At 36.8% G+C, this 72,089-nt stretch overlaps 1 protein-coding gene across 3 annotated transcripts; it reads right to left on the reverse strand.

Moving 5' to 3' along the window:
• Positions 1-27,642: 27,642 nt before the first annotated feature.
• On the reverse strand, positions 27,643-56,714 carry LOC147400426 (agglutinin-like protein). 3 transcript variants are annotated; one of them, XM_086446105.1, is made up of 9 exons: positions 56,462-56,714; positions 39,601-39,892; positions 39,384-39,513; positions 38,877-39,231; positions 37,286-37,957; positions 37,035-37,189; positions 28,263-28,372; positions 28,002-28,160; positions 27,643-27,906 (listed from the first exon to the last, which is right to left on the reverse strand). In XM_086446105.1, the coding sequence occupies exons 1-8, from the start codon at positions 56,483-56,485 to the stop codon at positions 28,042-28,044; spliced, it is 1,857 nt and encodes a 618-aa protein (XP_086302231.1). In that variant the 5' UTR covers positions 56,486-56,714; the 3' UTR covers positions 27,643-27,906; positions 28,002-28,041. The 3 variants fall into 3 exon arrangements, with proteins under 3 accessions (XP_086302231.1, XP_086302232.1, XP_086302229.1); XM_086446106.1 differs by having other exon boundaries at positions 27,643-27,926; XM_086446103.1 differs by having other exon boundaries at positions 27,643-28,160.
• Between the last annotated feature and the right edge of the window lie 15,375 nt (positions 56,715-72,089).

The raw sequence follows: 72,089 nt of genomic DNA on the forward strand, positions 1-72,089 counted from the left end.
CAACTGAAGTGGTTAATCGCCCATTTTGCATTAACGCCGATCTTGTACTCATGATGTCGAGGCGAGTTGCTCCCTTCATCTCCGGTGGCAAAGAAGAATGGTATTCTTTTATCGACAATCTTGATGATGAAGAAGTGAGGTGGGTTGGGGCCTTCCAACCTCGAGGGTCTCCCGTGATAGCATTTGATGGTGCCCGTTTTCTCGTTTTGATTGGCCTTCACGGGGCAACCCATTATGTACTACTTCGGGTTCTTCGTCAATTTGGCTATGACCAGGGTGTGCTCTTCCTTGAGAATTTCAATGAGTTGGTTGGTCTGTTGTCGACTGCACTTTTGAGTCGACTCGTAAAAGAATGGGGTCGGGTTGAGGTTCTGAGTAGACCCATCTTTGCAGCACACCAATTCCCGGCATACTTGCATTGGATTCGAGAGCTAATCTCTAGGAGACCATCAGTGTCGATAGTTTCCCGAACACATCCTGGTGTTTCATCCTTCTTTGACTATCGAGATCGAGTGGAGGAGTCTCAGATTAATCATCATCGAATTCAGGCTATCTGGCTCAAATCCAAGAAGAAGATGTAAAAAGAGATCGCTCGGTTGACATCTGCCCTTGCTTAGTCTAGATCTAGTGATGGTGGTGAAGTGACTAGGTTTCGAGCTGAAGTTGCTGAGTTGAGGGATCGACTTGCCCAGTGTCCTCATTTTGAGGATTTTGCAGCATATTTGGTGAGTCGTGATACTTCAGATGCCGAGAAAGTGATGATGAGTCAGGCTGTCCGAATTCGTGCCTTGGAAGAACGCCTTGACTCTTTTTTCATTTCTCACCATGATGTTTGACTGATTGCACTGTACTCCCACTTTTGCATTTTCTTTTCATTAACTGAATGTATGCAAAAACGTTGAAAGATTAATGCAAAGAAAATAGGTTTTGTACTTACTTGGCCTAAGGTATATCTATTGTTCTTGAAAATACGAAGTTTGAATAAGTCCTAGATTTTTCATCATCGGCCAAAATAGTAATTTTGAAATGTAATTTTGTGAAATGTCTTTATCAAATGAGTACGATAAATTCAGAGTTTGTAAAATCTTTTGTTATGACAATTTTGATGCTTTTGCCAAACACAGGGGATATAAACGTCAATTATCTTTTGGTTCCTTTAGAGTCGTCCCCAGTACCTTGGTATTAGAAGACTATTATCTGTTTGGGTCATGGGTTTTGGGAAAGATTTTTGCCATTCACAGTTTATACTCTTACGGGCTAGTAGAGTTTTTTTTTCTTTTTTTGTCTTTTTTGTTCACTCTTATTGCCCCTGGTGCCAATTACGATTTTCACCAGATCCGGTTTCCACATTTTTGGTCATCGACGTCCTTTTTGGGATTTTCATTGTGCCAGTGGTTTTGATCTTGCCATAATCTAATTCTTTTACTCATAGTGCCCTTTCGGGTTTTCACTATGCCCTTTCAGACTATGTTTGTATCTTTAGATTTTTACATTACAATTCTGTTCAGAGTCTCTATGTCTTTGTGGCTTGGTGACTCAAGTTGAGCTGGGAGATCGGCGATTCTACTCTTGTAGTGGCACTCTTTCTTGAGTAATAGATCTAGATTCCCCTCTCAAGTTTGCTGATGACTATTCGTGGCTCGGCAACTCAAGTTGACCCGCAAGATCGGCTACTCTACACTTTGAGTACTCTTTTTTTTCAAATATCCGACCTGGATTCCCCTCTCGAGTCTTCCAACGACTAATAAGACTTTGGAGTTCCGGACCAAGTTGCAAGATTATTGATGTTGCCATTGTCATTGTGTTGCCCTGGAACATTCCCCGATCAAAAAGGACTTTTGTTGGGACGAAATGTTGGCTTAGGCTAATGGTAGTGGAGAGTTACAAAAAAGGTTTAGGTTTGTCTAGAGTGGGTTGGACTTGGGGTTCGTCTATTTTTGTTTCAAAATGTGATCTGTGTCTCCTCCTAGCGTCTCTCGAACTTGTTTAGGCTGGAGATTTGGGTCGAGCTCAGATCAAGTGTCCGAGTTTTTGACCTTTTTTTATTTTTTTTGTACTTTTAGCCGTTCACAGTTTATCCTCATGCGGGCCAAGAGTATTTTCTTGATTTTTCTGATTTTATTTTTTTTATAATTTTTTTTTTTTGTAATTATTTTGTAGTTGTTGACTTGCCCCAATCTTAGGTTAAGAAATAAACGTGATGGCTCAAAAGGGTTGACTAAGGTTAGATAGTTTGTTCAGGATATCAATGATGGCCTTTCGTCATCTTAGGATCAGTTCTTAGGCATAATATTTCTTGACAGTGTCAATATTGATCGGTTGCGGGAATACTTGTCCGTCCATCTCTGTAAGGATCAGAGCTCCTCCCGTCATCACCTTTTTCACGATAAATGGTTCCCCATAATTCAGTCGAAACTTTCCTCTAGCGTCTTCTTGGATTGGCAGAATCTTCTTCAACACAAGGTCTCCTGACAAGAAATCCTTAGGCTTGACTTTCTTATTGTAAGCACGGGCTATTTGTCACTGATAGATCTATCCGTGGCAGATGACTGCAAGTCGCTTTTCTTCAATCAAATTCAATTTATCAAACCGAGTTTGAATCCATTCCGCTTCATCTAACTCTACTTCTTTTAAGATCCGGAGGGAAGGGATCTCGACCTATACAGGTAAAACTACTTCTATTTCGTAGACCAGTGAGTACAGAGTTGCCCCAGTCAAAGTTCTGAATAAGGTTCGATAGGCGTGAAGTGCAAAAGGCAATATGTCGTGCCAATCTTTGTACGTAACTGCCATCTTCTCTATTATTTTCTTGATATTCTTGTTGGCTGCCTCGACTGCTCCGTTCATCTTGGGTTTGTAAGGTACAGAGCTGTGATGAGTGATTTGGAAATCTTCGCACATCTTGATCATGTCTTTGTTGTTGAAGTTCTTGGCGTTATCAGTCACTAGTCCGCTGGAAAGGCCATATCTGCAGACAATGTTGTTCTTGACAAACTTCAGGACATTACTTTTCGTGACGTTGGCGTATGAAGCAGCTTCTACCCACTTGGTGAAGCAGTCGATAGCCACTAGAATGAAGCGATTCCCATTTGCAGCTTTAGGTGAGATTGGCCCAATGACATCCATTCCCAAGAGCGAAAAAAGCCAAGGCGTAGTCATGTTATGCAATTCTGATGGCGAAGCATTGATCTTGTTGGCATAGATTTGGCACAGATGGCATTTGCGAACATGCTGATAGCAGCCACTCTCCATTGTCGACCAATAGTACCCCATCCTCATGATCTTCTTAGCTAGCATATGACCATTCATGTGGGGTCCACAGACTTCCCCATGTACAGTCTCAATTAGGGGTGCAACTCGGTTCGGGTTGGTTCGATTTCGAGCAAAAATAGAACCGAACCAACCAAGGTCGGTTCCATTATATTGAAACCAAAACCGAACCGAATTGATGTATAATCGAACCAAACCGAACCGACCTTCATTCGGTTTGGTTCGGTTCCATGGGTTGCCAAATACATGTCATCAATAATTAAGAAAAAAAAAACATTTTACAATAAATATTCTACAGGCCATTCTACCAGCCATCTACAGGCCATTCTACCAGCCATCTACAGGCCATCTTATAGTCGATGCAAAAGACGAGAGAGAGAGAGAGAGGGATGAATCGTCGGCTGCCGGAGTTGAGGCAACCCATAGCCACAGCCACAGTCGCAGCCGCACGCTTGTACAATCGCAAACAATTGCAAGAGAGAGAGAGAGAGGAGAGAGAGAGAGGAATGATCGTCAATCATCGACCGCCAGATTTGAGGCTACAATCGCAAGTGAGCTGCTGCACGCCGCACAGTCGCACACAACTGCTTGAGAGAGAGAGAGAGAAAGAAGGAGAAGGATGGAGGGAGGATCGCTAAACGTCGGTCGTTAGATTTGAGCCCACCGCCACAGGTTGGCTGCAAGAGATGAGAACGATAGTGACAGAGGAAAAGAACGAGTGAGATTTTTAGGGTTTTAAAAAATATCTTATATGGGTTCGGTTTTCGATTTGGTTCGGTTATATATAAAGTTTGAACCGAGAATCGAACCGAATTCATCGGTTCTTCATTTTTTCGACCCGAAACCGAACCATTATCAATTTAAACCGAACCAAACCAATCCAAATCTCACGGTTTGGTTCGGTTCTCGGTTTGAACCGAATTAACTTGCACCCCTAGTTTCAATTAGTCATTTTGCTTCTGTTTCTGTCACACGCTGAAGTAAAACCTCGTGGTGCGATTTCTTATACAGAATGTCATTGCTGATGAAGAATTGCCCTACCAATTTCTGGATAGTCCTTCTGTCATTAGGCGTTGCACTTGAAGGAAGGGTTTGATCCTCGAGATATGCCCTAATGTCCGAGTACTAAGGCCTTTTTTTAGATTCTTCCACTTCAACGGGTAGACAATAGGCTGGCTCATCTTGAATTCCAATCTCAATTGGGTCGATGATCAGGTCCCCTGAGATGCTGATCATGGAAGCAAGCGTAGCTAGCGTATCGGCGAACTGATTCGTAGCTCTTGGCATGCATGTAAATGAGATCCAGTCAAAACGTGAGCTTAATTCCTCTAGGTACTCGTGGTAAGGGATCAATCTTTATTCTCGGGTCTTCCATTCTCCAGTCGTCTGATAGACTACTAAGCTTGAATCTCCGAAATCATCGATCTCATCTACCTCGAGATCCAACGCTGCTTTCAACCCTGCTATGCATGCTTCATATTCAGTCTCGTTGTTAGAGTATTGAAACTTCAATCTGATTGCGATCGGTACATGGGATCCATCTGGTTTAATCAAAACTCCCCCAATTCCGTTTCCTTTCTGATTGGTTACTTTGTCGAAGTACATCTTCTAGCCTGGTTCTTCGTTATCATCATCATTTTCAATTTCAGTAAATAATATAGCTTCATTCGGGAAGTTTGTCTTTAACGACTCATAGTCAGGCAGTGGGTGCTCGGTGAGATGGTCCGCGATGGCTTGTCCTTTGATGGCTTTTTGAGTGACATAAGTGATGTCAAACTCAGATAACAATAACTATCATTTTGCTGTGCAACCTGTTAGTGCTGGTTTTTCAAATAGGTACTTCAGGGGGTCCATCTTGGCGATAAGCATAGTCGAGTAACTAAGCAAATAATGACGCAGTCGTTGAGATGCCCAGACTAATACACAGCAAGTCTTCTCAAGTGTTGAATATTTCACTTCGTAATCGATGAATTTCTTGTTGAGATAGTAGATGGCCTGTTCCTTCCGTCCTGATTCATCATGTTGCCCTAACACACACCCCATTGATGCTTCTTGCACTGAAATGTACATCAGTAAAGGTCATCCTGGAGTAGGAGGGACTAAGACTGGTGGATTGAGCAGATATTGCTTGATCTTATCGAACGCTTCCTAACAGTCTTTGTTCCATTTCTTCGGCGTATCTTTCCTCAGTAGTTTGAATATCGATTCACAGATAGGTGTGAGTTGAGCTATAAATCGACTGATATATTGTATCTTCCCCAGAAAGCCCCGAACGTCTTTTTCTGAAATAGGTTCCTTCATTTCGAGGATATACTTAGTTTTTACCGGATCTATCTCGATACCTCTTCTGCTGACTATAAACCCTAGTAACTTACCTGATGTTGTCCCGAACACGCATTTGGCCAAATTGAGCCTAAAACTGTACTTCCTGAGGCTCTCGAACAACTTCTTGAGATTTACCAGATGATCTTCTTCTACACCGAATTTAACGATCATGTCGTCTACGTAGACCTCCATTTCCTTGTGGATCATATCGTGGAATAAGGCGGTCATTGCCCACTGGTAAGTTGCCCCTACATTCTTCAATCCGAATGGCATGACTTTGTAGTGGAAAGTACCCCATGGTATGATGAATGCAGTATTTTCTTGGTCTTCTTCTACCATTTTTATCTGGTTATAGCCTGAGAAGCCATCAATAAACGAGAACATGCCATGCCCTGCTGTACTATCGACTAGAGTGTCGATGTGTGGTAGTGAAAAATCATCCTTAGGACTAGCTTTGTTCAAGTCTCGGTAGTCAACACACATGCGTACATTCCCATCTTTCTTGGGTATTGGGACGACGTTAGCCAACCATTTAGGATACGTAGAAACTACAAGAAATCCTGCTTCAAACTGCTTCATGACCTCATCTTTGACCTTGAAGGCCCATTCAGGCTTTAGTCTTTTCAGTTTCTGCTTGATTGGCTTACTTCCAGGAGCAATTAGCAACTTGTGAACAACGAGATCTGTATCTAACCCCGGCATATCTCTGTATGACCAGGCGAAGACGTCCTGATAGTTTTGTAATAGTTTGACCATTTCTTCTTTATGTTGTGACGTTAATAAAGCTTCGATCTTGACAATTCGTGGGTCCTCTTCGGTACCAAGATTGATTGAATCTATATCTTCGATGTTTGGCTGAACACCTTTCTCGTGATGTTCTACCAAGTTTTTTATTTCCTTGGATGGGTACTCCATTTCGTCCTCAGACTCTTCTTCTATCCCTATGAGGTCGAAGTCGAGTTCAAGATCGAAATCATACTCATCCCTTTCAAATTCTGTTTTATCTAGGTACTCATTTGATCTAGACAAATCCCTTGAAAACTCCTTTTTTAGTTTTTGAAAAATATATATTTTTTTTACAATTTTGAAATCTTTTTTATTTTTTTGATTTTGGAGAAATTTTCGATTTTTTTACTTTTTGAGAAATATTTATTTTTTTGTGATTTTCTGGATACCTGAAATAAGAAGAACAATCATGCAAATTTGTTAAAAATAGGGAGCCCTCAAAACGGTCTTTACCCGAGGACGAGGGCTTGTTATGATCCTCAGGCAAATTGATGTCGTCTAATGGTATTTATTTTAGGCCTCAACAGCCTCAAGTGTCAATGGGAATTCTTCCCAGTTGTGCAATGTCTCCCCTTCTCTGAGGGGGTGGATGAGATGAGCAAGTGATTCGTTGGATGATTGGGTTGATGGTTCAGAGATGACCATGATCTCCGATGGTTTGTTGTTCGATTGGGGCATAGTCCCTCCCAAGCTTGGTGGGATAACGACTGATGCCCAATCAATGCCCGTGGAAAATGGTGATTATTTCTCGTGGCTTGTAGTGGATTCTAGAACGGTCTCTGATGGACTTTCATCGGAATCCCCATTGAATAGAACATCAATGTCTTCTACGAAGGATTATTGGGACTCGACAACTGGGTCTTCTTGAATGTGCATAGGTTTGGATTTTACCACTTTTGGCCTTTTGGTTGGTTTCATTGGCAGTGATTCCGATAAGCTATCAGGTCTAGTATGTGATTTTGGGAAGCTGATGTTGATATGTGGAACTCTGCCTAGATTCCAAACATTTGGTTCACGGTTTTGCCTTCTTGCTAGTCGAAGCTCCTTCTTCTTTTCATTTATTTATGCAATATCCCTTTTTGTGGGCCTAAACCCTAGACCAAAATAAGGAGTATGTTTTCTTGCTTCGACCGGTGTAGCTTTTCCTCTTCCTCTTGGTCCCAACCCTTGCTTAGGTCGATAACCTGTATTTTTCATGACTCGACCAATCATCAGATTTGTTCTTGATAGTTTTGCCTTTATCTTCTCTTTTCCCTTCTCAATGTGATTAACAACAGCAGATTGGTAAGAGTGGTACATCGCCTTATCCTTCGTCATCTCGATGTCAATGAATGGCACATCCGGAGCTTTTCTAGCTGGAATAAGATTTTCTGCAAGCACTGATATCATTCTTTGCCCTATAATGAATTTGACTCTTTGGTGCAACGAAAATGGTACAGCTTCTGCTATATGGATTCATGGCCTGCCCAGTAATAAATTGAAGGTTGTCAGGATCTCTATGACTTCAAATGTCACCTCGAAGGTGTAAGGACCTATCGTGATCGGTAAATCCACCTCTCTCAAGGAATCTCTTCTTGAGCTGTCGAAGCCTCGGACAACCTTGTTGTTTGGCTTGACGTGTGACCAATCAGCGTTGAGTTTCCAGAAGGTCTCAAGCGGACAAACGTTAAGCGCTGAGCCATTATCAATCAGCACCCTGACAACCATCATGCCCTTACATATGACCATAATATTTAGTGGCTCGATGTGCCCCGTTCCTTCAGGCATAAATTCATTCTCTATGAAAATAATAGGATTGGGGGCCATGATCTGGCCAACCATTTGCTCTAACTACGCCGGCGAGGTGGTTGCAGGTATATGTGATTTTCCCAGGACTCTAAGTAATGCCTCTTGGTGTTCTTCTAATTTCTACATTAGGCCCAAAATACTGATTTGAGTTAGCTATTTGTTTAGCTGGTCCACGATATTATGCTCACTCTTTCGAATGAGCTTAATGAAGTCTGCAGTCTCTTCGTCTGTTATTTTTGCCTTCTCTTCTGTCCTGTCATCCTTATATAGTTTATCCTTTCCCTTTGCTTCCCTTTTTTTTCGTCTGTCACCTCTTTTGCAGTTTTTTTTGTTTCTTCTCTGATGTTCACCTCATTTTCTGACAATTTCTTGCACTTCCCTTCTTTTGTTATACGATCAATATCAGCCACCGTCGCTTTCTTCATTATTTCTATCCCGGTGGTTGTGGTGATAATGGTCTCATAGCTCCAGGGAACTACCTGATCGGAGCTATAGGGAAATGGTTTAGGTGAGCATATGGTTATGGGAGGTGGATCGAGTTTCACATTGAGGATGAGGGGTGGTGGTGACGATTTGGATGTGATAGTGGTGGGAGGAGCTATATGAGGATTGTATGGAATGACGAGTGGTGGATGTGAGGAGGAGGTGTATAGTATATGAAGGGGGGGTCGAGTTGATCCTTGAGGAGTTGGCGGTATGTATGGTATAACAAGATGAGGTCGGGTTGAATTTTGATGAGTGGGGTGGATGGTGAGGTCGGCCAATCTGAGTGGTGATAGTGAATTTTGGGATGCGTTTGTTGTGTAGTAGTTGACCGTGTTAACCGTTGATGCCTTGGATTTCTGGGTTAGGTGGACCCTCATTTTTGTCCCAATAGGTGCTATCAAATCCGAAGGATTGAAGTCGAGTTTTCCGCAGATGACATTTACCCTGTGCCCACTCCCTTCCCCATTATGAGTAGGTAGGGGGTTTTGATTGATATTATGTTGTTGGGGCGGGTTGGCAGGCCCATCTAGGATGAGAGCCTTTTTATCAATCAGGTTCTGTATTTGATGCTTGAGCTCTCAGCATTGGTCTGTAGAGTGCCCTGGCGCACCCATGTGAAATTCACAGAACAGGTTAGGGTTGTACCCTGGCCCTTTGGCAGCCTCGAGGTTTGGTGGATGTTTTACCAGGTATTCACCCTTGAGTAGGATTGGCAGTAACTCTGATAGTGTCATAGGTAACCTAGTGAACACTCTATTTACTCTGTTGGGTCGTGCTTGCTGATTTTGCCCATATAACGATGCCTGCTGTGCAATTGGTGGAGGATTTGCTCGAAATGGATTATGAGCTGGAGGGTTCCATGTTGGTAGCTCTGGTGCCCATGAAGTCGACGGTGCTTGTGGTCTTGGTGCTGGTGAAGGGATAAAGAGGGGTCGATTCGGCTGTACGTTATTGACTTGAGTTTCTTCCCTCTTCTTTCCTGGAGGCACTGGCTTTCTCTGAGATGGAATTCCTGTTGTTGCCCCTAGACTCGTGAAATCAAATATTAGACCAGTTCGGATCCCGTCCTCGACCCAGTCTGTTACTTGTACCAGATTTGAAAATGTGCCTGTGGTGTGCCCTACCAGATGAGTATAGAAGGCATGCTCTAGTGTCGAGATAAATGTAGTGTTCATCTCTTGTTCTGTCATTGCGGGCCTTACTTGTGAAGAGGACTCTCGCCATCTCTGTGCATACTCTTTCACCGTTTCCCTCTGCTTTCTTGTCATTTTAGCCATGTCATTCCGGTCCAGACCCACATCTGTATTGAACCGGTAATTTTGCCAGAACATCTCAGTTAAGTCCTGCCAGTTTTTGATAAGCGTGTGGTCAAATCCAGAAAACCATTTGAGTGCCGGTCCCGTCAAACTCCTCTGAAACAATTGCACTAACAGTCTGTCATCCTCGCCATACTGGCACATGGACCCTACCCGTTATATTTTTCAAGCTCTAGACACTTGAACTTGGCCGGTAATTGAGCATTGGGGTAGAAGCACAGATCCTTGAATTGGGTTTCGCTCATAGTGTTGAGGCCTTTCATCCTCATCATCTCTTCCTACAGAGATTCGATTTGCTGAGCCAATTTTTCATCTGTTGCACTTTTGGCTTCCGTAGCCCTGTATTCACATTCATCATCGGGAATGACCACCGGGGGTGGTCGATTCTGTGGATATAGAGCGGAGGATCCTGGTATTCAGGCACTGTAGGTGGCATTGTGGTCTGTGGTCCCTGTGGAGGTTGCTCGGGTAACTCTTGATTCGACCCGGATGCGTGCTGCTGTATCGTTTGAGTTTGTAGGATGCTGGCATTGGCTAATACAGTACTTACTATCTTTTCTTGCCTCTCAATTATCTTTAATAGTAATGTGATTTGTGGATCGATACCAGACGTTTCGGTTACTGAGAGTTGTACTGGTTCAGAAGAACTCATGGTGACGGTAGACGATCTGAGAAAATAGGGAAGCACTTTTGGCTGCTTGTATTTCTTTCACTTGGCCACCTGTGGGGATAGACGACCAAGTGTTACTATCTTATTTACAAAAATAAAGATGCATGATGTTTTATTAAGTCGGGTAAAGTTGTTTATTATGAGTTTTAGCGAAAAGGTAATTTCTCGGCGCAGAGACGACATCAGCACGGAGTTGGTAAAATATTTTACAAAAGAATTACATCAGCATGGAGCTGGCATCGACACGGAGTCGGCATCAACACGGAGTTAGCATCAGCACGGAGCTGGCATCGACACGGAGTCGGTAAAATATTTTAGGAAAGTTAATTTCATCAGCACGGAGCTGGCATCAACACGGAGTCGGGAAAATATTTTGAAAGCAGAATCATCTCAGCACGGAGCTGGCATCGACACGGAGTCGGGAAAACATTTTGAAAAAGTAATTTCATCAGCAAGGAGCTGGCATCGACACGGAGTCGGGAAAACATTTTAAAAAAGTAATTTCATCAGCACGGAGCTAGCATCGACACGGAGTCGGGAAAATATTTGCCTTGTGGTGTTTCAGATCACTCCCCATTAAAATTGGTGTTTCCAAATAATTCTAAGGGGGGTCCCAAAGTATTTAAATTTTTTGCGTTGTGGATTGGAAAACCAGGGTTGAAAGAAATGATTTTTGATTCTTGGAATCAAGATATAAGGGGAACTCCTATGTTTAAACTCACCAGGAAGCTTCGGATGGTTAAATATGCAATAAGAGAATGGAATAAAAATTATTTTGGTAATATTCATGGTCGAAAAGAGAGGGCAAAGGAGAAATTGTACCAAGAACAACAAATGATTCAGAAACAGCCAATGGAGAGTTCATTGCAAAACCGGGAGGTGGAAGCTTTGAGGGCTTATAATGAGGAACTAGATCTTGAAGAACAATTGTTCAGGCAAAAGTCAAGGGTTCAGTGGCTTAGAGAGGGGGACAGAAATACCAAATTTTTTTATTCTTCAGTGGCGACAAACATTGCACGAAATGGAATAATGGAGTTGGAAACAGATCAAGGAATTCTGCTTAAAGATGAAGATCAGATTGGAGCTTGGGCAACACAATATTATTCTTCAATGTTCCGTAATACGAACAATTCTGTAAGTTTTACGGTGCCTTTTAATTCTAAATTTTCTGAGGATCACGTGCATATTTTATCAAGACCTATTAGTAAGGAGGAGATAAAATCTGTTATTTTTTATTCCCCGATAAATAAATCACCAGGTCCGGACGGTTTTGGAGTTGAGTTCTTTATCAATTTTTGGGATGTTGTTGGTGAAGATGTATGTGAGGCGGTGATGGATTTTTTCAAGAAAGGGAAGTTACTAAAGGAGATCAATGCAACGTTAATTTGTTTGATCCCTAAGGAAGAGAATGCCAATCGCCTTGAAAAATTTAGACCCATTGCCCTTTGCAATTTCATTTATTAAATCATTTCCAAATTGTTAGCTAATAGATTAGCAATTTGTCTTCCCCAGATAATTTCTCCTAATCAATCAGCTTTTGTTAAGGGTAGAAAAATCCAGGATAACATTCTCCTTGCTCATGAAATGGTGCACAATTATCATAGGTCTAACTCTCAGCAATCCTTTTGTGCAAAAATAGATATTAGAAAAGCCTATGATTGTGTTAATTGGGAATTTTTGAAATCAATTCTCATTCAATTAGAGTGTCCTATTATTTGGGTTGATCGAGTTATGGAATGTGTTTCCACGCCTAGGTTTTCAGTTCTAATCAATGGGTCGTCCCATGGATTTTTTAAAAGTGAAAGAGGATTGCAACAAGGAAACCCTCTCTCTCCTTATTTGTTTACAATAGTTATGGAAGCATTTTCTTGCATTCTAACTCAAAAAATTTCTTCACATCAATTGAGTATTCCTAATATTTCAGGTGTTCCCGGAGTGTCACATTTGGTATTTGCAGATGATATTCTTATTTTTGCAAATAATGATGTCTCTTCAGCGTCATCTATTCGAGATACCCTGAATCTCTTCTACAATGTTTCAGGTCTTCAAGTAAATGATACAAAGAGTCAAGTCTTTTTCAGTGCATCATGTAAAAATCAAAATCATATTCTGATGATTCTTGGTTTTTTGAAGGGGAATTTTCCTATTAAATATTTGGGTCTTCCTTTATTCTCTTCAAGATTAACTCATTCTCTTTGTCAACCTTTGATTGATAAAGTTTCAAAAAGGGTGGAGGGGTGGAAATCAAAATTGTTATCTTATGCCGGGAGATTAGAGCTCATTAAATCGGTCTTATCTAGTTTCCAATTATATTGGTCGGCGTCTTTCAATATCCCGATAAGTGTCTTAAAAAAAATTGAAAATATCCTTTATAATTTCTTGTGGAGTGGTCCTTCTCTTGGTCGTTCTATTCATCCTATTAGTTGGGGAAAAATTTGTAAATCCTTTGATAAGGGAGGCATTGGCATTCGACGACTTAGGGATATCAATAAAATTGGCAGGGCTAAATTATTTTGGCGTTTGTTGGAAAATAATTCTCTTTGGGCGGAATGGATGAGAGCAAGATATGTGGGTGAGGCTGATGTTTGGGGATGCCAACCTCCAAATAGTGCTTCTTGGGCATGGAGAGGTATTTTGAAGGAAAGAGAATTTGTGAGGAAGCATGTTCGATTCTTGATTGGGGATGGTGAAGGCACTAAAATATGGAGAGACCCTTGGCTACTTGAAGGGAGTATTATTTCTAGATTTGGAAACCGAATTATTAATCAATTCGATAGCCATAAGAATGCAATGATTCGAGATTTCATTGTGGAGAATAGATGGGTGTTTCCTAGACCATATAATGATCGTATGGAAGAAATTATGAATATTATTTCAGCTATACGAGTTCCTAAGATGTTGTTAAAAGATAGAATAATCTGGATACTTACATCAAATGGTCTATTTACTACGAAATCAGCTTATGATGTGTTAGAAGAAGGTCAGGAATCAGTGGGATGGAGGAAGATCATTTGGAGTAAGAAGGGCATTCCAAGGTTTTACTTTATTACTTGGTTAACGATTCAAAGGAAATTATTGACTGTGGAAAATATTAACAAAAGGGGATTTAAATGGATTTCAAGGTGTGTCTTGTGCTGTAATAATCAAGAGATGAATGATCATATTTTCTTTGAATGTCCTTACACCAAATGGATTTGGAATAAATGTTTGCAAAAGCTTGGAATTACAAGAGTTGGAATGGGTACAATTGAAGAGGAAATGCAGGTACTCAAAAGCGTCCAATTCCAGGAAAAACAGGTTTCTCAGATGTTGTATGTAATGTTCTGTGCAATTATTTATCTTTGTTGGAAAGAGAGAAATCAACGGCTATTTGCTGAAATATCTGTTCGAAAGGAAGTGATTCTAAAAAAAGTAAAAGAGGTAGTGAGGCATCGATTTGATGGGATGATCGTTGTGAACATTAATACAGAGGTGACGTTGCAAGTGTTGAAGAACTGGTCATGTGGATTTTCATTGATTCCAAGATTAATTCAAAATCTAACATGGATACCTCCAGTGACTAATGTGCTGAAAATTAATACAGATGGGTCGTTATCAATACAAGGTGCTGGTTTTGGCTTCATTGGAAGAGATACAGAGGGGGTAATCCAATTCATTGGCTGGAGTAATAGTGAGGAAGAGGATATCATCCAGATCGAACTTCAAGCAATATTGGAAGCGATGCAGTTTGCACGAATGAGGGAGTTCAAACGGGTTCTGATCTCATCAGATTCGATATATTCTATCAAGTGCATAAAGGGAGAGTTTAGTCCGTCATGGAAGTATGTAGAGACGCTAATGGAAATCACAAATCAAGGCCGAGAGTTTGACGAATGTGATTTTGAATTCCAATGGAGAGAAGCAAACATGGCAGCGGATTATCTAGCTAAATTGGGGGTTGTTTCGAATGGTTTTTTTATAATTCAGGATATTTCCAATATTCCTCAAGATCTTATAAGAATTGTAGAAGAAGATTCATCTTGTATCTACACTCGTTAGAAGTGTTTCTTTTTAGGGAGGGGTCCCTTAAAACCCAGCTTATCAATAAAAAAAAAAAAATATTTTGAAAAAGTAATTTTTGAGATAAATCGAGTTGGAATAACCCATGTTTTTGGTAGCCTCCAATTCAGTTCTCTGAAATCACCGCCGGCCAGACAGATCTCCAAGGAAGAGGCGGCGCACAATGGCACTCTTAAATCACCTTGTTCCCTGAATAGACGTAGTCTATCCCCCTCGTATCAACAAGGTAAGATCTTTCTAGGCACCGACTTTGATCAAGGACTGCAATTGGTGCTTTCTGAAATCTTTATTTTTTATTTTTTAGTTTTTTATTTTTTTAAGAAATTTGAATGCATTCGAGTTGATTGGTCAGTTGTTATCCTTGTTAGATTATGAACTTGGTTCGAGATTGAATATGGATCTGGGTCTTAGACCCAGTCGAAACGGATCTAGATTGTGGACCCAGTCGATATGGATATGGATCTGTGTCGTAGACTCACTTTGAAAATGGGTCTGGGTCGTGGACCCAGTTGTGATGGATCTGGATCTGAGTCATGGGCCCAGTTGAAAATGTACATGGATCTGGGTCGTGGATCCAGTTGAAAATGGATCTGGGTCGTAGACCCAATTGAGGTGGATCTGGGTCGTGGACCCAGTTGAAAATGGATTCGGGTCGTAACCCAGTTGGATTGGATCTGGGTCGTAACCCAATCAGATCGGATCTGGGTCGTGGACCCAGTTGGTTTGGATCTGGGTTACGGACCCGGCTAAAATGTATCTGGGTCGTAACCCAATCAGATCGGATCTGGGTCGTAGACCCAATTGGATTGGATCTAGGTTGCGGACCCGGCTAAAATGGATCTGGATCGTGGATCCAGTTGAAATGAGTTGGATCTGGGTCGTGGACCCAGTTGGAATGGTTTGGATCGTGGGCCCGGGTTAAATGGATACAAGTGGGGGTTCGGTTCACAAAATTGTTTTGAGTTGGAAAGCCCGCAAATTCTACCCCTCATTTTTTTTATTTTATATATATATATATATATTTGTTTTGTTTGAAAACATTGATTAACAAAATCCACCTTACTTAATTTGTCCCAAAACTTAGGATTTTCCTAAGGGTACCATCACCGTTCGATCAATAGTAAGTGGGCTTCTTCAAAATGGACTGTTAAGTTCACTCTGTATGGTCGAGCTCACTCTGGTCCGTATTAATGGCACGGATGTAACCCTCATTCTGTTATCCGTGTTTTGGGAATGGATGAGACATTTACTGTTTCAACTGTGCTCAAAACACGGGTAAAGTAGTCGTTGTTTCAACCGTGTTCCCAACACGGATGATGCTCATTTTTGTCCATCCGTGTCATGGACACGGATCAGAAAGAAATCCAATTTCTAGAAATTCACAGAATTGTTTTCTTTGCCCCTGTTTTTCATGTCTCCCTGTTTTAAGTCCTTTGCTCATTTGTTTTTTCTTTTGTTTTGAACATGATGCAACAAGCATTCCCTCCCCTCCACCTAAGGGGATATAAAAGGTGGGTAAAATAAACCTATGATTTAATTGCCACTTTTAGACTTACAACTTGGGCTTCAAGGCCCGACAACAACTAAATCAATACAACTTTTGTCCGGGGGTCGATGTAAAACTTTAAACTTGTGTCCTAACATTGTCTAATCGGGCACATGCATGAGTTTAATAGGTGGCTTCACGACTACCCGATCTTCAAACCTCGATGCATACCGAAATACACACGTCGTTAGTTGGTGATCGGATTTGATGTGTTCATTCCCAACACTTGAAATAACGATTTCAAGCCGTAGAACTACTAAGCATCGGGGATAAGTATATTGAGGGTAGGGTGGCTTGGAAGTGATGCTATGCTCGCAAGTGCACACGTGCCATTTTTTTTTTTTTTATTCTTTTCATCGACCCCCTTACAATAATACAAGCAACAAAAAATAAGTAAATATTACAACGTGTACATGTGAGAGAAACAAAAAGAAAGAAACATAGGAAACAACAAATGAATAATGTTAGTAAATAAACAAAATCTTTTTTCTTTTTTTTCAAAACAACCGAGTTGTCACGAGGGATGAGCCATTGTTCCCCAGTGGAGTCACCAGCTGTAGATACTTGGATTTCGTCATTACGACGGCCACATTTCCGATGAATTGGAGTCGCCACCATTCATATTGTAAGTGGGTGTGAATGATCACCCGATGCACATTTTTTGAAAAATTGCCATTTTGGCATTTTAGTGACTCACGATGGATAAGGGGTAATCAACCTTGGGATTCGGGTAAGCGGCTCGGTTGGAGAAAAGGGAAGGGGTTAGGCACCATTTTCTCCCCGCCAAGTGACGGTAACCTCAACATAATTCGGTCATTTTGATTTTAAAGAACATTGGAAAATAAAGTGCCACGTGGAAGTGTTTGTACCCTAGATAGAGGTTCATTTTCGGCTTGATCATAGGGTCATTTCATTGATGGAAATGACCCTTATGAACCTTTAGCCTTGGGGTCCATTCATTAAAAAAAATAAAAAATAAAAATAAAATAGAAGAATGGGATGTTAGAAGAGGGGGGAGGAGAGGATAGAGAGAAAGAAGGGGGGTGTTTGTTGCACCCACCTTGTATCGTTGATCCTATTTTCTTCTTCTTCTTCTTCTTTTTTTTAAATTCTCTTGAGTCCTTAGTGAGTTGAGAGTGAAACTTTCCTTTTTTAGAAGATGATGTGAGAGAGTAGGGAGGATAAGTAGAGATAATAGATTTTTTTCTTAGGGAGACTTGATAACCCTTTTTGAAAGAAGGGGAGGGGTATTTATAATGTTTGGAGAATGGTTTGAGGGATATAATACGGTGAAGAATTGAGAGAATAGAGAATGACATGGGTTTTAGAAGTGAAGGTTATGAAATTTAGAGTGTAAGTGAGGGTAGTTGTATAAATGAGAGAAATGGATTGTATTTTAACCCAAATGCTTTGTATCTTACCCAAATCCATTTGGGTAGAGTGTTTGGTGGGATGAGATGAGTGATGGTTGATGGGGGAGTGGGGGTGTAAGAGGGTTATTTAGAAAAGGAGTGTTAGGTTGGTTGAAGAGGTGAGGTGTTTAGATTTAGGAGAATGAGTTGTGAAAGAGATTAGTAAATTGGTTTTTGGGAGGAGGAAGGGGATGATGCCATGTGGCATATGTGATGAGAGGATGAGGTGATGAGATTGGTTGATTAGTTGATGGTGGTTGTTTGATTAGAGAGAGAAGTATGGGTTAGTTAGTTGATGATGAGGGAAGTATGGGTTGAGGTGATTTTGTTGGAGTGTTTTAAGGGTGAGTGATGGGTTGATATGTAAGGGATACGGGTGGTGATGTGGGTGGTTGATGATGTTAGAAAGTGGTGATGGATTAGGGTATGGGTTGAAGTGTGGGTAGTTGATGATGTTAGAGAATGAGGATAGGTTAGGTTAGGGTAGGGTATAGGTTGAGGTGATTTTGGAGAGAGGTGATGTGGGTTAGATGAATTGTTTAGAGAATGATGATGGGGGTAGGTGATTAGATGAGGGAGGTGAAGGGTGGTGATGACATGTGTCATCCTTTGGTGTGAAGATTGTGATTGGTTGATGTGGGTAATAGTTGATGGGTTAGGGTTGTGGGTTGGATAATTGGATATGGATAGGGTGATGTCTTGTAGGCTTTGGTGTTGGGCTTTGGGGTTGTAGGTTATTTTGAATTGGGTAAAGCTTGTTTTGGGTTGAATTTTGAGGGTGAGTAGGTTTTAGGATTTAGGTGACATAGGGTTAGTTTTAGGTTAGGGTGTAAGGTGGGAAATTAATTTAGGAGAAGGTTAATGGTTTATGGGCCTCGAATGGGTTTAAGGTGTTCTTGGATTCGGAGATGGAGTGGTGGAAGTTAGATGAAGGATAGGCGTCCCAAGTCTCACATTTTTATTTTTTTGACTTTTTTTTTGGACTTTTTTGCGATCATTGATTTAATCAAAAATGCCGCATGTTGGCAAATCGGGCTTTTTGGGCTCGTTGAAGGATTTTATTGATTTTTTTGATGTAAGCGTGGAGCGGTGAAGGTTGGGATAACATATGATGGGTCCAATCCCTTTGGTGGGTCCCTTAGACCATTGGGTGGTCTTAGGGGCCTTGGTTCAATTAAATTGCCACTTTTCAGCGTTTTGGGCCTTAGAGGCCCGTTGGCTTATTTTGTTAGAAAATTGGTATTTAGAATGGAGCGGAGCATGCCGAGCTATTTGGTGGACCTATTAACCCATTGAGAGGTGTTAGAGGCTTTGATTTGTCAAAAATGTCAAATATTAATACTTTGGGCCTTCGAGGCCCGTTGGCCAAATTTATCGAAAAATCACTGTTTTTAGACCCTTTCGAGTGAGAGCCCATTCAAATTGGGGTGTCTACAGGAAGGTGTTAAGCACTCAAGGTTGGTCTCTACTACAATCTATCAACTATCTTGTGGCCAACCTAAATGGAATAGGTTCGATATGCTATCCTAAGAGCAACGTTTTTTATCATTTCAATGTGGCTTGATTCGGCCAATGATTAGGCCTACGCGTGTACAAAAATGATTATCCAAATATCAATGAAAAACTTGTATCAAGATTAACCATAAGGTTCCCATGCAAAATTTTATCCAAATCACATTTGAGATTTCATACGATTGGCAATCGATTTTCAAAAAAATTATCTCAATAATGAATTGATTAAGGAATGTCAAAGCATGGAAATGATTTCTATGGCATATAAACAACCCAACGAACAAGTCAATTCAATGTGCACATTTCATTATATAAATCGATTTTCATGTCTCATTATGTCACTAAATTGGTGAGCCAACTTGGTGTGCACATTTTAGATTAATTCAATTTTTGTGTCATAGATCACTCCTAAAATAGTGAGTCAACCTGTAGAGCAAGTCTTAAAAATAAATCAACTTTTAAGCAATGAAACACTCCTCAAAACAGGGTTGATTCAATATGAATTCACTTGAAATTATACAATTCTCATGCAATGTGGCATCCTCAAAATCGGCTTAGCCAACCATCCGGTTCAACTAAGGCTCACCTTGGACCAAATCAAATGTTAGCATCCAAAAACATGATCTAATGCCACGGGGTTGAAAGACATGAAATTCTGTGAAAAATAAATAAATAAATAATTTCCACTGTGGACTTTAGAGTTCGATGTTCATCCATTTTCAAGCATCATAGGTCATGCCCGAAAGAAAAAGGTAAAAAAAAAAATTTTTAAAAATAAAAGATTAATTCTGAGTTTTTTTTTTCCAGAAATTTAGAAGAGCATGGTGTCAGATTGCCACTTGATAGTCCACGTGGACTCAACAACCTTTAGTAAGATTTCAAATCTTAATAAGTGAGACTACTCTCTCTCTCCTAACCATGTATAAAGGCTAATATACCCTAAATTTAGTGGTAAACTTTGATTAAAGAAAAAAAAGAATATATATTTGTTTTCAAAACTAGGATTCTAAAACGATAGTTAATGGATGTTCAACGAATTCCCACAACAATTAAACTACATGAAAATCTCAGTTCATTTAAAAAAATAAAAATAAATAAATAAATATAAAAGTTCTTGAAAATGGAGGATCACTAGATTCTCAAACTTTAAGAAATTCCAATGGTGGAGAAAAAAAAGAAACTTTTTATTAATTTATGTTTGTTTTACAAAAAAAAAAAAAAAAGTTCACAGAATCTTGTCTCCTATATCCCTATGGCATCAGACCAAGTTTTTTCCTCTTTGTTTTTGTGTGCGTTGGCATATCTTCATAAGACTAGGCAAAAACACCTTTGAACCTCTTTAGGAGATTTATCATTTCTTTACGCTATTCGAGTGTCAAAGTGGTTCTGATTCTTATTTCTTGGGGACTAGTTTTTGTACCAATATTTATTTATTCGATTTCTTCCATTTAAGGTTGAGCCCATTTTTCATCTTCTTGTTCAATTAGTTTGATTATTTCAGGGGGAATTCTTTCATCAGAAGACTCTTCCTCTAAAATTGGATTCAATTTCTTATTGCGCACTAGGTAATCAGAAGTCTCCATTATAAGCCAGTACCACGGCTAGACACCAGAGATATCCATGACTTTGTGCTTGGTTTGCCCAAGAAAGCTCTTGGACTAAAAGTGGTGGCAATTTTCGAGAATGGCACATTTTTTCTCATGAAGAATTCATCCCTACCACGTAAAACTACAGAAGTATCCGAATTAAACTATAAATTCGTATAGGGCCATCGAACCGGCCCAACCAGAAACTAGAGCTGTATGCATTATATGGACAGCAAGCAACCGACCGGGATCATTCAATACGACGGTATGAACACGATACCAAGGTAAACCCATGGAAATACTCCTTTATCAAAGAAAAATAGACACAACCCAATCAAGCCCTACTATTTATTATGTATTCAAGTTGAGTGAACCAAGTCAATAACTCGGGCCAATTAAAAAACAGAAAGATCAACCGGTACATGTGAGAATATTTTATAAACAAGTATGAAAACAAAGCATTTTGGGCGGAATAGATCTACTAATTCTTTGATTCCAACTAGTAAGAAGGATCTTGAACTAAGAAATAGACCCGTGAAGGGGTTAGTTTGCACAATAGGCTTTCTCACGGGTTAAGCTCTCCTAGAAAGTTGGAACAATTTCTGGATGAATGCAAGCCTCAATCTAGGGATAGAACTAAAAATGTATTTTATACCTTGTACCTCATTCTGATTTTTTGACGATTGTGGACTTGTTAGGCATAAGTCTCGAAGAGCCTCCATTGCTTACCTCTACCTACTATTCCCAAGTGTGCCAACCATCAAGAAAGCACACAATCGAAGGAAGAGGTAGCAAACACAGGAAAGAGGCAACCGAATCATAGGGGATTTGACTGATAACTAGATCATTCCAAGCAAGATTCACCAATTAGATCATCTTCTCATGAGGGTCAATGTAATATGAGATGATTAAAGGATAAAGCAGCCTAGATAAGAATACCCAGGACCCCATGCAGGTATGACAGGTATCCAAGAGGCCAATGAATGATACCGAGAAAACAACGTAATTGACTTGAGCACTGAATGAAGAGAGGGAAGACAAGAAAGGAGATAAGTCTTTCTTGAAAAAACTGAACTTCAAATAAAAAAAATTCTAAAAAAGCAAAACTGGATATTGGATCCTAGTTGATCAAATTCAAAGTTTTACTTATTACACCCCAACTCAAGGTAAAAAATGAACAATTAGAATTTAGATTGAGCAAAGGTGTGGTGCTGATAGTAATCTTCATGTTAGGAGAAATTGAAAATCAACCAATTTTAAAAACAATTAATCAATATCGATCAGTATTGAAAATATAATAAATCAATCCGAGCTAATCCTAGCTACCCAATCAATCTTAAAATCATACAAATCAAACCAATTAATACGTTGATCAAAATGAAATTTAAATCAATTAATTAAATATAACTTTTCTATAAAAATTCACCAAATTATGACGATCGAACCTTTTTAATTGACCTTGAGTTATTCCAATTGGCGGGGGGGTTCGCGATACACCAAGATGCATTGGATCATTGCCCATGTATTTTTCTAATGTAAAAGAACTTCATGCTTGGCAATGAGAGAGAGAGAGAGAAAAGTCCCATAGGAACTCAACCTCTTCCATTTAGTTCGGCCAAGGTCACCAAACTATGAGAGAAAGGGAATCCCAATGGAACTCTACCTCTCTCATCCATCTCTATAAAACCATGGCAACACCTCCTTTATGGAAAGGGATGATTACAGCTGAACAAGAAAGACTTAAACAAAAACAAAAAAAACACCACGCCTAAAATAAGAAAAAAAAAAAAAAAAGATAAAAGGAGAAAGAGAAAGAAGAGTTCTAGCCACTGACCATAACCTTCTGCCCTCTTCTCTTATCATCAAACTGAACTCACTTTCAACCTCTTTATCCCTCATATCTCAATCGAACACACACTCTTCACCAACTTCTCCACCTTCATTTTTTTAGTCTTCTTCTCCATTTCGTTCAACCCAAACTAACCTTTATACTCACTTCATTACAGTCCTATTAGAGTCCCCTTATAGCCTTCAGTTCAGTCCTCTTCTCCACTACATCACCATGAACCAAACCACACACAGCCTCTCCATTACCTTTTCTTTCGTTCAGCCATACCCATATCTTCTACTAGTCATCTCTTTCATTCAATCATCCTAGCCATCTTCTCCATTTTTGTTTTTTTAAGTTTTTTTTATATATTCAGTTTCATCCCTACAAATTCACTCCATTCGATTCATCCATAGTCCTGAAACCAGTCTTATACATTTCGGTTCAAACAATAGAGTCTTCCATTGCATTCGGTCACAACAGCTCATAGAGTCCCATTGCATCCAGATGCAAACGTGCACTAAGAGTAACATGAATACAAGAGTTACACACACACAAAACCATATGCCTTAACTGACTCGTCTTCGTTTCCAGACCAGTCTCCAATAGCTTCTTTATGCCTCTCTATCCTTTACACTTTGACGCCACGATGCATTAGCAATGCCAATCCGACCTTTTAACGTTGTTTAAAGAGTCCTCAAGAGCTTGGAAAAATAATGGAATAAAATCCCTTTTATAGGAGTTCCAATTGAAATGCCTAATTTTAGAATAATAACAATTCTTGGACAGCAATCAATTCAATAATCTGGCTGATCAATTGATGAAGCCACCAATCGATTGACAATGCTGGTCGATTGATCGATGTAGAACTGCAGGTTTTCACAGAACTTTTGAAGTCCATCAACACATTAATTCACTCAATTGATACTAGCTTATTTTGATTGATTGGGCATTTTAACAAAACGATTGGAACACAAATTAATTGATCTTTGCAACATTCAATAATATAAATAATGAGATTAAACAAATCTTCTAAGTCCATTAAAAGGCCACTAAGTCACTTACCATCCTAAATGAGTGTTGATAGTCAGTCCGCCAATCACAAGCACAAACCAACCACGATCTTGAACCCAATTACAGACCCATCCAAATTAACTTCGCGAAAAAAAAAAAAAAAAAACATGGAATGACTCTTTAGATGACACAAATTGCAAATAGACTATTTCCATACACAGTCGCTAATAGCCAACCTAAAGTCAAAAACTTCATGGGAATATAGGATCCGGTCCGCTTAGAAAATGTCAGAGCCCAAACCAGCAAAGACATAAAAACCATGCAAATTGTTCCAGACATTTCAAAACTGAGGGCACTCGAGCCAAAAAAAAAAAATCCAAAAAAAAGGTAGAATTTAACAATCAAGGGATAAATTTACTGAACTAATATTTGATTTTTAAAATCAATCATGACTAAAGAGCCCAACTCAAGCTTCACAAAAAAAGAAAAAGAAAACTGAAAATAGCTGATCTATCATTATGCAGAGTTGGAAGGGAATCTAAATTCCGAAGAATGTCATTCCTAACACTATGAAAACCCTATAAATGAAATACATCATCACTAGTTGTACCTATTTCAAATATAAGAAACCAACAAGCTAAATCTCCTACGTCAGCCTTAACTTAACCAACCTACAATATAACCTAGGGGCATTTTATGGTATTTTCATACCTTGTTAACCATCTCACGATCAACGAGAATCAAGCCATGAAACCAAACGTCATGATTTCTCCCAACTTAACATGTATAGAACTTTGAGCCAAATCTCATACCAAAATCCAATCCTCTGCCTTCATGGAAACATTCATGACATTTTGCTCTATGAAATAAAGAACCACCATTATTTTGTCTCTAATTGTAGAAATTGGAAGTGCTGAGGTAAGTATGTCAGCTTTCTTCAGATTCTTTTCATGAACAAAGAATCCTTATCGCCGCCAATACAATGTTTTCTATAATTCAAGTTCAAAAAACCAACTTGAAAAGAAACTCATTCAAGATGGACTTCCCCACTTGTAAAATTCTTCAATAAGCATCATCGTCCATGTTTTCCAACTGATTGCTCATCATAGAAAGCTTCTATATTCCCATCTGCGCCCTTACCTAAGACGTCATTGTTTTGCCGCCCACATTCAGAGACTCCCTAAGGTTCTCATATTCAAAATTCAAACCTAAACTCCAATTGTCCATCTGATTAGCTGCATCGGAGATCAAACGAATCATCAACTTCTCCTCCATGTAGATCTTACTCAGAATAATCAGTAATAACTGCCTCCTTAACCATCTTGAACATCACTTTTCTGTGGCCTCTCCATAGTCCATTATTGGAGCCTCACGTGTAGTTATTCCAACTGTTCTTGAAGCTATTGTTTCATACAATATAATTCTCCCTTGTCACCAGTCGTGTAAAATTTCAAGAATTCACCTTCATCCAACAAGTATCTTCCTCATCTCCTTGTTTACGATAGTAAGAGCAATAGGCATGAAGAAATCCATAATCCATTTGTTTTCAGCAGCCGCATACACAGTTCAGATATATCTTCCCTAAAACAAGAGTACAACCTTTACTTGATTAAATGTGGTGCCTCAGTAAGTTGATCGATCACTGGAAAGAACCTCATCAACCATTGATGAAAAATCCATCCTAAACAACGGATGGATCCTTGTCAGAAAACTGAAGAAAGGAGTCCACTTGCTCTCATAGTTAAAAAATCCAGAGATTTCCAACCTTTCTTTTAACTATACCATAGTCATTCATTTATGACTGAATCAAAAAGTTTAGAAGAACATGATGGAACTTAATAGTAATAGCATCACATGAACCCACTAGTTTCCATCCAGATATCACCCTTCGACTAGCTTCAATATGTGGTTGGTATATCAATAATCACCCTTGAGAGGAACTTTCTGACAAAGAGCAACCATGAACTTCGAAGAATCTGCAACACCTTCATCAGGCAGACAAGAAAACGACACTGGTTCACCAAACCTATCAGTTGGCCTCCAGAGAGAGCAGCCATTCGCCACCATTGTTGTGGGTTACATAGAAGCAAGATTTGCTAAAGATGGAACTCATTTAAACTTCTATAAATATATTTATATTATAAAGAAGATTAATGGATGCTCAAGAATAAAACATTATTTTATACTGATAACAAACATTTAAATTATTAAAACTTAATTATTTAACAAAGTTGACTCAGCTGAGTTTTCACAAATTTGATGAGAGTTTCAAAATATTGGACTCATCTTGGATTAAGCCAATGTGATGAGATGTCCATCAACTTACTCTTGATCCTCCTACTGCCACTTTTATTTATGGTGGGATTATTGCATCTCTAGGATCTCCTTCATCTAGTCTAGCTATTCCTCCAGCTAACAGACTGAGGAAGACTCGATCCTATAGATAGTACCAAATTGTTTAGGCAAAAAATTTGAACTTGAATTCTTGAGACTGCGTGCACAGATTACTTTCTTGTTTTCCTTGACATTACATAAGAGTACCTAAAATGATAATTTAAAGCTCTAGTCAAAAATGGGAACTAAGCTAAGTATTCAATTTCAATGCCTTGGGCTAAATCCATTTACCCGACTATTTATCGATTTTTCTAAGGGTATGTTTGATTGCATGGAAAGTCACTTTCCATGGAATTTGAAATCCATGGAAAATTAGTTGTGGAAAATAGGTAGGGTTGAAAAATCAAATTCCATTGTTTGATTTCGCATGGATAAAATCATGGAAAAATATAAGAAAAAAGAAAAAGAGGAGAAGGAGGAAGAAGATGATAGGAGGGGGAGAGGAAGAAGAAGATGACGAGGAAGAGGGAGGGGGGAGGATGTGGCGACGAAGGTGGCGGCGACGGTGGCGGCCATGACGGCGACGAGTACGGTGGTGGCGGCCACGACGGCGACGAGTACGGTGGTGGCGGCCATGACGGCGACGGCGGCGGTGGCGGCCACGACGGCGACGGCGGCGGTGGCGGCCACGACGGCGATGGTGGCTGCGACGACGGCAACGACGGTGGCGGCGGTGACGGTGGCGACGGAGGTAAGTGAGGAAGATGGGAGGGAGAACGTGGTGGTAGTGGTGGCGGATGAGGTAAGGGATGGAGAAGAATGAGAAGAAGAAAGATAGTAGGTGGTCGGAGACGGAGCCGATGGCGACGGCGATGGTGATGACGGCGATGACGACGATGACGAGGTTAGTATAATGGTGATGGTGGTGGTGGTGGTAGTGGTGGTGATTGTGGTGGTGGTGGTGGTAGTGGTGGTGGTGGTGGTGGTAGGGAAGAATTGGTGATGGAAAATATGAGTGGATTTCATTTTCCCACCCATATGGGTGGGAAAGTGAAATCCATGATTTAGTGGACTTTTTGAATGGGGTGGAAAATGAATTCCATTTCCATGTGCAATCAAACACTTGAAAAATATCATTTTCCATGGAAATTGATTTTCCACCCTATTTTCCATGTGCAATCAAACATACCCTAAGTTCTTTCCCGACCTAAGGCTCCCAGGGAGTTGTTGCCTTGAGCTCATCGATCCCGAATCTCCAAGTATTTGTGCCCTATTAGAGATCCCTTATGTTGTACCCCTCTTCATATCACTGACTAAATTCTATCAAGCACATGAGATTATTCTTTATCTATTAATTTTTTTTACTTTAGATCATAGATTCCATTTACGGTCGTGCTTAAGGCTCCAAACTAGTCAATTTCTATTATTCGATAGTAAAATTAATAGGTTCTCATCAAGTATAAGGATACGTCCTCATTCTTCAGTGCCACACTAATAATGGTGCTATTAGTGTTTTTTGGTGGTTTCAACGTTTACACCTTCTAGTAGAATTTCTTCAGCAATCTGACTTCCATCACAAATTTGAATTAGAAGCCGGCTGGTTATATGCATCTCAAGGTGACGTGTGCAATCCAGATTTTAAATATGGGCTCAGGCACCACAGTTTAGATCAATAATCAACCAAAAATATTGAAAAACATAACAGAGAAGTTGAAGACAGTCAATAATTAACTAATACAATTACAAAATAAATTAAAACAAGCTAAGGTTTACAAGTTGGTATTTAAAATCTCTGGACATCAGGAGTGCATACCAAACTCATAACAACAAATTATCTAAGGACTAATTGTAATAGACAGAACACAATTATTTTTTTCAACAGATGAAACACAAATTAATTATTACACTTAAATACTATTTCAGAGTCCATGAATAAAAGTCTTCATAAGCCATGCTCGACCAAGATCCAGTTAGCTGACAATGAACAAGCCTCACTACCAGAAAATCAGTGCAATGTGTACAAGAAATGTAAGTGAATATATACAGAAGGAAATAAATGAAGGGATTACCGTCATTCTTTATTGCAAGGCTTCAGCCTCCATAGTTCCCTCATTCCGTTTCATTGTTGGAAGTGTCCTCAGGTGTGTTCATGTAAGCATTGGTTTGAAACTGATCCATGCCTTGGGGTGCGGGCAATGTGCATGGTGGGTGAGATAAACTTTGTGAACCTGTTGAATAGTTGGGTAAGGATCCCACTGACAGGTTGTTTAAACCTTCTGTTTTGCATTCATGAATGTGTTTAGCAGAAATAGGTGATTTGTGTGTCTTACCACCAATGACACGTCCCATAGAAGATTCCAAAGGCCTGTGAAAGAGGAAATGAGCCACGATACGGTCTACTGGGTTTGTCTCCGTTTCAGCATCTGGCATTCTAGTTAATCTGCAAAAGCAAAAAGTTTTATGAGAGCAAAATTAAAAGAGAGCTGCCATTGGCACCCCAACTTTTACTTATTACACCCCAATTCTTTTAAATTATTAATTACACCCCAATTAAAGATTAAAACACACTATTCAAATATTAGAAAATTAAAAAGTTTTATGAGAGGAAATTAAAAAAGAGAGCTGCTATTGGCACCCCAACTTTTACTTGTTACACCCCAATTCTTTTAAATTATTAATTACACCCCAATTAAAGATTAAAACACACTATTCAAATATTACAGAGATTTGGCACAAGTTAATAATCAACATTACAAAACATTATAACACTCATTGAAACAATTTCATTAGTTGTTTACAGTTCGGATTAGGCTCATATAAAATCCTAAACCTAAAAAATAGACATAACAAAAGAGAGATACTATTGGCACCCCAACTTTTACTTATTATCAACTATTTACTTTTTTTAATTGGGCCGTAATAAGTAAAAGTTGGGGTGACAATAGCAGATCTCTAAAAAAAGGAATCAGGTTTGTGCTCTGTGGAAAAAGCATCTCAATATCCCCAAACAAAATATTTTTTGTTGGTTGCTGATAAAAGAGCATCACACTATGATATGAGTATGGAATCTCAAAGTGAAGTGATAATGTTTTTCTTGGAAGGAAATGCAGAAATAGCTGGCATAATGATTTTCAAAGAAATAAAATAAAATGTGAGGATTACGAACTTGAGAGTAAGATCCTAAAAAATACGACAGATCCCAAGGTTTTCTGTTTAGTTTCTAAAGACCAAGGGTTTAGAAAGCACAATCACATGGTTGTTATGCAATGTACAAAATTGGAAAAAAGCAACGTTCTGAAAATATTCAAATTAGCTAGCTAAGTTTAAGGAAAGAGAATTGGTTGTCAATGAAAAATCTGAAAAAAAAAAAAAAAAAAAAAAATAGTGATACAATGAAGGAAAAAAGAACCAAAGTGAAGTGGGCTAGGGAATACAACTTAGGTGGATCTGGTCATGTCTATTACATCATTTTAAGAACCGGATTTTGAGATAGAGCAATCAGTATCCATGAGTCCAGTTTGACTAGGCTGATCTGATCAAAGTCGAATGATTCAAACTCTCTCAAAATGGTTGAAACAAATTTCAACAACAATTACACTTGTGATGGAGGGAGCCAATCAAAACTGGTCAACTTGGCCCAAGTTTTTCAAAAATTCTAACAAATTCGGATGAGTCAATGAGATAACTGATTCACAGTGGAAAACTAACTCAGTGGTCTCCAAATCCCTTACAACAATTGTAAAGATAGCTAGTGATTCTCTGTCACTGAAAGGAGGAACATTGATAGTAGAGCGCCATTGGCTAAATCTACCACTTGTGGAAACTCAGTAAACATTTTTCTATTTTTGATCGAAAAAAACTAGATGACCAATCCTAAAAAGTACAAGACCACAAAATGACAACTAAACCAATCCTCTAAGGACTTACAATATTACACTTTACACCAATAAAACATAAGACCGAAGTCGGATAAAATAACATACTCCACAGGCAGAACTTTGTCATAAAAAATTCTACAATTAATCTCCATCCACAAATTCCAACATGTAGCAAAAGGGGTGATCCTCCAAAGAAGCATTTTGGATGAAGAAAAACCACGACCCCAATACAAACGAGAGTGTAGAAAATCACAGACTGAACCAGGGAAACACCCTACCACTCGGAGAGCTAAAACAAGCACCCGAATCTTTCTAGCCAATGCACAATGGATAAGGATATGATCCGCCACCTCCTCCCACCATTCATTACACAAAAGTTTGGCCCAACAAACCCTCTTCTAATAAGCTGATCCGTGATTTGGATCCTTCTCAACATTGGCACTCACATGAAAATGAAATTTTAGAAGGAACCTTAGCACCCAAAAGGAATGCCGTTGGAACTGAATGAGCATTGGACTGGTTTAAAGCATTGTAAACGGAACTAACAAAAAAACCCATCCCATACGCCAGTCCACACCCTACAATCCACATGGTCAAACTGCATCGAAACTGACTCAATACAAGTAGTAAGTCTAGGTATGCGTTCAATCTCCCAATTGTTGAATGATCTTCTAAATCCAAGATCCCATGAGTAGTCCAGGCCACTTTTGCATACAAAGGCCTCAATAGGCTGCTTGTTTCTATCACCTACAACAGTACTATAAAGTCCAAACACACAAAAACAAATCACCAAGATTATAGGGTTCTAGAAATCACTCACAAGAAGAGGCGTTTCACAGCCGTAATAAGCATAATGCAGTTACGTTATTTTCCTTATTAGACAGCACATGACATAATATATATACTCCTTTGGACAAACAACTATAAACATAAGTGAAATGACCTAAATGCCGTTATTTTTACCAAAAGACTGTTAAAATTAAATAATCAGCAATTCTACCTGAAACAGATATTTAAAACATTTAAATTAAAGACTACTAAGCCGAATCCAAATATTATTTTTCAAAAAAAACAACGTAACAAACTGTTTTCCAAATCAAATCCAGATATATTTGACCCACAAAATCCCTAAAATCTTTCTTTGGCAAAACTCCTAATTACTAAACCATTTTTGTGCCACTTGGTTGTACGATTGCTGACATTTTTTTTTGATAACCAAATTTTTATTAAAGGAGGACAAGAAGTCCTCAAAGGGGAACGGAACAAAGCAAGGAAAAAGAAAAAAGAAACAAGAGCAACAGAGAGCAAAAGAAAAGAAAAGAAAGAAAAGAAAAAAAAACCACTCCACTCCAAGCTTGAGTCACACACTACAAACAAGCTCCCACCTAAACAAGAAATCCTCAAAGTGGTAACCTTTAAGCTCCACAAACTGCTTACACCAGTAAAACAACAAACCCACAATGCTAAAGACGATCTCCTGCATGGAATGCTCATTCCCTTTGAAGATTCGCCTGTTCTTTTCTTTCCACAAATCTCAATAGATGGCCGAAGGAATAAAATTCCAAAGTATCCTACCCCTACCAAGAAAGTATGTGGACCTCCAACAAATCTAACAAGAAGTGAACTAAATGAGGGCACACCAAGAGGTATTAAACAGAGATAGAAAATAAGACTAGACTTGATGAGCCACTCACAGTGAAGAAGAAGATGGTTAATAGGCTCTACATTAGACTTGCAAAGAGAACAAAACTCCACAAGGACTACACCCTTTGTTCTAAGATGATTGTGAGTGAAAAGCTTATCCATGGTCGCTAGCCATAAGAGAAAAAAAAATTTTGAAGGGAGGGTCGAGGACCAAACCGAAGCAACAGGGGAGCCAATAGAAGGTAACGAGTTGATAAGGGATGTCACCACTGGGATTTCCCAGTTGTTAAAATTTCTTTTGAAACAAAAGTCCCTAGACACATCCTGGCCTATTCGCAGTAGAAAGGAAGAGACAAACATCATTTTTTTGGAAGACATTGCAAAAAGTCCAGGAAAACCATTGTGGAGAGGGGAATCACCACACCACCAAGAGGTTGATCAGGACAGTGGTAACCTGAATGAAGTTGTAGCAAAGTCTTCTACCTTTGCTGACCAAGCAATGGACTTAGATGAGGAGTTAGATTAAATGAGTGAAGGTACTCACGCTCAAGAGAGAGCTTTAGAACGGATGGATGCAAGATTTGATGCAAGAAAGATTAAAGTCTGGCAGAAGCTGATAACAGTCATAAAAAATATCCAACAGATCAAGGATGATTCAATAGTGGTAAATCAAGGTGTAGAAGGAAGCCCAGGGCATGGGGGCAAAGGGGAGAGGGTTCAAATCTTCAATGATTCTGTCGTCTTGGAACAGTATGGGGTTGAACGATCCTATGAAGTAAAAAGAAGTCAGGGATTTTATTGTCACTAATAAAATGTTTCTAATGGGTTTGCTTGAACCTAGAGTTAAAAAGGGGAAAAAAAACAAAGATAGGATCATGTTTTGGATTAGGCCTTTTTGGGATTCTTGTGATAACCATGCCTTTGATTAGGATGGAAGAATATGGCTTATCTGAGATAAGGAAGTGGTCAATGCTAGAATAATCCATATGTCCAATCAGTAAATTCATGCAAGAAGGGAAATGCTTTCTTCATGTCTATGGCGTATGCCCCCAACAACTATAGTGAAAGGAAGACCTTTTGGAGGGATCTCAAATGGTTGTCAACTCAATTGCCTTCCCCTTGGATAGTGGTGGGAGACTTTAATGTAGTGCTAACTAATAAGGAGAAGGTTGGGGGGTAGAAGAACGGCTAATGGTGCTACAGAAGATCTCCAAAAGTGTATGTTTAACACTGGGTTATTGGACCTTAAGGCTATTGGCTGCAAATTCATGTGGAACAATAAGCAAATTTCAGGAAGAATTGTCACCAAGCTTGACCGTGCGGTGGGTAATGCAAGGTGGGTGGACACCTTCGATCAACCTGAAATTGCATCCCTTTAGCTTGGAATATCTGAGCTCAAACTTATTTTAGCAACTCTTGATAGAATTTGCTCTCCCAAAGTTACATTGTTCAAGTTTTTTAATTTATGGATTGATGCTCCTGGTTTCTTTAGTGTGGTTGAGCAGGCTTGGAACTTTTGATGTAAAGGGAGCCCAAAGTTCAGATTCACCCTAAAGCTTCGAATGGTCAAGGCAACCCTCAAAGTTTGGAGTACTATAAACTTTGGTTCCATTGACCAAATAATTCAAAACCTAAGAAAGGATATCGAATGTCTTCAGTCAGATTTAATGAAACTCCATTGAATGAAGATTTGGCTTCATCTGAAAAAACTTGTAATAGTGAGTTCGCCTTCTTAACAAGATGTAAAGAGGCAACTACCAAACAAAAAGCTCGTATCAACTGGATTCAGCTTGGAAATTCCAACACAGCCTTTTTTCACCAATCTTTGAAGTGTCGAAGGGCAAGAAATAAAATAACTAGTTTGAGTTTGGATAATGGTAGAGTGGTTTGTTCAGACAAGGAAATTGATAAAGCTGTTGTGAGGTACTTTTAAGATCTTCTTGGAATCAGAATGATGCTGATGCTTTTGGAGATGTGCATGAGGTTGATTTGTCACGAATTAATGTGAGATTGGATGGTAATGTTGATGTTGAGTTGCTTGGTAGAGATGCATCAGAGGAAGAAATTAAATATGCCTTCTTCCAAAGGGATGGCAGTAAAGCGCCAGGTCTTGATGGTTTCACGGCCATGTTCTTTCAGAAATCTTGGAATATAGTAGGCCCTAACTTGTTGAAGGTTTTTCAAAGTTGTTTCAGACGCGACAAAATTCCTAGAGTGATCAATTCCACTACAATCGTTTTGATTCCTAAAGTTGAAATGCCCTAATCTCTTGATGATTTTTGGCCCATTTCTTGTTATAACATGATTTACAAGTGTATTTAAAAGGTCCTAGCTAACAAACTAAAGAAAGTGATCACAAAGTTAGTCAGCCCATGCCAATCAACTTTTGTGCAAGGGAGGAATATAGCTGAAATGTTCTTCTACGTCACGAAATTATCAGAAACTATCATAGAAACTAGGAAATGCCTAGATCATGAAAGTGGATTTGAGGAAAGCATCAGTGTCAAGTGGGAAGCTTTAGTGGATTGCTTAAAAAAATTAGGGATACCTGATATTTTTATCCAATGGATTTTTATGTGCATATCTACACCAAGGTACTCGATCAACCGTAATCGAGCGCTCAAAGGGTATTTTGAAGGGAAGAATGGAATAAGACATGGGTACCCTCTATCCCCTTATCTCTTTGTTATTTTAATGGGAGTGCTTTTTTTTCTTATGGACCAGAAAGTTGAATAAGGAAAGATTGAGTTACATCCTAAATGTCGCAATCCTACTATTTCCCACATTAGCTTTGGTGACAACTTAATAATCTTCTCAAAAGGGTTTGTTGATTCGGGCAAGGCTATCAAGGAGGTTCTCTCACTTGCTTTCAGGAGTACTTAAGTCTACGCATGAACCCTAGCAAAAGCAAAGTGTTTCTCTCGGGTGTTAAACCCACTAAGCAAAGAGTGATCTAGATCTTGGATTGCAAAAAAGGTGTTCTCCCTATTAAGTACTTGGGACTCCCTCTCATATCATCTAGACTTAGAAGCCAGGATTGTGAGCCTATTCTTGATAGAGTGGGGGGCATGGCTTAGAAGGGCAGATTTCTTTCCTTGACTGGGCGTGTTGAGCTTATTACATCAGTGTTGAGTAGTTTCCATTTTTATTGGGCTAGCAACCTCATCATTCCTAAGAAAATCACCAAAAAGTTGGAGTCATTGTGTGCTGACTTCTTATGGGCAGATTCTAACAAGGAGAAAGTTTTGCACTCGATTTCTTGGAGTAAGGTATGCAGGCCTAAATATGAAGGGGGGCTTGGTATCAAGAATGTAAATTTGTGGAATAAGGATGCAATAATGCGTTATGTGTGGATGATTGCTTCAAATGATCAAAGTTTGATGGTGCAATGGATCAAAGCAAATTCTTTTGGACTATGGAGTGCCCTAGAGATTCTTTGTGGGGCTTGGAGGAAAATTCTTAGGTTGAGAGAGCTGGCTAGCCCGATCATTAAGCATGTGATAGGGAATGGTGGATCGACAGCCCTTTGGCGCAACCCTTCGCATCCCTTTGGAATTCTTAATACCTGTTTCCCCCAAGATATGAGCTACAATTCTAGGTTCAACAACAGCACAAAGGTAGCAGCTATAATCACTATAATCAGAGGGAAAAGTTCGGTTCCTCCTAGATTTACTTTGATGAATTTGGATGAGATTTGGCACGAGCTGAATGATGTTCCTCTTAATGTCCAAAATCCGGATCGGGTGGTGTGGACAGCTTCCAATAAGGGCTGCTTCTCTGTGAAGACAGCGTTCGATTGTTGTTTTGCCTCACATATCCAACTGTGTTGGACTGGTCTGTTGAAAGGAAGCGTGGCTAGCCTCAAGCACAAATTCTTCCTCTGGTTAGCCTTGAATGGCAGACTCAAAACAAAGGTATGGCTCAGAACGAGAAACATTGGCAATTCTTCTTCTTGCTCCTTTTGCACTTTGGACATTGACAGCTTGGAGCACATTTTCACTAATTGTTCCTTTGACAAGGAAATTTGGCAAGTTCTGCTCCAAAAGTTATTAATTAGTAGACAGGTGGATTCGTGGGAAGAGAAAATTCAATGGCTGATTCAACACTGTCAAGGTTCCCATCCGAATGCAGATACTAGGAGAGCGGTGTTCACGGCCTTTAGTTACCATGTTTGGAAAGAAAGGTGCTGCAGAATTTGTAGCAGTCAAAAGGGTTGCCAAGGAGAAGATTTGCTTCAATATTCAAGAAGATATTCGCATTAGATTGGGTGGTGTTACTTGGAAAGTCAACGATTCAGATCTCAACAGAAAGTTCTTAGGGTCTTAGGGGCGAATATTCCCTTTTGTTGTCATCCGTTAAAGTTGTCGTTGGGTTGCTTCGACTTTGGATTTTTGGAAAGTAAATACTGATGGATCTTTGCGTGGTCAACTTGGTGGACAAGGTGCCATCATTAAGGGTAATGCGGGGAATGTTATCAAAGTGTAGGAATGCTGACAAGGTGTTTCAGTTTTGTACCATGAGCTTCATGCAATCAAAAAAGCAACGGAGATGGCTTTAGCTATGGAAGGGAAAAAAATTATTGTCTCATCAAATTCTCTCTCAGCTATTAATGGCATCAATGGGACATGGGAGTCCCCTTGGAAGACTCGAGATGTAATTCAGGATATCAAAAGGCTTGCTCAAGAATTCCTCGTCTGTTCCTTTGAGCATACTATGCTACTGATTTTTTGACTCTTCTTTGTCTTCTTGGGATGTGTTAGAGTGCCATTCTCCTTTGTGTAGGGAGTTGAACCATATTGTGCAAAAAGATGCCAATGGGCACCATTTCCTTAAGATGTAACTGATTCTATTTTCTTTTAATATATTTGGTTGGGGGTCTGCCTAACGCCCTGATAACCCTCCAAAAAAGGATAAAAAAATAACAAAGGTACCCAAATAACACAAAACCATGACCAACACCTCCAAAGAGACTCGCATTCAAAACAGGTACATATTTTATTCTTACTTCTTATGGCTTCCTTCTGAAAAGGAGTTTTTGATAATTCAATGGATTTATTAAATGATTGAGAATCACCGTCAGCTGGGAAGTATATGAAGTCTGGAGACTAGAGCTTGTGGCTATTAGATTTCTTACTCTTCCTCACTACTAGTACATCTACAAAAGGCTTCGCAAAACATTCTACATAACCTCTTCTCTCTTGAAGATTGTGCAACTCTTGTATGGTATTACATTCTTCTGTAAATTATATTTTTCTAAGTTAAGTATTAACTGATGTAAGACATCCAAAACAGATTTGAAAAATCTCTCTAAGTCACCAACAGAAAGGTAAACAATAAACAAATAATAGCAATTGTATTAGTCTAATTTAGTGAAGATGATCCTACCATTTACCATTTTAATATAGATTAAAACTCTTAGAATTAACCTATTAGAGTTTGTACTGAAATCTCACAATCCTACATTTAACAGTGATCACCACAATTTTGAGAAATTCATTAGCATTGACCTTTTGCATTAATTCAAGCACGAAATGTCTAATTTTCAGCTAGCACATAAGAATCACATTTAAGTTTGCATACCTGTTATGATCATGTGTTTCTTCTTTTGCAATAACTTCATTCTCATCCCTACTATTGTTTGTGAGGCTTGTATCAGTAGCACTGTGCCTTTGCATTGCACTTTGTGCCAAACGAAACAAGCTATCACGAATACAAAATCTTATTCCAATGTCCAACTGCAGAAAATTAAAGCATTATCTTCACAATAAGTCCAGAATTGAGGTCATAATATTCAAACCAGGGAAAATTTTAATTAAGTCAGTCATAGATACCTTTCCAATAACATCTTGAAGCTGATCGAACACTTTTTCCTCTAATGAATAATCATCAATCACCACCGAGACTGTATTAGAATCATCTTGTTCTACAGTGGTATTAGGACCTTGTAGATATTCTTCAACATGAATGTTATCTTGACTTTGATTCTCTTGTATATAACTATCAGTATTAGAATGAACCGTACAAGGGACGTTTTGACCAAGCTGCTGTTGTTGTTCCTGAATGGCAAGCATCGCTTGCATTTGTTGCCGCCGCCTTAATTTTTCAATCTTTTCTTGAGGTGTCATGGTCATGGGTCTTGAGGGAGTCCGAATTTTCTTCAAATGGTCTGTATGCTTCGATGATCCTGGCAAAAATCCATAATCTTGCTCATCTCTTTCAGAATGAACAGACGACAACATAGGGACGGCATGAGAGTGATTTGCTGGATTTCCATATCTTGTGGGCAAATATGGATGGCAGGGTTTTGAGTATAACCAAGACTTGGGTCCACCGAGCTGTCTCTGTGGACTGAGGACTGAGGATGGGAAGGTCTGGATAGGAGATGTTGGAAATTGGTTCCCAAATTGTTGAAATTGATGTCCACTCAGAGACCACGTAGACAAATCCCCTTCATTTTCCTCTTCTTTTTCTGGACAATTCAACATTTTCCTTTGCTCATTCACCTGTACGTATGCATAAACAATAATATGACACTCTAATGCGTCAAATGGAACAAATAAATACTACTACAAATTGTCCCAGTTTACTTCAGAATCTAGAAGGATTTCATAATTTTAAGCAAAAAAGAGTCTCATTGTGTTACACACCAACTAAATTATTTACTAGTATAAGATGATGGTAATAACAAAGACGTCATCCCATAATAAAGTCACGCAGTCAAATTCCTCTTTCTTCCTTAAAATTCATAGTCACTACAAATTCCTACATATGAATATGTAAGGAAAGGGATTATATTGGAAAAGTGGGGTTTGGTTGGAAAGGTGGTTACGTTCATTTGGAAAGGTGCGGGTTTTGTCTTGTGGCCAATCAAATATGTAAAATTAAATTTGTAAATTGTAGAAAAATGACCCCATCTTCCAATGTATGGTATCCCCACCACAATTAAAATTGGGTTTTGTTAACATGTGCCCTTAGGTGCATTAAATGCACCTTGAAAATTAGTTTTCCTACAGCAAATGCTTATTTCAAAAGTGTATTTAATGCACCATAACGTGTGCCCTTAGGTCACATGTTAACAAGACCTATTAAAGGACATCATCTTTAACATTAAAAGAGAAGTGTCTTTCCGATGTTCAAGAGCATTCTGAAAAACACAAATTTCGAGCTGTAGCCAATAATTGATTGATTGTCATAAGTAATTTTGCACAAATGGTTATTTCATAAATGGCCAAAGAAGCTAATTTATTGGAAAAGTTATGCTAGTTATGTGGAAGTTTGAAGCTCCTTCTTCCAAATCATCTTGGCTTGTTTGTGAAAGCAAAACTTTTAAGTGTATTGTATTCGTTGTTCTAAATTCATTATTCAAACCATCTAAGTGAAGACTACATCAATATAGTAATGGAATGTATTGAGAGCTACTACCTTCTCCGAAAAAGGTTTTCTTTTTCCTCCAGCACATTCAACTATTGGATCTACCAATGTGCAGAAATCCTTTCCAGAAGCCTTATCGTTGCCTGGATCTGCATTCTCTAGGACATGACAGCTTTGATTATTGGTCATCTCGTGGCCAGGCCTAAGAGACTGGTTTTCATCTTGCGCAAATTCCGCTTTAATTTCATATTGGTCGGATGTATCCCTTGATGCACCTAAATCCAAACTTGGAGAATGACAAGTTAAACGAAAAGATTTCGTTGGGCTACTAAATACATCTGCAGAAGACGACCACAGTTCATCTGCATTACCATAACTTTCACATCCAAATATTGGATCATCATTTCTGCAAAATCATCACTTGTGAGGATGGTGCGTCAGATATATACAAGATTTCTAAACTGAAAGCACAACGAAAAATATAAAGATTTTTGGATGATCACTCAGACAATGAACCGTCAACAACAATGGGTTGTGAAAATAAAAATCATGAATTACCTAAATATTCTATCAAGATCATCAAAAGTTCCAATGTTGGCCCAACTATAGTCAAAAAGGCCACCATGTCCTTTATCTTCATAATCATCCCCAAATAATCCAGCCTCGTCATCTAGTTGAGAACCATCATCTGTTGAGAAACGACATATATATAGAGATAAGGAAATATGATCAGAAGGTTTTTATCAGAATGAGAAAAATATTGCAAATTAATTACCTCTTGCTTGATCTAATTTGGGTGTTTCAGGCCATGAATCCATTTCAAATCCTTGAGCTGGTAGTCTTTCAGTTTTTTTGAATTGGGAAGCGCTTTCCAACTTAGATCCAGAGAAGTCATTTTTTGTTTCAGATGTCTTCTGTTCTGCAAGCTTGACAATGCTGGCATCTCGGCTCCGCTGCTTCTTGCTGTGATCACCAATTGAAACAAGTGGTTTCTCTTCACTTTCCTTGGGATAAGGCACAATATGATCATCACTTTCATAGGCCTCACCCCATATCATGCCCGTGAGCTAAAAGATAAAAAGAAGGGTGTTATGTGTTAACCTTTACAGAAGATCATTACATCTGAAACCAAGTAGAAAATATTCCTTTTAGTGTGTATGTTGGACTTGAACCTCAAAGTTGCATTGCCATATGTCAACCAAGTAAGCTGAGTTCAAGCCCCAATTAGACCATATTAGACCAGAATTTTTCTTTATCTTATTCATAAGAACTAGATTAAATAAGGAAAACATTATAATATCAACAGGAACAAAATGATGCATAGGGTGTTCAACAGCAATATGTCTGGAAGTCTAATCCAGAAGTGATCAATTAATATGACAAAGAAGAAGGCTAATAGATATGAGTCAACCAAAATATATTTGAAAGCACGCCATACAAACAGGAGTAAACCATTTCTGTCATCAATAGTCAGAAAACACATGGAAGAAGATAACTTGAAACCAATACTTCCGGTCAAAAAAGGAAAAAAAAAAAAACCTACGTTTATCACGTCACAACCTCGATTTTTTATTTAAAAATCTAGTTTTCGGATATACCAAAATAATTCTAGACCAATTTATCATCAATGGTCATAAAACACATGGAAAAAAGATAACTTGAAACCAATACTTTCGATCAAAAAGGAAAAAAAAAAAAACCTACGTTTATCACTTCACGACCTTGATTTTTTATTTAAAAATCTAGTTTTCGGAGATACCAAAATAATTCTAGACCAATTTAAGTTATGAATTTTAGGGTAGGAATTCTAGCAACCATTTAGATTAATTTTAGAATTATTAGGCAATCATAGGATATCACATGGGTAAATAATTATTTCATTGTTTTAAGCATTTTCTAGTAATTGAGAAAATTATTAATCATATTTTGTTTTATAATCTTTATGGAGTGATTTATTGATTGGCATTTAGAAATATACAAATATTACCTAGGTCCATACCTTAGTATTATTTTTATAATGTGAAATCAATATGCCTGGACAAATGTCAGCCACATGGGCACCACATGGCCGCCGCATAGGTGGGCACTAATTCCAAGAAGAATGTGTTGCAAGTGTGCACACATGGGCCCACTGTGTTGGACTTCCCATGCTAGTACACCCCTGTTTTGAGCAATGTTGTTAAATGAGACCACATATGCGGGTGCCCAAAATTTTTTTGCATATGCTACCACAACATATGCGAAAATAGAGTTGTTGGTCCAATATGCAACTACAATATGCAATGGCATATGCTCCAACAGTCAGAAATGTGATCGTTGGACCCAATATTTTTGCTTTTAAAACACCAAAATCTCTATATAGAGCACTCTAACCTTCTACCCTCCCCTTACAACACAAACACATTGTGATCTCTACTTTCTAGCATTCAAACACTTATATTCTAGTATTCAAACACTTTTTTATTTAATTTCACTCAATTCTTCTTCTATTCTTCTATCTTTCTTCTTTCATTTTATTTTACTTATTTGCCTACTCTTGAGACTAGATCAAGAGTTCAAAACTCTCAAGTCTCAACTCAAGTGACTTGAGAATCAAGATTCAAGATCAAGATCAAGACTCTCAACTCCCAAGGCCAAGATCAAGATTCAAGCAAGTATCATCATTTCATCATCAAGCTTCAAGCATTCAAGATCAAGAATACAAATATATAAGTATACAAGATACAAGAAGTCAAAAATCAAGATTCAAGATTCATACATCATCATTCATTAAGCATTCAAGATTCAACCTTTGATATTCAAGATCAAGAATCAACTCATCAGGATTCTAAATCTTCATCTCTCCAAGAATCCAAGTCTCCCTACACTACATACAATCAAATTCAAGTCACTCTCAACTTTGAAGTTCTAAGTCTCAAGTCAACTCACCATCATCTTTATTTTTCATTCCAAAATAAAAATATCATCTTCTTAACTCTTGACTCTTGAGGTATTTAGATTTTTTTTAATTGTTAATTTTTTATTGTTAGTTAGTTAACTTGTTGTAACTAGTAAGTTAGAACCTAGAACTTAGAACTTAGAAACATAGAAGTTAGGTTAGAACATGCTTTCACTTTTATTGAAAACACAAATACAGACACTCATAGTCACATTTGGATTACCTAGAGCTTTGAAGTTTGAAGTTAGAATAAAGTCATATATTCACACTTTAGAATTTAGAAGAACATCACACATTCATTATCACTAATACCACCATCATATCATGCATTCCTCGTAGGCCAACCCTTCCCTAAGGTCAAAGTCTAATACCCTGATTGGAAAATACGGGCATTATCGTAGTGCAAATGAAAAAAATCAAGTTGAGTGTGAGTTATGCAGCTACATAAGCCAAGGTAGCATTGCATGCCAAAAACAACATTTACTGCATATGTCGGGATCAAATGCAAGGGCATGTGACAAGGTTACACCTGGGAACCGAAGGGAGATCATAGAAGACATGGAAAGATGTCTAGGAAAAAACAAGTTGATGCAATTAACTTAGAACATTACATTGAAGGTGGTGGGCTTGATGAGGATGACGATGACATTATTGCATATGATACTCCTCCTCAGTCGACGGGACGTAGTTGACCACTAGTTCCTCCCCCAGGAAGAACTACTAAAAGAGCTCGAGTACGTAATCCACTAGATAAGTGGTGTAAACCACATCCAAAGGATGTGGTCAATTAAAGAACATAGGGTAAAGGTCCAGTTCAAAAAACCATAGAAACGTAGTACTAAAGATAGGAAAACTATCATTCAGTACATAGCTAAATGGTTATACCAAGCTGATATTGCTTTCAATACCGTTAAATTAAAAAGCTTCAAAGTAATGGTAGAAGTGATTGGTCAATTTGGACCTGGCATCAAACCACCTTCATACCATGAAATACAAGAGTCATGTCTAAGAAAGGAGGTAGAGTTTACACAAGGTTTAATTACTGAATATCGAGAATCTTGGAAAATTTATGAATGTACTCTAATGACCGACGGATGGACAGATAGAACCAGACGAATAATTGTTAACTTTTCAGTTAACTGTCCTACAAGAGCAATGTGCCTTAAAACTGTGGATGCTTCGGCCCATTCTCATACTGTCGAGTATTTATTTCAATTGTTAGATAAAACAATCAATGAAATTGGTGAAGAACATGCTGTCCAAGTTCTAATGGACAATGCCGATCGTCGACTACCTTTTAATGGCTACTAGGACTCACTTATATTGGTCACCATATGCGCCACATTGCGTAGATTTCATATTAGAAGATATAGGTAAATTGCATATACGTATTGTAGCTAAAACTAGAAAAGTAGTTTTATGTATAAATGTGCTTTACTTTTACAAAGAATTTGTGCTCATATAAATGGTAATTTACTTAGACCTGCAATAACACGTTTTACTACTACCTTTCTGACACTACAAAGCCTTCATGAGAAAAAGGCAGAACTTAGAAGCTTTGTAATGTCAACTAATTGGAACAATGGGCCCTGGTCTAAAAAACTTGAAGGCAAATTGATTGCCCAAGTTATCAAGTCCCAAAACTTTTGAATGGGTGTTGTTAAAGCAACTAGAGATTCCATGGCTTTAATTACTGTGCTTAGATTAGTAGATGGCGATGAAAAGCCACCTATGGGTTATATTTATAACTCTATGGAAAAAGCAATTGACAAAATTAAGGAAAATAATTAATATAGAGAAAGAAATTATAATTTTGGAAGGGAGAATGTAAAGAGACATAGTAATGCGGAACACAAATCAAGTCAACGATCAAGGGTTCCTATGGAAAATATGTAAATATTTAAATTTTCACTTATTTGGATATAGATTTATCATTTTATAGTTATTTATTTAGTTTTATGTTTTAGGGCCTTAATTTTATGTTTTTTTGGCTTATTTTCATATTTTATTGGTTGATGGTCTTAGTATAATATTTAGGGGCAGTTTAATAATTTTAGTTTGTCTTACATTTAAGTTTATTAAGGTTTGAAAATTATGAGAGAGAAAGTTACGAAAATAAGGTTATTTATTTGGTATTTTAGTTTGACTAGGATTCTTGATTTATTTTCTTTATATAGATTGTATTAAGATTTTTTTATTAACAAAGATTTTGATGAATAAAGAATGAGTTTCTTTCATGGAGTGAAGTGGGTTCTCCATCATTCTTGATGTGATTCTAAGAAACCCCTATTGTGATTCTAAGGTTTTATCTTTCTATCCCTTTTTCTTTCTTCTCCTAATCTTTCTTTTTCTTTTCTATTCTTTTGTTTTTCATGATTTTCTTTTAATTCCTTATTCTTAATTTTCTTGATTCTTGATTCTTGAAACCTGCAAACCTCTACCTTTAATCATTTCCCCATAATCTTTAACCCTTAATCATTTACTTACCCTACAAATCTTTAACTATTTTCATTAGGATTGTGGTTATACCTACAATCATTGAAATAAAATTTTCATTTTACCTTTTCGGTTTACTCAATCCTAAACTAAATTCCCCAAACCCCCATATTTTTTTATATGGATTGTATTAGGATTTTTTTTAATAATGAAGAATGATGAGTAAAAAGAAAGCTTAAGCTCGATCTTCCCCACAATGGGTGTGGTATGAGGCCATTTTAGAGTGAGTCCAGTATAACATTTTTTTCTTCTAATCTTTATTTTTCTTTTTAATTCTTTTATTTTTTCTTGATTTTCTTTTAGTTCCTTTCTTGATTCTTGATTCTTAAAACCCCTTTCTTGATTGTTGATTCTTGAAACCTACAAACCTCTATCCTTAATTCTTTCCCCATTTTCTTTAACCCTTATTTCATTAATCTATTTTCCAAATCTTTAACCATTTTCTTTGGAATTGTGGTCATACCTACAATCATTGAAATAAAATTTTCGTTATACCTTTTGGGTTTACCCAATCCTAAATCAAATTCCCTAAACTCCCACATTTTCTTATCTCCCCTCATTGTCCTGCATCACATAGAACTACGAAGATTCCATGTAAGTATAAATAATTAGGAAAAATTGAATATCTGTTGTCTTTAGTAATTTTTAAAATTAATATACTTGTAACTTATAAGTTGTTAACAACCTACCTTCATACAACCGATTGGTGGTCCGCTTATGGAGTTGATCCAATTACAAAGGATTCCGCCCTTGAAGAGATTGACTATTAGAATACTTGACCTAACATGTTCGGCATCAGGATGCGAATGTATTTGGAGCACATTTGAGATGGTATAACAAATTCACACAAAGAAGAGAAATAGACTTGACCAAAAGAAGCTCAATGATTTTTTCTTCATGCAATACAATCAAAAATTGCATGAAAGATTCAAGCAAAGGAAGGATAATCTGGGATTTTACAACCCTATCTCCATTGAAGACTTGAGTGGAGATCATCCGTGGCTCACCGATGCACGAGAAGAGTCGGTATTTGAAGGAGAAGACTTAACTTGAGCCCAACTTGAGCAAGCAGCTTTTGCACCAACACCTGTGAAAGCTCAAGCCAAAGAAGAAAGGGAAGACGCTCACGATTACAAGATGAAGACGAAATACAAGAAGAAGAGGATGAAGGTGAAGAACCATTGGCAGTAGATGAGATGTTAGTGAGATCAAATGATGAAGAAACGAAAAAGGAGGGGATGCATGTAGAAGAAGGTGACGATTCAGCTGATGATGGGAATGGAAGTGATGATGGCAAAGGCGGTGGTCCTAATGTAGATGTTGTTCCCCAATGGATTAGGGATGGCTGTGGAATATGATGCAAATCAGATTTATTAAAGACTATACTTTGTAATTTTTCACTTACAATTTTAATAAAGATTTGAGATATTTCACTTGAATTTCATAAAGTTTTGTTGATCTTTTATATTATGTACACGTTTACAAGTCTTACATAATTTATTGTGATTTTTTAATGATTTTTTTCTGAGTAAAAAAAAACATTTGTTGACTAATATGCGATTCGCATAAGCACATAGCCTATGCTGCTCGCATATGCTATTTAACAACACTAGTTTTGAGCATTAAATTTTGCTACACCCTAGGTTCATTTCTCTCATTTAATGATGGACCTTGATCCATGGACAATCATTATGGAACCCATGCTCTCACCACCTACCCCTAGACCCCCAACAATTTTGACATTCCACTCAATTTCTTGTGTACACACCCTCACCTCTCTCTGTCTCTCTCTCTCTGTCTCTCTTCCTAGTGAGTGATCAAAGCTGACTTGACATTTGGGAGATCACATCAACAACCAAGATAAGCTAAGGGAAAGTTCTACAAAGGTTCAAAACAAGCACCAAGGCAAGTGAATTTTGGCAAAATTATCCATTTGTGAGACATTGGGAGACACACACACACACACTCTCTGTCTCTCTTAGTTTATTTTCAAGAAACTATGAAATCTACACTTTGGTTCAACAATGAGTGTTGTATCCAATATCCACCTCATAGTAGTTGACATTAAGTCAGTGTAGCAAAGCCAGGGCATCCAATATCCGCCTAGTTGCCATTGCTCCACATTGGTCAGTCATATGGGAAGTGTAGACCTCTCAGGTAGAATGGGAGGTCATCTACAAGGTACTGTTGTCGGAGTTGCGCTACCTAGTAAAGGGATCCTTTATTCCTTGTGGGAGGAACATGTATGTTCTAATATCAGAAAATTCGAGAGTTTCTCAGAAGTTGTGAAGTTGGGAGTTGTGTCGATTAAGGATGGCTCTGTTTCCTTGAAATCTCGGTTCACTAGTATAAATCATCTAGAGGACAGGTGGAAAGAGAAAAGGGTGTTGGGTCAAAATCCAAGGGTTTCCTTTTCTTTTGTGGGCTCTTTAGGTTTTCTGAGCAATCGTGGAGCATTTGGGTGGCCTTTTGGAGATTGATACTACTACAAAAAAGATTGAAAAACAGAGCATTGACAAGGTGAAGGTAGGACGGAGCTGATGATGTATCCCACGAGAGTTGAAGGTGTTGTACGAAAAATTTGAGTATTCGATTGGGTTGATCACTAGTGATGACTGGCATCAGGTGACGAGTCAATTGTCTAAGTGTGAGATGTCTGATCAAGTGAGCTCTAAATGGGTTATGACCGAAGGGGGAAAATATCATTAAGGAATGAGAAGTGGCAAAGATGTTGGTTGATCCTTTGCAAGCAAGCAACGTCTGATGAGGTTGTGTTGTTGCGACGAGCTTCAGTTTGCTTGGAGAAGGAAGATAAACTTGGGGTTAACATTAGGTCTCTGGAAGTATCAAAATCCTTGGGAGATTTTCAAAAAAATTGGAATAAAGAGAAGGGTTTGAGGCGATCGTGGGACACGTGTAAGGCTTAAAATGGGAAGGATTTTATCCAAAATCCGATTGCACCGAATCCGAATTTAGCGGGTTTGGTCCCATCAAGTATATCTAAATTAAAATATGGTTTGGATATGGGTTGATGTCCCTTAATCCAAGTCGGATTCGGGTCGGATACGAATTCATTCTTATATTCGCTAAGATCGAATGATATATTATTTTGCAAGTTGTATTATTATATTTTTCAAGTTATCTTCCATCAACCAATAATAGTTAAGTGTAGTGGTCAAAATTCTCTTTAAAATGGAGAGATCTTAAGTTCAAGTCACCATTTGACCACATTTTAGCAATTTTATTTAAAATAACCTTAAATGGTTTGACATTATCTGATCCAACCAACCCGAATCAATTAATTCGATCAAATCCGATCCAGATATGGATTTGATAAAAGTAAAATGGTTCGGATATGATTTTAGCTATTAGGATCCGAGTTGGATCTGGATATGAATCCAAATAAAAAATTTGGATATGGATACAGACATACTCATATCCAGACCGTATCTGACCCGTTTTAAGCCCTAGACATGTGCTGCATCTTCAATGGAGCTTCAGGTTAATAAATCACCAACAGTAGGAGACCATAACTTAATCCATCAGGTGGCTTTGTGTTTGGTGCGTGCGTATCAACACATAAAGAAACTTTCTCACTCTCGAGATTCACGTTAGATTTATAATAGTGGAGTGTCTCTTGTTTGGAGTAACGATTCTAATCTCGAGGCTTCCAGAAGCTTGTGATTGCATGTGAACTCAATGGAGTTGTCAGACGATACGTTTGAAGCTTCTCAGGCTACTAGTGTTGTTGGGGGCCCAAGGTTAGCAACCCAAGAGGAAATTAGTTATTAAATATTTGATATTAGACCCATTGGACTTCTAGGCTTGGTTGACGTTCACAGAGCTATTTCTCCTAATTGCAACTTTATTTCTCCCTTGCCTCCTCACAATTCTCCTCTATCACCTTAGTTCCCTCTGGTTAGCAAAAAAGAGTTGCTCCAAAACTGCCCTCTTGGGTTAATCATCAAAAGGCTGACGGAGTTCACTTTTTGGGAGTAGGGTAGCACGTGGATGACCTGGTTTTGGGATCAAAATCGTTAGATCGGTCTACTATGTTATTAAAGTATACTAGGAATCGAAAAGTGTCTCAAAATCTCTCTAGGCTTGATGGCATTTTCCAAATGTGGTCTTTTTGTCATCGTGATCTAAAAGGAAAGGAATTCATCTGAGCATCACATCATTGTTCAATTTTTTCGTGAGAAAAGGCATGCATGGCGTGAGTTTGGATTGTGGTGATAAGGACCTATTGCCCCTTCCCTCAATAGATTCGATAGTCAAGAAGGTTACTCTTGAGGAGGAAAGGGGCTTACTTCTTTATTTGGGAGTCCAAAGTGGGAGCCTTGTTTCTAGGGAAATGGAGACTTCCCATCTGCTAGAAGTATGAGTATCAGTGAGATGGATGAATCAATGGAAAACAGATTACCATCTACGTATGATAACCAGGAACTTGTGTCAGAATTGGCTAAAAGATTGTTATCCCAAACGCTGGAGATAGGCTTAACGGTGGGATTAACTCTTAAAAAGAAGGAAATGAGAAGAAGATTAAGTTGAATGTAGCTCTAGAAACAAGTAATGAGGTATCTATTTTTATGCAAAGGGTTGTGGGGCATTGGCCTATTGTGTGTGGGAGCGAAGTCAGGCATGATGTGGACTATTTGCCTCCCAAAAAGAGGTGTAAAGTCGAGATTTCGAAGTTGCAAATAATGAAACCGTTAGCTAATAAAGATAAAGTGTAAAGAAAAATAGGAGCAAACGTGAGAAACGAGTAAAGGATCCAAGGAGGTCGATGGCGGAATTTCCTCTGAAATCTTTAGATGGGAAAAGGGTTGGGCATAGAGGTTTAATTCTTCGTGTCAATTAAAATTGTTACTTGGAATGTATGTGGCCTGAATGATAGATCCAAGTATGCGATGACTAAATGCATGCTTCATCACCAAAAGTCACATCCGGTGGTGTTGCGAGAAACTAAGCTGGGTTGCATGATTGAAATGGTAATTGGGAATCTTTGGGGCCTTTAGTCCCGAAGGTGCAACTCTCTCTTCCTACGTTTAGAGCTTCAGGAGGTATCTTAGTTATGCGGGATAAAAATGTGTTGGTAGTGGAGAAGGACCTTGTAGTGTTTACTCAATCTCCATCTTGTGTAGGTTGATTGGGGAAGATTTCCACTAGGGTTTTTCGGGGTGTGTGGGCCACCCGTAACTTTTTTTTTTTGATAAGTTTAAATTTTATTTATGAACACAAAGGGGACAAGATGACCCCAAGTACAAACTTAACAAAAAGAGGTGAGCTGAGCCCCTTAGGTCGCCTCTAAGTTACAAACCCAATCCCACCTAACAATAAAACCCTCAAAGAAAATCCCTTCAAGCTCTTTGTAAACTTTCCCCAAAATGCAATAACCCCAAAATGGAAAACAATAGATCTTGAATCGAAAGCTCCTTCTCATAAAAAATACACCTATTTCTTTCCTTCCACAATCCCCAATAAACGAAAAAAGGAAGGAGATTCCAAAGCTTTATGACATAGCACCCATTGAGATAAGTCACAATGTTTGGGAGGTGTCTTCAACATTATTCTTTTTTCCGCACGAGAAGTTTGGGCTTTCAACTATTACATTTAAAATGGGATATTTTGCAAACTTTGTTAGTTGCAATGATTTGGTAGATCTCCTTTTATGTGGTGGTTTCTATACTTAGTCTAATAATCAGGATTGTCAAGTCCTTAATAGGTTTGGATCATTTTTTGATCTCTTCTTGTTGGGAGGAGCACTTTGGGGAGTTGTTTAGGAGAAAATCCCAAACCTTGCGTCGAACCACTATCTTATATCCTTGGTGGCATGGGAAGGAAGCATCGCCTAATTCCGTTTAGATTTGAGAATATGTGGGTGTTGTATCCAAGCTTTAGAGATTTGATTCATTCTTGTTGAAGTGAGTTATCCTTCGATGGCAAGCTAGGGATGGTGCTTAACTCAAGCTAAAAGTCATCAAGGAAATACTCAAAAGGTGGAACAGGGACAAATTTGAGTGCATGGATGTAAAGAAGATAGGGTTGTTGGCTGAGTTAGATGACCTAAATAAAAAATAAAAAAGTAGGGAGATTGTTTGACGAAAAAAAAGGCGGGAAAATCTCAAGGCTCAATTTCAGAAGGTGGTATCTATGGAGGAGATTAGTTGTAGATAAAAATCAAAAATTAAATGGTCAAAAGAATGAGATAATAATACAAAGTTTTATCCTCGCATGACGAATTTTAATAGCCATGAGAATTATATCTCCAAATTAAAATGTAATGGGACTTAGAAAGTTAGGGATGAGGAGGTAGTTGAAGATGTCGTGGAGTTTTATAGGGATTTGTAATCTAAGGAGTTCATATCTTGTTTGAGCAGTTGAAGGTGCAACTTAGCTAAGTGGTAAAGGCTTGAGGAGAGTTGATCCCATGACCTAGGTTCAAACCCCGTTGAACATATATATATATATATATATATATATATATATATTGTGTTGAAGTAGCAAAGATGGTTAGAATGTGCATTCGAAGAGAAAAAGGTGTTCTCTTTTGTAAGTGGGATGGCATGAGATAAGGCTTTTGGGCATGATGGCTTTTGACTTGGCTTTTTTTTTTTAAAGTTTGTTGGGATAACATTAAAGTTGATGTTTTGGTGACATTAGACGATTGTTTCAGGAAAGTTTCTTGGATCTGAGGTCAAATTGCACTTTTGTGGCACTAATTCCAAAAAAATCGGGGTAGGAAGACACTTTAGATCTGAAGCCATTTAGATTGGTGTGCTTGGTGTATAAGATTCTTTCTAAGTTATTAGCCTTTAGGATGAAAGCGGTGTAGTAAGACATCATTAGGCTTGCCTATAGGGCTTTTGTGAAAGGTAGAAAAATCTTAGATGGCATCCTTATAGCTAATAGAGAGGCCACTTTTGTGACAAAAAGTAAAGATTGTTGCATCTTTTCTCGCATATTTCTCAAATTCCTTTGGGATATGGAAAGACTTTCACTTAGGCTCTTTTCTACCCTCTTTCTTGGTTGCATTCTCTTTTTTTTCTACTTTGGACTTGAATGAAGATGATTCAACATGATTTCCTTGCCATTGTGGAGAAAGGAACATAAATTAAAACAACCGAATAATGTCACATCTTTGTCATAAAGTCAGGATCTACATAAGATGATGTAACCTACGTCAATGGGTGCTATGTCGCCCCACAAGGTGTCATCTTACGAAGAAAACTATATTAAGACCTAACATCTTTGAGAGATAGAATTAGATGAAGCATCTATACATGCAACTCAATAGGTTGAGGGTGGGCTACAAGGATCAACCCTATGCAAGAGAAGGTGCAAGAGGAAACCACATTTGTGCAATTCGTACTATCGATGATAGCTTACAATTATTATCTCTACATTTGACATAAGTATAGAAAATAGTCATCTACCAATCATCATTTTGTTTTTGTTGGGCTAGGCCATTCCTTACTAGGGCTCTTGAATCCTTACGACGACACAAGGTATGCCTAGCACAACCTAAATGAACCTCAAGATCATTATACTTCTCATCGTTGACACCAATCTTGGGCTCGTAAAATTCCTCATCAAACTCACCCCAATTGCCTTCCTCTTATGTTCCCTCAATCAACAAAGCTTTATTGGTTATCTCAAAAGACGTTGATATGCAAAGTGTCCATCACCATAACACTTGTACCATTTGTTATTGTCATTCCTACATGAACACTCACGAACAATTGCCTTTTCCTTGTCATTTCTAACATTGGAAGTAGAGTCAATTTGATTCCTAGGTGGTAGACTTCCCAAATTTGGTATGGTTCCAAGAATACTAGATTGAGATTCTTGACCATGGGACTCAAATAGATTAACCACTTATGGTTTAAGATACTGCTTTAACTTCTGCTCTACCTAATAGTTGTCGTCTAAGATGGTTTAAGATACCGCTTTTAAAACTCTACAGAAGTCAAACTCCCAAGACCATTCATCTCCTTGAGGAACTTTGAAGCTTGAAATAGGGAAGACTTTTCTTTGTTGAAAGGGAATACAAAACTAGGAACTCCTCCATAAGAGGACGATGTCCACACAAAGTATCCTCCCAAAACCTCGCTTTGTTTACTTTTCCCACCTTCAGATAAGTCCTCACATGGAACAAAGGAAGCATTCTCAATATACATTTCCACATACCACAACCATGAGTGTCACGAGCTCTTCCACTCTCCCACCCAAAAGCATTTGTCTCAAACTTCGCCTCGATGATCTTCCTCCATGGACTATCCTCTTCAACCCTGAATCTCCAAAGCCATTTCCCTAATAATGTTGAGTTCACCAACCCCAATCGTCTCACTCCAAGACCCCCTTTATTTTTAGCCTTAGAAACACACTTCAAACTCATAATGTGATACTTCTTATTACCCTCCTTGTCATGCCATAAAAAGTCTCAAAAGAGCCTATCCAATCTCAACTCCACTTTCCTCGGTAAAGAGAATAAAGACAAAATAAATTGGGATACTAGATAGACCTCAATTTGGACATAAAAATAACCAAGGTGGATGATTCAACCTTTGACATAGAGCCATGCCTAACTATCAATTTTTCAATCTAATTACTTTCCTAGAAAAAAGGTTGTGGAGGAAGGATACATAGATAAGGAAGAGATAAAAGGCCTAGTTTCCAAGATAACCAACTACGTGGCTTGCAACTGACTATAAAATAACTCTCTACAAAGAAGATGTGGCCCCTGCCATTGAAAACTTGTGGATTACAAAACTAAAAAAAGCCTTTCATTGTTTCAAGGCAATCATACATTCCAGAGTTTACAAAATCTTAATTTCTCTACTCCTGTTATGATACAATGTTTAGTACAAATTTTGGCTAGGTTCCATCAAAACATGAAATCATCGTCATGTTTTCTCCTCTTCTTTATTCTAACTTTTTTTTTTTTTATATTTTGCTATCATTTGATAAAAAATTGTGCCCTTTCTTGATTGTTTCATGTCAGGGTTCCATTTTCTTTTTAGAATCATTGTTTGTTTCTATTTCAATTGAACTTCAACATACAATAACAATTTTGTTACATGGGTCCTATTTTAATAATTTGTATGATCCCAATACTCCAATTAGATTCAAGCATAATCTAGGTGTTAATTTCTTTAGAGTCCCCAAGTAAAAAGTACCTTACCCAATAAAAAAACGATTCAAGCGAAAATATAGTAGTGGTAGGAAGCCACCAATATTTGCATGTCTCGTTGAAATAGGACCAATTCAATGCCTAGAGCAGCAAAATTTAGCACATGTGTGACCAAATTGACTTTCCAAGTATCATTTGCCAACCCACACATAATAAATGACCAAGTGCAGCTTTCCCATTGGGTTCTTGGAGAGATCATAGGTTTGACGAGCCAAAATTGCTAAGGGGATTGCTTATTTGTGAAGCACTCCTTAATTGTTGAATGCATCTATTTGAGAACCCAAACAACGCATGGATACATGTTAAGACTTACATCCTAATCTCACAAGATATGGTCAAGCACTCAATGATCCTTAGAAAGATTTAGCCTTCTTTAAAAGAACAAGAATGTTTGCATTGTTTGTCCATGCCTTTAAAAAGCTATGCAAACATAGCACTGTCATATGCAGTTGGTTTTTCCTATAACAATCATACTTGATCATGATATAGTACAGTCTTCTTCACCATAATCGACTCTAATATATTCCAATGTCTTCCTTTTGAAATTACGGGCTTTGTACTGTGTCTAGTCCTAGAGGGGGGTGAATAGGACAAATTTAAAAATTCGTTCCATTATTTAAATTCACGTAGGTGTTATGATTTAACTATGAGTTTACCTAGGTTCATTCACGGATTCCAGATTTTCCTCAAGGTCTCCAAAATTCAATTCAATGTACATACACTTAGTTTTATGCATTCATCACACGTCATGCATGGCATACTCAATTGAAACATTCATGGCACATTCATTCATGACATACATATATCCAAAGTGTATAATCGGTGGAAAACGTAAATAATACACAAGACACAAGATTTATAGTGGTTCGGCAACGTGCCTACATCCACTCCTAAGATCACCAACTCTAGGTTTTTGATATTCACTAATCAAAGAGGTTTTCGGTTCACCTCAAACCGTACTTGGAATTTTTCCCTAGGCTAAATCCCATAACCTTCTTGTTCGAAAGAGGTAACACCTCACTCTCATTCTAAGTTTTATCCTTAGGAAGCTTAGAACCTTGTCACTTGTCAAGAGTCCCAAGCAAGTGCTTGGTTCTTGACAAGACAAAACCAAGAAACTCCTTTAGAAGGTTTACAAATTAAAACACAAAAATGACCAGAAATCACTCAATACAAATTGGTCTTCAAATCAAGCACTCGAGATCTTCATGTCTTTGGCCTTCACTTCATCCATCTCATTTTATTCCTTGCTTTGAGTGATGTACTAATGTGTATGCAAGGTAAGGTTGAAAGAAGAAGAAGAACCAAACAAGAAGGAGCTAGGATTGAAGGAGGGTACAATTAAGCTAAGGCTCTCTTATGGATAGAGAATAGTCTCAAGGTAATATAAGGGGAGAGCAAAACTTCTCTAGGGTTTGATCAACCCACAAACGAGCCAAGGGGCTCAAATATATAGGAATTTGTGGGCTAACAGTCATCTACCGGTGGCACCTGGACAATTCCAAGTTGCACCGAAAGGTCTAATAGTCATCTACCGGTGGCATCCAAACAATTTCAAGTGGCACCGAAAGGTCTAACGGTCACATTTTTCAAAATAATGACCATTGGGTAGCCTCTGCCAGTGGCACCCGGAAATACCCGGGTGGCACCCGTAGAATGACACTCAGCAACCCTTAAGAGCCATTTTTGGCTCCCGGAGGGTTCGATGATCAAATGGGTCAGAGAACTTGACTATTTTACCAAAATGAGTTGACCGAACTATCATCAAGTGTTGAGAAATAGTCTAGGTGCTCTCATTACCTTATTACGTTTGTGCAGACACATGGAGTATTTTGTTGAGGTGTCTGAGGTTAACCGGCTTTACCGGAGGCTTCACGCATCTTCTAGTGCAAACTGGTCTGACACACAACAACGGTATCAAGATTGACAAAATATGATAGTAACACCATTTTGGTTAGATGTGCTTCAGCTCCTAGTCCTTCACGGCACAAATTCCACATATCTCTGCCCTGATCTTGTACCCCTTAAAAAGGGTGGATGCAATCCTTCGTATGAAAGAATTTTGTCGGGTTTGTCTAGGAATTCTTGGGAGATAGTTGTGAACTTGGTTTAGGCTATCATTAGGGTCATTTCTTCATTGATCCATGAACAAACAATTCAACCATACATCATGGAAGAGGAAAATATCTTTGTAAGTATCCTAGATGCCGCTAATCCAGTTACTATTCTCTTTTTCGTAACAATTTTTATTACATTGATAAGCGAGTTCTAGGTGCTACCTAATCCAATTTTCAAGGAGTCCTAAAAACATGACCCAAGCTATCTGAAGGAAAACAAATATAGTTACAAACACAAAAAACCAAACATATAAAAATAAAAAGACTAATTACATTAAAATTGACACTTTGAGGGGTTCAGCCTCCTCACACCTTGCATCATCTAGTATCCTAAAATACTTCTCTAAAAACTACTTCAACTAATATAAACCCTAAGAGCCTTATTTATAACATAACATAATTGTATAGAGAAATTACGGGGCTTTTGAAAGCAAAGAAGATGATGTTCACAACATAATTTTCAATATTAAGCCCTTAGTTTTCAATTGCTCTTCTAACATCAAAGATTGTGAAGGGATTTTTTCAGGTTCCTGTTTTTTAATAGAATTTGATTGTTAGTAGGGAGTCGTCAGAGGATCGTCTCAACCTGCGATTAATTTGCATATAATTTCCTTTTTTTACCCCTTACAAAAAATTTTCAAAACTTATTTGTTAAATTGGGATCAAATTCTAAAACACAACCAAATGAATATTTTTGCCACTTAACACTACAAAATTCCCCAAATCGTGTTTTAAATCAACAAAAAGAATCAATCAATAAATCAATTATCTATTAAATAAAATAATTTAAAAAAAAAAAAAAAAAACACAGAAAAATAAGTGATCCAAATACTCCAAAACCCACTTGAAAAAAATAAAAGGAAAAAATTATTATTATGGAGAATAAAATTACCTCTTTGTCGTTCCAATCAAACATCTCAGAAGAAAAAACTGCAGATCACTTTGTTGAATCCCAATTCGATCGAGCGCTCACAGTTCAATTCAAACATCTCCGAACTCACTACAAAAACAAACAAAAACGATCTTCTCCACTGAAATCCACTTCAGAATCGATTCCCAAAAACCTAACGATTCAAATTTATCTGAGAAAACCGATTTGAGCATCGAAGACGTTTTTTTTTTTTTTTTTTTTTAACCCTATTTTTCTCCACCCACAGTTAACCAGAAGCACTGAGAGAGGAGAGAGTCTGGGGTTGATGGGCTGACACGTGGCATCTTTATGGGAAATTTGCTTGGTGGTCCTTGAGTGGTAGAAGTCATAATGCCACGTGTAGGGTGCGTATCTTAAGTTGTGGCTTAGGTAAAACGATCTAATGCTAGAGCGTGATTGGTTGAATTTCAATTTGAGTTTCATTTTGGTTGTTTTGTTTTAGATGCCATTTGGAGTTCATTTCTAGTTTGTCTTCTGGAAAGTTCTGGTTTCGTGGTGAGAATTGCTTCAGGGGTCACTATCTCAGTGAAAAACATGTAACGTTCGAATTCCAAAAATGCCCCCTCAAACTTTACATAATTACAATGTTAAATTTTGTCTCAAACGTAGTCATTTAATGGATCTTTGTTGATAGGCCGGGTTTGGCCCATCCCAACCTGGTCCGTGGACTGGACTTTTAGTATTGTTACTTGGGTATGTGTACTTATTGGGCCGGCTTTTTGAAACATGCTACAATTTTAGGGTAAATCTTGAGCTTGGGAACTATGTCATCGAACAACCTGACCGTCTTAATAACTTTTGTTACAATTTTATTAATGATTTATGTCAAGATGGGTTAATTCTTGACTAAAACTGAAATTAATTGAACAACATCAAAATAAAGAAATAAAAAACAAAATTCATAAAATTTGTTGATGGGTTCATCGTGAATTACATCCCTAAACCTGTGGCATTCACTTCCCTCTTCTCCAATCTCGTATTTTTGGTTCACATTCTAAAGTCTAGTTGGATTCATTTTAGAAAACTTCTTTTAAAAAAAAATCTTTATTTAAAAAGAAAAAAGAAAAAAAGAAACTACTTTCTATTTTATAAAAGTTACTTTATTCCTAATTACTTTCTACGTTTCATCTAAATAGACTATGATAATCACTTAAAAAGTCTTTCCAATTTGAGATTATCTTCCTAATCATATAAGATCTTGATTTTGATCATACCATGTAGTCGATTCAAATAACGTAAAATTTTATCGCTCCCATAGTTAGTCCCTTCTTGGTGGTAGAGCATATTTTATTGTAGTACACTATTGAGAATATTGGTCGCTTTTATTTTTTTACTTTTTTGATAATGAGGGTGTCCAAACTTATGTTCGACTAGGGGGACTGGAAGAGCTAGGTCCGAAGCCAAAGGGATATGGGTGTCTCCCTCCATCGAGCACGTGCAATGCCCGCACATCACACGCATCATTTAACTGATACACGTGTAAATTCATATTCGGTTCACATTTTTTTTTTTTTTACATGCATTTTTCTTTAGGTAGATTAAAAATAAGATCTTAAAAAGAATCTCATTCTCTCTTGAATTGCAATTACCAAATACATATGTCATTAAATATGATAATTACTTAAAAGAGTCTTTCCAATTAGGGATTATCTTTCTAATTAGATAAGTTCTCGATTTTAATCGTACCATGTAGTTGATTCAAATAAAGTAAACTTTTATCCCTCCCATAATTAGCCCCTTCTCGGTGGTGGAGAATATTTGCTTTTGGTCCATTATTGAGAATTGCTCACTTTTATCATTCAAAGTATACATACATGTGTGAATTTAGATTACTAAACCTTTGGATTTGTCAAAATGTGAATCCACTAGGCTTATTAAAATGCTACCTAATTTGTAGGTCTCCAACCGGGTATAATTTACTATAAATTAAGTAGATTTTCATCTTATTGGGAATCTAATTAAGGTGAAGGTCGACTTTTCGAGAGTTGATTCAATCTTGGCTCGGTCATTGACTCAAACTTACAATTTTTTAATTTGACTGCTACATGGGTTTACTAATCACATCGTGGACACCCATATTCACTTTTCACTCAAATAATAGAGTTCGGCATATTGTGGGCCATAACATCATTTTGTCGAGTCACTACAAAATCACCAATAAAAAATCATTGATGGCTCGGGTTTGGCTCATCCAAACCTATCTCGTGGACTTGGTTTAGGTATTATAGCTTAGATATGTGTAGTTATTGGGCCTGTTTTTCGAGGTCTGATACATTTTTAAGGTCAATCTTGGGCGTGGGAGCTATCCATCGGATAACCCAACCGTCCTGATAACTTTTGTTTTAGCTTGCTTTATAATGCTAAACCTCTAAGTCCTAGTCACACTTTCACAGTGCACTCAAAGGTCATAATATTTCTATAGTTCTCCCAACTGATTTACTTCCAAAATAATTTTTGTCTCTTACCTCTTTACACTTACTTTTTAAAGTATTTACTAAAAAATCAAAGGCCAAATTTGCTTTTAGGATTTAATTTCACAATTTGCACCTTTACCCTCATAATAATTAATAATTGAAAAAGAAACAACCTAAATTCCATGTCATTTCTTTTTGTTTTTGGGTACTTTACCTCCCAAATGTCTCTCAAAAACTCTATAAATAATCATTTTTTCAATAGAAAGTCATGCCATCAAGCTCCCTTATTCAATCTTAAATTCTAATAAATTTCCTACTCAAAAAGTCTTCTTCATAAAATCTTCACTCTCTTAATATTTCTTTCCCTTTTAAGTCATAATTCAAAAAAAAAAAAAAACTTCATCAAGAACTTAAGAAGAAGAAGAAGAAAAAAAATAAGTACACAAGGTGTATGAGGATGAGATTTAATTTCAAGTATTGCATTCCCTACTCTCCTCTTTTATCTTTACCCCTCTTATTTTTATTTCTCAACTTTATATTTAAGCTTATTTATTGTAATCATGCAGTATAAGCACTCTTGAATGACAAGGGTGGTTAGAGAGTAATCTCTATATGTGAGATAATCTCCCCTTCTAAATCCAAAATAAGTTTCTTAGGGAATATTTGCATGCATTCACATTACAAACTCCTACTCATGCATCCATCCTCAAGGAAAGGTTGTAAAAAAGATATTATATTCCTATGATTTTTTTTCATGGAATTATGCATAATAGTCAAGTCATCATAAATTACATTTTATTGACTAAATTGCATGTATTTTCACGGATTTCGAGTCTAATTGTATGTTCATTTATTGTAGGTAAAACGAATGGAAATTGAAAAAATAAGAATAGAGATCAAAGTAAAATTCAAATGTTAAGGTTAAATTCAAAGTCAAAACATGATCTAAAAGATTTAATGGTCCTTGATTGACATAATCAAGTTGTAATTCACTCTAAATCTATCACATGATGCCATTTGATCTATAATTTTTTACTTCAAATTAAGGCAAAACCAGTAAGTTTAGAAAATTTATTCAGAGGAGAACAATTTTGTGTCTAATGAAGAAATGACAATTTGGACTTTTCATGGTAAAAAAAAAATGTGTAACAAGTCAAAGACTTCAAATCTATCACGTTTTACCATTATGGAAATAACTTTTTCTTAGTTACTATAACGCGACAAGGTCAATGGAGGTTGAAATCTTAATTGAGAAAATAAGATATTTTTACTTTATGAAGGAGAACTAAATTAAATGTTTTGAGGACGAAAATGTATTGCTAAGGCAATTCTAATTTTTCTCTATAAAAAAACCTTAACTCCTTAGTTTTGGGAGCTCTCTCTTCAATTTCTCCTCTCATAATGTCTTTCTCTTTCCTCTTCATATTTTAGCTTTCGATTTTATTTATTTTTAGTTTTGCTATAATTTTGGAAGACAATGAAAATTTTGCTCAAGGATTTCAAGAAATTTATCAATAATAAAGATAAGTGTTATGTTAATTTTACTATTGAAATAAAATCAATTATATCATATGCTCAGTGTGATAGAGAATCATTGGGAAATAAAATATTTTAAATGAATGAAATTTTAGCAAATTAATTAGATCTATTTCATAAGAATTTTTAATGAAAAATATTCTTAATCAAGATCCTTAGTTGGGTTCTTGATTTCAATTATCTGACAAGAACTTGAATATTATGATTATATTTAATTAGATTATTTTTGTGAATTCATTCTCCCTAGATTTTCTTAAATTATAATTTTTTTTTAGTTTTAATTTTTTTTCTCGATAAAATTTAGTTTTTCTCTAAAATCACATCATTTTTCTTTCAATTTTTTAAAATCTAAAATATTAATCCCCTATCCTCAGTGGAACGACCTTATTTGTCAATCTAAAGTAGATTTTTAATTTTAATTTTATATTTTTTTCTTGTTCTTTTCAAAGATATCTTTATGCATCAAATAAAGGGAATTTTGATAATTTGGGCATTCATCTAATTCCTTTTAAACATTTTTCCTAAGCTCATTTATAGAGCCTTCATAAGTATCATTTAAATTGGTCAAGGTGGAAGGATTCACAACAGTAAACTATTTGAGGCCCATTGCAGAAAACAAGAGCACATTAGGTTAACCCAAAAGGGTAGCCTAAAAAAAAATTTAGGACATAACAAAAAATAATTGTGAAGCCCGTTAAGTTGAAAATCCAAAAGGGGCGACCTAAGCAAAAATTAGGACATCAAATAAGAAAAAGTCAAAGTTCCCTAGATTGAAAACTTGAAAATACAATCTAGGCAAAAGTCAAGAAAAAATCAAAAGGAGCATACTGTTAGATTGAAACCCCAAAAGGGCGATCTAAGTAAAAACTTTGAAAAGATATATTGCTTCAAAATTCATCTCCCTAGCAAAGAATTTCAATGAGAGACAATGTTTAAGCCCAAACTGGCAAAAACTCATGAGTCATTAAAATCATCTCAGATCTTCAAAAGTATTTTCATTAGACTAAATGATCCAAAAGGGATATAATAGATCGATTCAATCATCAAAAAAGAAAATCTAATTTAGCAAATTCGAGCCTATCTTAAGTTTTCAAAAAGAAAAAACTTGCTCAAAATTGCACACATGATAATATTAAAAGTCTTGAAATTTTATAAGGATGTCATCATTTGATTTGATGTATCGAATTTGTGACATCTTGTTCGTCATCATGTCTTAGTGTACATCTCCAAATTGGTAATCTAGTTTCCGATATTATTTGTCAACTTAAATTAAGGGCATTTTTCAAAAAACAATCCTACCTGTTAGTGGTACCCAATTAGTTGTAGTTTAACCAGAGTCGTGTCGTGATGAATAATCTTGACCAAGTGAGGATCGATCATCAAGATGAGTCCAAATATATCATAATCGGATTTTTCAAAAGAAGTCCATATTTTCAAACCTAAGAAAATAGGCCTGACCAATTCAAATCCAAGTGGATTTCTCGTAACCTGCATGTGTTTAATTAAATCTTGCATTTAGAGCAATATTATTAAGTTCAACTCAAAGAAACCGATACTTCATTATCAAAAGTCCAAAAACATTGAAACTTTATTAAGTTCAAATCCAAAGAAATTGAGGCTTCATTAATCCAAAGTCCATAAAGTTGTAGACCAAAAAAAATGAGATTTCAACATATTCAAAGTCAAAGCATAGTGTGACTTCATCAAGTTCCAACCCAAATAAAACAAAATTTGAGAAGATTCAGAGTCCAAAGATAACAAGATTCCACCAAATTGTAACTCAAAGAAACTAAGACTTCATTGATCCATAATCCAAAGAAATTGAGACTTCACTAAGTTGTAGTCCAAAAAATTGAGGCTTCACTGATCTAAAATCCAAAGAAATCGAGACTCCACCAAGTTAGAGCCCAAAGAAACCAAGGCATCACATATCCATAGTTTAAAGAAATCAGGACTCCACCAAGTTGTAGTTGTAGACACCATTTTATTTGCATCTGCCTAATTTGACAATTTGTCATGCAGTTGTTGTGGATTCCTAATGATAAGCATAAAGAACTCGAAGGCTTGTCAGTACTGCTTGATTCCTTCTGTTTCTAGTTTCTTTTCATCCCCCTACTCGTCACAACTCAACATAGAAGTTGATGCACGCTTAGATCGCTACATCTTACGTCCTACTTAGCAAGCACATATGCATAGGTTCGCTACACAGTTCGATAACTTAGAAATCACGTTACGTTCGAAAAATGTGACCTCGGAACTTAAAAATAATAACGTTAGGATTGAAAGAAACCTCATGCTAAAATTTGTAAAAATCTATAAAAATCACCCAAAATGACATAAAATACCCCTCATAAATTTTGGATCTCCGAAAAATCTTGAAAGTACCTCAATTGCATTCAGAATGTGATTTTGAATCTAACAAGACCCAAATAAATGAAAACAGAGAAATTTGTAAAAATTTATAAAAATCACCTAAAATGATGAAAATACCCTCATAAATTTTGGATCTCCGAAAAATCTCGAAAGTACCTCCATTGCACTCAGAATGTGATTTTGAGTTTAACGGAGTCCAAACCGACGAAAACAGATAAATTTAGGAAAAATAAAAAATGACCAAAATTCCCCTTCAATGTCCAAATTTGACTTAGCGACCTTGATCCTTAGGAAAACCTGATAAAAAATTTTCAAAATTAAATCCAAATTAAAAATCAAACTCAAGTTAAGAATTAAAATCCAATGAAAATTAAAAATTAAAAAAAAGACTCGATCGATTAAAATTTCATCAAAATTAATTTAAAAATCAAAATCAAAAGTAATTAATCAATTAAAATCTAATTAAAAAAAAATTAAATCAAATCATAATCAAACAAAAGTTAAATTAAAATCCAATCGATTAAACAAAGTGAAATTAAAATCCATCAACATTTAAATCAAAATCCAATCCATCAATTAACATTGAAATTAAAATCCAATCGACCAATTAAAATCGATCAATCAAATTCGAAACTAAAATCGACCAATTGAATTGAAAATAAAATCGATCAACCAAAAGTAAAATCCACTCGATCAAATTGAAATTCAAATCCGATTGAATTAAAATTGAGTTCCAACCGACCAATTAATTTAAAAATAATCTATGAGAAATCATTAAGGCGAGTGGCGTGGGATCACCACTCCCCAATTCTCTAAAAATAAAAAAAATAATAAAAAAAAAAGAGAAAAAAAAATGTGAGTACACATCTTCTTCTCCAACTACTTCATCTTCCCCATGTCCTCCATCTCCCTCTCTCCAACTTTTTATAACCACCCCACTCTCCCATTTCTCCCATCTTTCCCTCTCTCACAATTTTGTTTGGAGAACCATTAAATACAGCAATGGAATGGACCATCAGAGGACGGTTTTTTTTTCTCTCTACCATTGACAAAAAATATATGTAAATTTCAACTCCTTCCATTAAACCTGTAACTGTTTTTTTCTCATCGAAAAAAACCAACCATCATCTTCTCCATTAACATCCTCAACTTCTCTCTCTTCACCATTAAAAACCAACCATACCTTCTTCTCCATCAACGTTTTTTGGCTGCCCTTATATATAATAAAAACCTGCAACAATAGTGTTGCCCCATTAAAAAAAAAAACACAGCAACCTTCCCACATCTTCTTCTCCATCGTCCTTGCCCTCTCTACAACTCTCCAAACAACCTGTCTCCCCACATCCTCTTCCTATCGTCCTCAACTCTCTCTCTCTTTGTAGCTCTCCACCATTAAACCTTGTTGCCCCATCTCCAATACAACACTCACATACCACATCTCTACTATATTTCCTACCATTATACCTTACTTCCCACACCATCTTCTCTATGATTTCTTCTCCATAAGAGCTTAGTAATCGGCTTGGTTGAGGAGAGAACTCTCGAGTTGGACAGCAACTACACTACACCCCATCTTAAAAAACGTGGTCGTGACAACCATCTTTCAGCCCTCCTTTCTCTCTCAGATTTCTTCTCTTCCAACAATTTTTTTTCATACCTCATCTTCTTCATCTGTTGCGTTCTACAATAGCTCCCATCTCCTTCTCTATTGCTGGAACCTTGTACTCAAATCCTCAGCCTTCATCTTTTCCAAGCTTGCTGCCCAGTCTTTCCACTTCACAGCAACACTTCCTTCTTCCTTATTAAATCTGCAAATGCCCAAACCTTCACTCATCTTTTCCATTAATTTATAACAGCCCATACCTTCACTCTCCACCTTCTTCTCTTGCCTCACAGTAGTAGCACACCAACATTTTCTCTTATTTTATATAACTGCAGCACAGTCACTTTTTTTTCCTCTCCTTTTCTTTTATTCCGTACAATAGTTATACAACAACATTTTATTTTTTATTTTTAGCCCTTGTTACAACACTAACAATAAAATTATTGCTGTATTTTTGTTTCTCATCTTCATCGATTCAAATTGCACTTGAAGGAATCACACTTAGTCACCACTCCGCTATCGTGCAAGGAAAAAGAAGCCATTCATTTTTTTTAATTTTCTCAGTCTCCATTCACCGCACGCCTCATGGTGATTATCATCTCGACTTCTTCTACATTTTTTGGTGTCACGTTCAATTCCAAGGTTCTTTTTTGAAGGAATCCAAACATCCGAAATTATTCAACGAAGGTAATCTTTTTTAATTTTTTTTAAAATTTTAATATTTTTTTAAATTTTATTGATTTATTGATTCTTGATTTTGTATTTTTTATGCATCTAAATTAATTTGTTATTTTTGGGGTATACGTGGCACCAATTTCAACCTTTAAGTTTCCGAAATATTAATGGATCGATTCACCCATTTTTTTTTAGATTAACTGAATTAATTCGCATGTATCAAGTTGGTGGACCGGCTCATTGGGTGTTCATATTATCGGGTCAATTCATCAATTTTTTTTTATGTTATTGAGCCAATTCGCAAATATTGGTATTAATAATTCATTGATTTTTGTGTACATGAAATATTTAAAATTGATTTTCTCAATAAAAATCAACGAGTCGACTCACTGATTTTTATGTGCATTGAAAATCCAATATCGAATTTTTCTATAATTTGTGGGTTAATTCATTGATTTTAGCACACGTGGCGATTCAAGAAACCAAAATTTTTTTTATTAATAATGCATGGGTTAATTCACTAATTTTAGTGCACGTAGCGATTAAAAAAAATCAAGATTTCTTTGATTAATAATTTGTGGGTTAGTTCACTAATTTTAGCGTATGTGGCGATTCAAAAAATCAAATTATTTTATTAAAATTATTGAGTCGACTCAATGATTTTGTGTACATTAGAAGTTTAAAATAGAAATTTTCTATGAAATGGGTACGTGAGTCAACTCACTGATTTTGTGTACATTAGAAGTTTAAAATAGAAATTTTCTATGAAAGGCGCATGTGAGTCAACTCACTGATTTTGTGTACATTGGAAGTTTAAAATAAAAATTTTCTATGAAATGGGTATGTGAGTCAACTCATTGATTTTGTGTACATTGAAAATCCCAAATCAAAATTTTCCTATGAAATTGAGCATGTGAGTCGACTCACTGATTTAATACACATGACAATTCAAAAATCGAATTTCTTTGATTAACGTGGCAATTTAAAAATCAAATTTCTTTGATTAAAAACATGTGAGTCAACTCACTAATTTTAATGCATGTGGCAATTCAAAAATCTAATTTCTTTTATTAAAAATATGTGAGTCGACTCACTGATTTTAATGCACGTGATGATTCAAAAATTAAATTTCTTTGATTAAAAATGTGTGGGTCAACTCACTAATTTAGTGCACATGGCAATTCAAAAATCAAATTTCTTTGATAAAATGTCGTCAATGAACCAATTCATTAATTTTGTGTACATGACATTAAAAATTGATTTCACATTCTTCCAAATGTGACTAAATCAAGTCACTAAATTATGGTGCCATGTAAATCCCATTAAATCATGAGATTTCACTACGCGAAATTCAAGAAATCATGTAATTATTTTAGCCATAGGATTTGTTTAGTAAATCCGATGTGATTTGATGATAATTGGACCTTAGTTTGACCTTTAGTCTTTGAATGTTGACCGTAGGATATTTTTGTATCACAGTAGAGACTAATCATCTTGATCAGGTAGGTCCGGTGCTTAACACCTTCCGAAACCCGTAATCTGACCCCTTACCCATTACTCGTGGACCAACTCGATCAATTTTGGAGTTATCTATAGTTCCTAAACCTAAACTAGGTGGCGACTCCCTATTCTTTAAAAAGTCTCGAGATACGTAATCAGACCCATATTCGCTATTTAGCGGACTGCGAGGGTTAAGGCAATTTCAATAACTTAAAAAAGGTTGAGGCTTTACTCATCTGAAATCCAAATAAATTGAGGCATTACCGATCTAAAGTCTAAAAAAATCAAGACTTCAACAGATTCAAGCCTAAAGACACCAAGGAACTCGTAGTCCAAAGACATTGTCACTCTGCCAAGATTAAGCCTAAACAAACTCAAGAAGTCTATTTGAAAATATCGTGACTCTATTTATTCTCGTTCAAGAAGTCTATTTGTATCATCATAACATTATGTGCATTCCTCACACATGTGCATTGTTCGCAAAAATTTTCTCAAGTTTTCTCGATGTTTATCTGACAATATTAGTGAGAGAAGATCTCTAAGATTTGACTAACATATAAAATCGAGGAAAGTTTGCACTCAAGGATCCGATCAATGCTCAAAGCATTAGATCAACACCTGCTACACTTTGATTTTATTAAAGTTTAGTATGTTTTTATCATCCTTTGTTAGTGAGAATTTACTCTAAGTCTTGAAACCCTTTAGTCTGGAGAGGTGAAGACTTAAGGGTCTAGACGCCTTGACTTATTGAGAAATCAAATGGCAAAATATATAATACCTTTTATTTTGATCCTCACATTTGTCGTCAAGACTGGGCCTTGTCTCAGTTGCTCATATCCTCTACCAAAGGAAGGCTTTTATAAATACCAAATTATGTACTTGTTTGATTAATCAACTTGTCAACTTGATTGTTACGATTCTCGATAATTGATTAATGTTTTAAAAGTTTATGTTCATCAATGGATACTTTTGTAGAGCTCAAATGAGATATTCCACGTAAAAATATATTAGAAACCACACAACACTAGGAAAATGTGACTCTAAACATAGAATCATCATTTTGGGACTAAAAAACGTTTTACGGTAAAAATGATCAAAATTTGATCAAATTATCAAAATACTTTTGAATTCCTCATGGGAATTTTTTTCTGAAACACCTAAGAAAATAAATAAATGACCTCCCAAGACAAAAGTCCTCTTTGAGGGTAAAAGATAATCTAGCAACTCTAAAATTCAAAAAATCTAAAACTAATAATTAATGGTCTTAATAAATGTAAAGTAAAATTTTAATAAATCAAATTAAAACAAATGAGTACAATTAATTATGCACTGGACCCAATTTTATGTATTGGCACATTTATTTAAGTGGGGTATACCAAATATTTAATTAAAGAATCCTCTATGGGAGGTCTCAAAGAATATTAAATTATAACATGACCGTCCATAGGGGGGATAAAAAAAAAATTAAGATTTTATTCTGCGTAAGTCAAATAAATCAAATCAAAATAAAATCACTTGAAATTTTATCTAAAATTACCTGTAGATAAGTTAGAGATAGGCTTTATCTAAAAGAAACCTAGTCTAACACAAATATTATATAAAATTAAAAGGTAATTTTATTACCAAATCTCGTATTCCTTCCAAAACCTTACGAAAATAGTCAAATCCTTTTCAAAACATCTCCAGAACCCCAAAATTAAAGCTCAACTAAATACTTATATCCCAGGCCTTGATTTCCAACTAGGAAAACACCTAAAAAGTCTTCAAATCACTAAGATGTAGCCAAAAACATAAAAAATTCTCATCGTAAAGCTTGGAAACAGATCTAGAAGGAAATACAGACTAAGAAAATTCGCAAAAAGAACACTTACCGCTAATCTTTAAGAGAACACACTGCCAACAATTAACAGTTAATTACATCCGAAGGTAATCACATCACCGTTAGAAATTAGTTTTTTTTTTTTGCAATGTAGATTTTTTATTTTAGTAAAGACTAACTTTCGTCGAACGGAATTGGTGCTTATAACTTGATCCCCAGATCCGATCTCTTTGTAGACCTCGACTATTTATCCATATTAGAGTCAATTTCGATTCTTAGCCTGTAAAAGTTGATTGTGACTCTATAAACCTCATAAAGAGGTTTTTTTTCTCAAAAATCTTAAAGTGGATCCGTACACACATATTGTGATACTTTTACACATTTAGATCCATCACTTGAGAAAACTACACATATCTTCTTTTCTTTGAATGTATCAAAATATATTTTTTTTGAGCATATATAAACTAAACAACTTGAATATAATATTAATTCATCATGAGAAAAATGCGCATATATTTGAAGATGGTGAGAACATTTTCGTAGTCATCATCACTTTCTAATGCAACAGTCGCGCTACTAGAACTATTCCTATTTTCTTTTTGTTTTTTCCTCATGAACCATACAATCTCTTTTGATGTGATCATATTTCTTGCAGTATAACATTGTATGTTTCCATTCCCTTTCATTTTGAACTATTCGCACTAGAACCACTCCTACTTTCTTTTTGTTTTTTCCTCAACGAACCAAACAACCATTAACCAATATTGGGCCTCCTTTTAATATTATTCAATAAGAGTGCTACTTTGACATCTTCCATCTTCACTGTATCTCTTCCGTATAAAAGCACTCTCACCAAATTGTCATAGGAATCTAAAAATGAGGTAAGAAGCATAAGGGCATTGTCTTCTTCCTCCAACTTAACATCAACTTTGTGTAGTTGATCCAAAATCTGATTGAATAAATTCATTTGTTCTAGAAGATTCACACCCTCTGACATTTTCATGGCATAAAATTACCTTTTTCAAAAATAACTTGTTAGTCAAGCTCTTATCTATGTAGAGATTTCTTAACTTCTACAATTCTAGGGTTGATTCCTCTTCTATGATGTTAAACAAAATATTATTTGCAAGAGAAAGTCGAATAAGGTTAACCATTTTCACCTCGATATCTTTCAAATATACTTTTATCATATTTTCATGTTCAACGAACTTCCTTTTCAACGCCCTAGCTAGGCTTTGTTGAACTAGGATGTCCTTCACCCTTCTTTCCCACAGATTGAAATTGTCATTTTTATCGAATCTCTCGACCTAAAAATTTCGTGTTTGAATTCTTCACAATCCTTGTACTAAATTTCAAACGAAAAGAAAGTATAGTCTCACAAAAATAATTGATTTATACTAACTCTTCGTATGAACCCAATTGTTTCTTATACCAATTTGTGAAACAATGAAACAATAAAGAAAAAATAAAAATCGTACTCGAAAACTAAGGATTTATGTGATTTGGCAGTGTGCCTACATCCATGGATCAGAACAAGAACAATCACTATTTTTTTTCATTGAGTTTTTTCAACCCTAGAGATATCTATTTATAAAATTGGGAGTTTCTAAAACATGTCTATCTACCCCAAAAATAGAAAATCCCAAAATAGAAAAAACCCCTTAAGAAAATTGAAATCAAAATGACAAAAAAACCAGAACTGAACCAAATTTCCCATAGAATCAAACCAAACCAAACCGAACTAAGGTGGGTTTGGTCATGTGGTTGTCCAATGTATTATAAACCTCCTTGGAAGCAACATATTTTTAATGAAAAATTAATTATGAACATGAAATTTTATATAATAAGTTATTAATTTATCCATAATTTATTTTATTAATCTAGACATAAAAAAGGTTATTAATTTATGTCCCAATTCCTAAAATGTAGTAAGTCATTAAAGACTTAGTTCTATGCAAGTGTTGAACCAAGAATCAAACCAAATTTATCGGTTCTCCATTTTTTTCAACCTAGAACTAAATCACAATTTGTTCCAAATCGAACCAAACTAACTCAAGACTATTGGTTTGGTTCGATTCTCAGTTTGAACTGGACCAAATTTCACCTTTATGGAAAATGTTGCCTTCTATTTTTTGTTTTTTTTTATTGTTAAAATCTTCTATCTATTGGGACTATAAAATGTACACTGTTAGTGAGTATAAAAGATGTCATATGCCATGGAGAGGTAATAGCTAAGCGATAATGAGATTACTTGTAAGGAAGAAAAATGAAGTCTATAATCTATTGGACAAACCACTATACAATTCAGATAGAATGACATTAAGATTACTGGTAGGAAGAAAAAAAAATGAAATCCATAATGTAGACACCCTAATTTGCATAAGCCCATCCAAAAATTCCAAACTTTCAAAAGCTTTAAGTTTAGTTATGAATAAAAGCCTAAACGCCTTTAATGGGCCCATAGTGTAGCGCTTCCGAAACACTAACACAAATCCCAATATCAAATCTCCAGGTAATAGATAGCACCTCAAAATTTCAACATTAATTTTTCTATTTATGTTAATGTTCCAAGGCATTTGGAAACTTGATAAACCAATATACAATAAATCCTATATATTGAAATCGCTTGGACCCGTTTTCACTAAATAGAAAATAGGGGCCTGATTGGTAAATTGGAGATTTTTAGGGAATAGGGTGCCGTCACTTAGTTTGGGTCTAAGAATCATAGATAACTCGAAAATGGATCAGGTTGGTATTATAGGTTTTAGAAGAGGTTAGGCACCGAACTCACCCGATCAAGATGATCGATCTTTACTACGATCTAAAACTATCTTCTGGTCAATGGGTAGAGACTAAAGCCAAACTAGGGTCCTATCATCATCAATCTATATCAGACGTGCTAAACGAATCTTACGGTAAATATTCTCCCAAATATTACATGATTTCTTGAATCCTGCACAAAAATAGAAATATTTGAAAAAGCTTTAATTCTAGCTCATACTCCAAAGTTCACGTGACAATATTTCAATTAAAACTCAAATATGCAAATACTTTCCCAATTAATTAAAATAGGAATTTATGAAAATTTTCTAAGTTAAGAAAATCGTGAATATGAAATTTCTAATTTGGTAATTCATAGAGTTTCTAAACTAGAAATTTGAAATATCCTAAATTAGAAGTTTATGAATACATGAGAAGCTCTCGAATTGGAAACTTGAAAAAATAAATAATTTCGATTGATCTTTCTCTCTTCATCCTCATTTTTTAATCTATTCATTTTTTTTATTACATGCTATCCAAACTTGGAGGAACTCAACTTATTTATCGCTTACCATCATAAATTATATCTGGCAATCCCCTCCATTTTTTATCTCGTACATCGTGTAGGATTAGACACCACACCTGCTCACTCTTTGATCAATTACTATATGCTCTAGTTTCTTCTCGAAGCAATCCCTCTTTATTATCCCATGAGATTGGTCTTTCATATTCACAAATGTGCTTCTTAGATTTTTATTGATGTGATAGAAACCTTTATTTCATTTGTAGTATTTTTCAACTTTTGTTTTTGTCTTATATTAATGAAATCGCCTCGACCCCAGCGACCGTCCACTAAATAGCGGATTAGGGGTCTGATCTACGCATCTCGGGGATTTAAATGAATAGGGA

Source organism: Akebia trifoliata, chromosome 6 (genome assembly GCF_017979445.1).
Source record: "Akebia trifoliata isolate Shusen 1 chromosome 6, ASM1797944v1, whole genome shotgun sequence".
Taxonomy (NCBI): domain Eukaryota; kingdom Viridiplantae; phylum Streptophyta; class Magnoliopsida; order Ranunculales; family Lardizabalaceae; genus Akebia; species Akebia trifoliata.

Excerpts from the sequence above, each read along its gene's own strand:
- LOC147400426 (XM_086446105.1), bottom strand. The coding sequence starts at position 56,485 with ATGTTTGATTGGAACGACAAAGAG. Across the intron at positions 39,893-56,461 it reads TTGATTGGAACGACAAAGAG|CTCACGGGCATGATATGGGG; the intron begins GTAATTTTATTC and ends TTTATCTTTTAG. Across the intron at positions 39,514-39,600 it reads CAAATTAGATCAAGCAAGAG|ATGATGGTTCTCAACTAGAT; the intron begins GTAATTAATTTG and ends GTTTCTCAACAG.